This window comes from Camellia sinensis, chromosome 1 (assembly GCF_055761805.1).
Source record: "Camellia sinensis isolate YWXY chromosome 1, ASM5576180v1, whole genome shotgun sequence".
Classification (NCBI taxonomy): Eukaryota; Viridiplantae; Streptophyta; class Magnoliopsida; order Ericales; family Theaceae; genus Camellia; species Camellia sinensis.
Window position 1 is genome coordinate 202,688,404 of NC_138961.1, and position 72,089 is coordinate 202,760,492.

Here is a 72,089-nt window from a genome sequence, read left to right on the forward strand (position 1 = left end):
TGTCGGGGTTGTGACATAGAGGTTGTCGGCTTCCTTTTGCATTTATATTGTTTGATATATCTAGTTTTGATGTTATTTTAAGTATGAACTGGTTATCGTCATATCGGGTTGTTATAGATTGCTACCATCAGAGGGTTACTGTATGTACCTTGAGTGGTGATTGCTTTTATTTCTTGGGGGACTGGGTGGATAGAGTCTTATCACTGGTATATGATCCACGTGGGCAGAGTGAACTTAGTTGCCTTCTTGCTAGCTTCTTGAGTAGTGAGTGTGATGAGGTCCGGGTGGAGTTGCCAAGGATAGTTTGCGAATACCTAGATGTCTTTCCCGGGGATCTTACTAGTTTGCCACCTCATTGAGAGATCGAGTTCTCTATTGATCTAGTGCCTGGTATGGCATCGATTTCTTTGGCACCGTATAGGTCTACACCTGCTGAATTGAGTGAGTTGAAGATTTAACTCCAGGAATTGCTAGATAAGGGTTTTATCTGCCCTAGTACTTCACATTGGGGGGCACCGACTCTCTTTGCTAAAAAGAAAGATGGGGCGTTGCGACTTTGTATAGATTACCAGAAGTTGTACCGGGTGACTATTAAGAACAAGTACCCAATGCCTTGTATAGATGATTTGTTTGATCAGTTGAAGAGGTCTTGTTACTTTTCTAAGATAGATCTAAGATTGGGTTATCACCAGCTAAGGGTAAGGGAGGAGGATATCCCGAAGACGGCATTCCGTACGCGGTATGGCCATTATGAGTTTCTAGTGATGCCTTTTGGGCTAACCAATGCACCGGTTGTGTTTATGGATTTGATGGACTGGATTTTTCGTGAGTTCCTAGATCGTTTTGTGGTCGTTTTTGTAGACGACATCTTGATTTACTCACCCTCTGAGGAGGAGCACGAGGAACACTACGAGTGGTACTTGAGTTGCTTAAAGCCCACAAGTTGTATGCTAAGTTTGGAAAGTGTGAATTCTGGTTGAGAGAGGTTAAGTTCTTAGGCCATATGGTATCCAGAGAAGGGGTGACTATGTATTCATCCAAGATAGAGGCAGTGCAAGATTGGGAACAACCTAAGAATGCCTTTGAGATCCGTAGTTTCTTGGGGTTAGCCTGGTATTACCGTCGGTTTGTGAAGGATTTCTCTAGGCTAGCCTCACCACTAACTAGACTGACGAGGAAGAGAATTAAGTTTGTGTGGAATAAGACTTATGAGAAGTCATTCCAAGAGCTTAAGGTTAGACTTACCACTGTTCCAGTATTGATTATTTCAGAGAGGGGTTTAGGTTATTCGGTGTATTGTGATGCCTCACGAGAAGGTCTTGGTTGTGTTTTGATGCAAGAAGGGAAGGTAGTAACCTATGGTTCGCTGCAATTGAAAACACATGAAAGAAACTACCCTACTCATGACCTAGAGTTGGCAGCAGTGATCTTTGCATTAAAAATTTGGAGGCATTATTTGTATGGGGAGAAATTTGAGGTGTTTTCTGACTACAAAAGTTTGAAGTATCTGTTTACATAAAAAGACTTGAATTTGAGGCAGAGGAGGTGGATGTAGTTCATAGAGGACAATGATTTGGGGTTGCATTATCATCCGAGAGAGGCCAATGTTAAAACTGACGCCTTGAGTAGAAAGTCTATTAGCGGTGTGGCTAGTATTGTCGTCTGGGAGTGGGAGATGTTGGGTGCTCTTGGAGAGTTTGACTTGTATCTTGGCGAATCTGTTAAATCTGCGACCTTGTTTACGGTAGTTGTCCAACCTACACTTGTGAATCGAGAGTTGGAAGCGCATAAGAAGGACCTTGAGGTAGAATCACTCTGGGAGAAGATCTCTAGTGGGAAAGTAGAAAAGGGCTTGAATGTATATCCCGACTAGAGTGTAAGATACCGTGACCATTTGTTCGTACCAGAGTCTTGCCAAGAGGAAGTACAAAGATGTATCACGACCTTTGTCGCCAGTTTTTGTGGAGAGATATGAAGAAGGATGTAGCTGTGTTTGTATCGAAATGCCTTACTTGTCAGCAAGTAAAGGCCGAGCATCAGAGGCCAGTGGGTTGGTTGCAACCCTTGCCTATAGCTGAGTGGAAGTGGGAGCATGTCATGATGGATTTTGTTGTGGGTCTTCTGAGGACTCAACAAGGTAGCGATGCTATTTGGGTGGTAGTTGACCGGTTGACCAAGTTGGCGCACTTCATATCTATACGTGTGAGCAATTCGGTAGACTATCTTGCCGACCTTTACATTAGGGACATAGTGAGGTTGCACAGGGTCCCTGTAACAATTGTTTCAGATAGAGATCCGTGTTTTACAACTCGGTTGTGGCAAAGCTTGTAGAGTGCCTTGGGCACTAAATTGACCTTTAACATCGCGTATCATCCTCAGACAGACGGGATGCTTGAGGATATGCATTCAGATCCTTGAGGATATGCTTCGAGATTGTGTCCTTGACTTCAAGGGGTCGTGGTAAAGGCACTTGCCCTTAGTGGAGTTTGCCCATAACAATAGCTTCCAATCGAGTATTGGCATGGTGCCATTTGAGGCCTTGTATAGCCGATTGTGTAGGTCTCCAGTGTGTTGGGCCGAGGTGGGTGATGCACCTTTGTTGGGGTTGGAGTTAGTTCGGGAAACGATGGAGAAAGTGGAACTTATTCGTAAGAGGTTGGTTACGGCTCAGAGTCATCAGAAAAGTAACGCTGACTGTAGGAGGAGACCTTTGTCTTTTGAGGTAGGAGATCATGTCTTTGAAGATATCACCTAGGCAGTTGATGAGATTTGGAGAGAGTGGGAAGTTGTCCCCTCAATTTATTGGCCCTTTTGAGATCCTTGAGCGGATTGGGGAGGTAGCTTATCGTTTGGTGTTACCGCCACAGTTTTCCGGGGTTCATGATGTGTTCCATATTAGTATGCTCCGGAAGTATGAGCCAAATCCATCGCATTTGTTGGATTGGACCGACTTAGAGATAGATGAGGATGCCTCGTATGGGGAGAGACCGCTGAGAGTCTTGGATACTAGGGACCAAGTTTTGCGAGGCAAGACAATTCCCTTGATTAAGGTATTATGGAAACACCACGGAGTTGAGGAAGTAACTTGGGAACGTGAATTGGAAGTCTGAGAGAAATATCCGGACTTATTTGTTGGTGTTTGAATATATATAATGAGATTTTGATTATGCAAATGAAATGTAAAAGCATTGTATATGTTTTAAAACACGAGAACATTGTATATGTTATGGGGTAAGCATTGTATATGTTTTGAGAATATGGAATATCGTGCATGTTGTATCACTTTTGGAAGCATTGTATATGTTGTGTAAATTTTAAACATTGTAAATGTTTTGAGAAATTATAAATTGCACTTTCAATATTGGAACTTGTGTATCGAGTTGATGGGAATGAATGGTCAGAGAGTGGGTCATGATGTTGAATTTGTTAGATTAACATAGTTGTGAATGGTTTAATAATTATTTTGAACTTGATTTGAAATTCCAGGGACTGAATTCTTTAAGGGGAGACGTTATAGTGATTTCGGTTTTGACCCAACTCTTGTTGCATTCCGGACTCGGGCTTATGATTTTTGAATATTGTTCATTGTTGTTTTTTCCCTTATTCCTCCTTAAATGTGGTTATTGGATTGTAGTTGTGTGTTTGGAACAGGTTGGTTGCTTGATTTTTTCCAAACCTTGTTGCCTAGATTTTTGCTCCTCCGCTTGCTCGAGCGGGCTTTGCAAACTCTCAGTATTTTTATAGACCTGCAAATACTGGAAGAGTGTATTCTATGCTTGAGTGGTTTCCTACGCTCGAGCGGATGGGTGCTTGAGCGTCCAATCTTGAGCTCGAGCAATGTCCTTCGTCTACAAAACTTCTGAAAGTGTGTATTCTGCACTTGAGTGTCACTTCTTGCGCTCAAGCGAACTGCGTGTATATCAGTCCATGAACCCTAGACAACTTTTTAGCTCACTTCTTCATTCCTCTCTCTCTCTCTAAAACTTTCCAAAACCCTAGATCTTGAGTTTCTCTCTCTAAAACTCATTTTCTCTCTACTATTTCACCTGGATCCATTGAGATCTTCACCCTAGTGCCTTTGAGAAAAGGGTAGAGCACCTTAAGAACTCCGTTTTGATCCGAGTAGAAGTTGGTTTCGACGTCTTTGAAGTTTCTTCTTTATTGCTTTGGTCTTCTAAGCTTGAGGTAGGGATTTTTTATATTTTCATATGGTTTTTAACTTAGTAATTCGTTGTTGTGTAACAATGGTAGGATATGGGAGTGTTATGGACAAACCTAGGGTTTGGATTTAAAATCAAAAGAAGGGTTTTTGAGTGAGTATGATATAAAGGGTTATGGAGTTTGAATATGAGGTATCTTGTGGCAAAGTAGTTGACCTTGGCCTTTGGGTTGATATTTGAAAAAAGAAAGAGGGGAGATTGCTCTAAAATGATTCAAATATTTATTTTGTATAAATAAATGAAATTGGTGTTGTAAATATGAAATTGGACGAATATTGAACTAAATGGTGGAGTTGGATATGTATTACCTCACACCTTTGAAAATTTTGAATAAATTATCTGTCTTGAGATTGAATATCTATTTAGAAATAATTGCATTGGACTATCGATGAAGGATAGCTATGATTGTTGTAGAAATTACATGAAGATTAGGTGAATTAAAACTAATCTATTGTTGGTTTTCATTGAATATGACTGTATTTTAAATACATTTTATATGTATGATGTTTGGGAGGAGAAATGAGATGTACTCCATGTTTGGGAGGAGATAGGGGATGGACTCCATTGAAATTAAGTTGGCCGGAGTGTCATAGGTGAAAGTCTTGAAACTGCGCGTATACATCGGTGTCGATCCTGCGGACGAAATTTTCAAAAAATGGCAGATTGAAGTGTTTGTGCAATAATTGTGTTGATTGGAGAACTACTGAGTTATAGCCTCAGTTGGGTTGTTGAAAGATAATGAAATTGGCACATGAATTGAAATGAATTAAAGGAGAATAGATTAACATATGAACTTGGTACTTTATGATTATATAAAATGTGAATGTTTTGTTACAGGCATTACATATGCACATTGTACTTATATCTTTGTTAAATCTCATATATTGTGTTAGATTATTCCTACTGCGTTTTGGCTCACCTTATGTGGAAAAAAAAATATTTTTCAAGTGTTGGTGATATGTCTCTACCAAGGCAATAGTTTGGAGGGACATTTAGGGAGCAAGAGCTTCTTTTTTTTGTTGTATTCTTTTGTATAACCAAGGGCTTTAACTGTATTGAGCTAGGCTCACTTTTGTTATAACCAAGCAATGACTTTGAAAGATGTAACACTATAGGGCATATGATTACCTGTTTAGTTTTTAGTTCTCTCATCATTGTAATACATGCTGTAGATTCAGAAAAAACAGTTTGAGAATGTATATCGCATGTGTTATCTCTTGTATACGAACTTTGATAAATGAAGTCATATTATTTATTTTATCCTTCCGCTTATGGGTTGTATTTATTGTATTATTTTTGGGGTGAATCTGTTTTAAGGAAACTATGGTATTACACGGATTTTAGTTTACTTCCTGTTTTCTTTTTTTTTTTGTTTACTTTACTATTTTATTCCATGTTGTATGTGTTTTATATTTCTGTTCTTCAAAATGTAATGTCCAGCATAAATTAGTTCCATGATTTCTTGTTCTATAATTTAAATATCCTTTTTCTGAATCTGTCTGTAATTTAGTTATACCTATTGTACAACATGAACCACATTGGTTGACTTTCATTGTCTCCATCCACAAAACCACGTACAAGCACACATACACAGGGAGGGAGTCATTAAACATATGAGAAGTATGTAAAATGTCCTTATATTGGTTTTCATGATGGATTTAGTAACAAATTTTTCCAAGTTCTGTTGCTTATGGGCTTCATTTAAAGTCACTTTTCTTCTTCTTCTTCGTGTTGTGAAATGTTGGTTTAGCAGAAGGATAGAGCTGATTTTTTTATTTTCTCTTTCCATTTTATTTATTGAAGAATGTCTTCTTGCTTGATTGATACTCAATTTTCATTCTTTCCCTGTAGCATAGCAAATTCACTATTACTAGTTTGGCATCACTATGTATATTTTTGGACTTAATCAATAATTTGACACAAGAACAGTTTATCTCATTACCAAATTGTTTTTTAGGTTTGTTATGGCCTAGAGAATTACATCTGCTTTGTTAATAACCGTGCGAAAGAAAATTGGATTTTGTAAGACGATCATAAAGTGAAGGTACATTCAATTAAGTTACAACGTTTTGTTCTTATATCTTACCTTTCGTTTAGTTTGTGTAATTTATGTTTAAATTTGAACAGTTATTGGTAGTTGGGATGGTGTTCTTGCAATGTGTTCAAGAAAGTGTTCGTAACCCCAACTTCTATTTTTTGAAGTGAAGGGAGTTGTCCTTGTAACTCCTTTGGAGGAAATTAAGGTGCTCGACAATCCTTGGGAAGTACAAAAGGCTGAAGGAAAAGATCTAGCAACCATGACAAGCCCAAGCAAAAAATACAACTCCGCTGGAACGGGAAGACCAAAACACCAAAAAATAACCGTGCAAAAAATTTCAACTCCGCTTGGGCGCAACTTTTCCCGCTGGAACGGGAAGACCAAAACACCCAAAAAAAAATACAACTCGATTAACCAAAGCTTGTTCGCAGAATTAGCAATAAGTAGGAACCTACCACTATGCAACTTTGATTACTGATTTGATTGATTTTATAGGGACAAAAGAATGATGCTTCTAAAGCTTTGGTAGCTATTTTGGATGTTCTTCATTGGTCATTTACTTTTGGTTCTGATACTAAAATTACCCAGAAGCAGTTACACAGACTCTCGAAATTATGATAGTGATGCTTGTATAGCACATACAATTCTTGGAATGAGCATAATTGAAAAACTGAACTGTAACGCTTGTAGTACTACTGAATCCCGACAAATGAATTATCTTTGGAAATGGACAAATGCGTTTGCAATCAGACAATTGAAGGCATGTTTTTTCTGAAGCATTTTATGATAAATTGTCGATTTGTCCTGTTATAGCGAAAGAAAAGAAAAGTCCATTTTAGATATGTCTTTTAAAGTTGTGTTACTTCCCAACTCAGCATGATCATCCGAATGAGCTTTTGAAACGCGATATAGTGGAAAAACATCAAAATAGTTGTGGCCTCTATAGCAAACCAAATATTCCTCATTGTATTCTTTCAACTCCTCCACGTGTAAACGACAAGTAAATTATAAGTTGTTTAAAAATATTTCATTATGCTTTGTGTTCTTTGTATACTAGTTTTTGATTTGTTAATTGCAATTCTTAGTTGGGAGAGTCTTGAAGAGCCTGCACATAAAATATCTACAACATTGGGAGCTCTGAGTACCAAGATAGATATTGGTGTCATCTATGAGAGTTTAGATCCAAGAAACACACGTTATCTTATTTCAATGGTAAACTTGCCTTCGCTTTATACTCTTCTATCATTTAGTTCCATTTTTCATGATGGATTTAGTAAACAAATTTCCCCAAGTTCTATTGCTTATGGGCTTCATTACTTTTTCTTCTTGTGAAATGTTGGTTTAGCAGAATGATTGAGCTGATTTTTTTTTTCTCTTTCCATTTTACTGAAGAATATCTTCTTGCTTGATTGATACTCAATTCTCATTCTTTCCCTGTAGCATAGCAAATGCACTATTACTAGTTTGGCATCACTAGTTATATTTTTGGACTAAATCAATAATATGACACGAATAGTTTATCTCATTAACAAATTTCCTTTCAGGCTTGTTATGGCCTAGAGCACTACATCTGCTTTGTTTACAACCGTGCGAAAGAAAATTGGATTTTGCATGACGATGATAAAGTGAAGGTACATTCAATTAAGTTACAAGGTTTTATTCTTACATCTTACCTTTCATTTAGTTTGTGTAATTTATGTTTAAATTTGAACAGGTTAATGGTAGTTGGGATGGTGTTCTTGCCATGTGCTCAAGAAAGCATTTACAACCCCAACTTCTATTTTTTTGAAGTGAAGAGAAGTGTCTCTGTAACTCCTTTGGAGGAAACCAAGGTGCATGACAATCCTTAGGAAGTACGAAAGGCTGAAAGGAAAAGATCTGGCAACCATGGCAAGGTGTCACGGGTTGCCTTGCAAGGCTAACTCCGTGACGTTTCGCTCGCGGTGGTGTGGCCATTTGAGTGCTCAAGAGTGGCCATTGGAAGTGACCGAAGTAGCCTAAGGCATGTAAGCCACTAATAGCCAACAAAAGACAAAGCCACAGCCCATATAAGTCATTATGACTCCTCGGACATGTATGATGTTTCCTCCTACCACATGGAAAATTGCTTAACAAGCTATTATAAGAGGGCATGGTTTGCTACCTACCTGCCTCCCCGCCCAAACTGGGCTTAAAGTGAGCAACCTTGGGGCAACTCAAGGGCGGGCTTTAGGCATCCAGAGGGGTGTCTGGAGTCTCCACGTGGATTTGAGAGCCCCGTGGACGGTGCAATAATGTAAGCACTGCGCGTGTCCTCCCGAGGGGAGGTCCACTACGTTGTTTCCATTATGCCACGCAATATGGTATCTTTGGGACTCGTTTTGGACCGAATGGGCTATCGAGGCACCACTAAAGGCCTCGTGTGCCAACTCTAGTGCTTGGTTTGGGTTCAACCTTGCACGAGGGGATCCCGTGGCTTAAGCTAAGCGGTTGGACGGCGACACCGCATATGTGGGCTATCGAATGAAGGCATCAAGCTATGCAATGACTACGTCCATTGAGGGACTACATTATGCTACATGCAAGCTACGGATTGAGACATCGCCTTACTCATGCTACACGGTGCAACGCTAAGGTGCGCAATGGCCTTAGACGGAATCTAACACACGTGTTGGCATGAGGACTACGCCGTGGGCAAGAGATTGACCCTCGATGGCTTGTGGGCTTCGCATGACCGAGTGGCCATCCAATATGCATCTATTGAGGCATGCTAGACCCTACGACACTTCGAGATGCTACTAAAGACCCAACATGCAACGTTGGCTTGTCGGCTAAGTTGAGGACCTTTGCTGGCACATTGTTGTGTGGCTAGGCACTTTGATGACATGAACCTAAGTTGGGCGAGCACCTTGCTTGAGGTAAGCTTGGCGCTATGAAGCGACTTATGCCGTGCTTGGTGCACTGGAGGCGTCAGGCCTACTTGTGGCATTCGAGTGAAGACGGAGCTTCCATGTGAAGTTGTTTTGCTTGACAAAGCATGGGCCCTAATGTTCAAACGGGTGAGACCATCAACACTCGATTTGTCAATGAACTATGGCGGGCTTAAACTTGGTGGAGTTTGAGCGCCACACGGGCAAAAATTGATCCGCTGCGCCTCTAAAGGAGTCGGCCCGTGACACAAGGCCAAGAAGGGTAAACAACCTTTTATTAAAGCTAGGCTATCCTGAATATCATTCTAATCTGTAAAAAAATTGAAAAAAATAATAAAATTGACATGGCATCTGCAAATCTCCAGGACTTGTTTGGATGGTTATATTCCCAAAGAAATATGTAGGAGTAAAAAGGGCTTTATGCCTACTTATAAAGTGACTTATTATGTATTACATACAATTATTGTTGTTTACCATCTAAGGTTGTTTTAGTGCCATCATACATCTTAAGATATAGATAAAATGGGGCATATACAAGCAAGTGCTTGCGTTTTGGATTGTTGCTCTTTCATGGGCGGAGAAATTTGATCCGACGAAAGATTCTCCGAATAACTAACAAAAAAAATAAAATAAAATTGATGAAGTAAAAATAAAACCAAATATTGAATTTAGTGTTCCATATTCCTCCTGAAACATAAATGAGCAAATATAAGCTTGCCATATTGAGAGGTAGCTAAAGGAGATTCCGGACTTCTAAAATTTATATTTATTTCATTCACTCAAGTAGTTGAAAACTATGAAAGGACCTTTGCTCAGATTTCTGGTTTGTCCACAATTTTTAGAGACATCATGAGCACCATAATGAGCCAAAGGGTGCCTTCAAAGCTATCCTTAGGGTTGATTTGATATTTAGAAATATTGATTTAACAGATACATTAGGGCGAGGTTGTTAGATTTTGGTTTAATTTTATATTTTATTACTGTTTGTTTGTATTCAATATTCAAATTTGTAGTTTAAATTCTATAAAATTTGAGGGTTAGTGATTCTATAACTTCTATTATTTAAATTCTATAAAATGTGTGGGTTAGTGATTCTATAACTTCTATTATTTGTAGTAAAATTTGTTATTTGCAGCGATATGCTTTATAATTTTTATTTTTCTGTAGATATGGATTTGGGTGATGAACACCCATTCAGTCATCTCTTCAGAAACAGTCTAATAGTGTTATTTATGTACTTGAGGGTGACTTGGGAAACCATTCCTATGGTTATACCCCCATGCAAAACTGTGTTAAGGATTACACTTTTAAAATTAGCACACTGGATTATAAAACTGATGAGGAGGCATTTGAAGGGTTTATCTGCTTGAAGTCTTGCAAAGGGTTATATGTCTTCGATAGTTTCATGTTGGATAACAACATTTTATTAGTAAAAAGATTAGGGCCCGACTTGGCAACGTACTTTCAAGATGAATACACAACATTTGTAAGAAAGGGTAAGCCTTACACTCGGTTTGAGTTTATCAAGGACAATTTTTGTGCAATTTTCAGGTATTGTTTTTCTTCTAATTATTATGTTTAATAATAATACTTTGTAATTATTATATTTTGCAATTAGTTATAATTGTAGTTATGTAGGGATATATTTAACGGATTACGGCACATATATTCATTACAATTTGTGAGTGGAATGAGGGCTGGCGGTACTTCAGTAATCAATAATTGTGCGAAACTTTTTTTTTATTCATAATCTTAAATCTGGTATGTTTAGCAAGTTATATTTTTTTATTTTAGATTTTTTATTTTAATAATTTCTTTCCTTGGTATTGAAGTTTTTTTTGTTTTACAAATTTTTTTTTTTTTTTTTTACGAAGTAATTGAGGAGCTTGTTGAACTAGGAGAAATAATCATTGAAACTTTATTAAAGCCGTGTGGTAATTGGGATGGTTTTATAAAGATGGTGGAAAATTGTTTTCATCGAGCTGTACCAGTTGATTTGTACTGCTTTGTGTATTCTCTGTGTGATGAAAATTATTTGTAAATTTTATTTTTATTTTTTTAAAGCTTTTTTTTATTTATATATTTTTCAATTCACTATTTTTTTTTTCTTCGTTTTGTAGGAATAATGTTGATTTGGATTGCCTACTTGATAATTATTTTTCTAGAATACAATAGAAAAATCTAAGTTCATTCGTAAGTTGGATAATATTTTACACGTGCAGCAAAGGTTAGATACCTCGTATCTTGACGAGTATATACATGAATATCTTCGTGATACTTATGGTATTATTGTACCTTTTGGCTGGGGGAGTTTGGTTCCAAAGTCAAGGCCGGCTTGGGATGTCTATTGTCGATTTGAAGCAGATATGAAGAAGGATAGCAGCAACAATAGTAATCGGCTTCAAAGTGTTAGACGTAAAATTGTAAGATACATGTGCAACTTGTTTGAACATGCAAATTCCAGCTTCCCTGTACTTGTATATTTGTTTTTTGTCCTGTGATTTGACTTTATTAAAAATTAATTCTTCTTTTAAATTTTTGATAGATGCGTGTGATAAAGGAAAGAATTGTTTAGATGGAAGACGATATGTTTGGAGGGACTGCTGGCCTCTTACGCCGTGCATGCAACCACCACTTTTTTATCTCCTGTCAAATAGCACCAGCAATACTAAACGGTATTTAGTGTCTCTGGTTATTTTTTGTTTTTGAATTTTTTTTTGTTTTTTGGATAAATAACCAAATACCATTTAGTATTTCAAAACAAAAAACAACCACACACCAAATATCATTTAGTATTGGTGGGGGCTATTTGACAGGAGATAAAAAAAAGGGTGGTTGCAAGCACGGCGTAAGAGGAGAGCAGCCCCTCCAAACACAAACATAATATTGTCTTCCCCCTAAACAATTCTCTCCTTTTTCACACGCATCTATCAAAAATTTAAAAGAAGAATTAATTTTTAATAAAGTCAAATCACAGGACAAAAAAAAATTATACAAGTACAGGAAAGCTCGAATTTGCATGTTCAAACAAGTTGCACATGTATCTTACTATTTTACGTCTAACACTTTGAAGCCGATTACTATTGTTGCTGCTATCCTTTCTCATATCTGCTTCAAACCGACAATAGACATCCCAAGTCGGCTATGACTTTGGAACCAAACTCTCCCAGCCAGAATGTGCAATAATACCATAAGTATCACAAAGATATTCATATATATGTATCTAACCTTTGCTGCACGTGTAAAATGTTACCCAACTTACGAATGAACTTAGATTTCTCCATTGTATTCTAGAAAAAAGAATTATCAAGTAACCAATCCAAATCAACATTATTCCTACAAAAAGAAAAAAAAAAAAAAAAAAAAAAAAGTGAATTGAAAAATATATAAATAAATACAAAGCTTTGAAAAAATAAAAATAAAACTTACAAATAATTTTCATCACACAAAAAATACACAAAGCAATACAAATCACCTGGTACAGCTAGGTGATGAAAACAATTTTCCAACATCTTTATAGAACCATCCCAATTACCACACGACTTCAATAAAATTTCAATGATTATTTCTTTTAGTTCAACAAGCTCCTCAAATACTTCGTATTAAAAAAATAAAAAAAATAAAAATAAAATCTATAAAACAAAAAAAAAAACTTCAATACCAAGAAAAGAAATTATTAAAATAAAGAGTCTAAAATAAAAAATAAAAAAAATATAACTTGCTAAACATACCAAAGTTAGGATTATGAATAAAAAAAAGCTTCGCACAATTATTGATTACTGAAGTATCGCCAAACCTCATTTCACTCACAAATTGTAATGAATATATGCGCCATAATCCGTTGATCATATCCCTACATAACAACAATTATAACTAATTGCAAAAAATAATAATTACAAAATATTATTATTAAACATAATAATTAGAAGAAAAACAATACTTGAAAATTGCACAAAATTTGTCCTTGATAAACTCAAACCAATGAGTGTAAGGCTAACCCTTTCTCACAAATGTTGTGTATTCATCTTGAAAGTACGTTGCAAAGTTGGGCCCTAATCTTTCTACTAATAAAATGTTGTTATCTAACGTGAAACCATCGAAGACATATAACCTTTTGCAAGACTTCAAGCCGATAAACCCTTCAAACGCCTCCTCATCAGTTTTATAATCCAGTGTGCTAATTTTAAAAGTTTAATGCTCAACACAATTTTGCATGGAGGTATAACCATAGGAATGGTTTCCCAAGTCACCCTCAAGTACATAAATAACACAATTAGACTATCTCTGAAGAAGATGACTAAATGGGTGTTCATCACCCAAATCCATATCTACAGAAAAATAAAAATAAAAAATTATAAAGTATATTGCTACAAATAACAAATTTTACAACAAATAATATAAGTTAAAAAATCACTAACCAACAATAACCCACAAATTTTATAGAATTTAAACTACAAATTTGAATATTGAATAGAAACAAACAGTAATAAAATATAAAATTAAACCAAAATCTAACAATTTCGCCTTAATGTATCTGTTAAATCAATATTTCTAAATATCAAATCAACCCTAAGGATAGCTTTGAAGCACCCTTTGGCTCATTATGGTGCTCATGATGTCTCTAAAAATTGTGGACAAACCAGAAATCCGAGCAAAGGCCCTTCCATAGTTTTCAACTACTTGAGTAAATGAAATAAATATAAATTTTAACAGTCCGGAATCTCCTTTAGCTACCTCTCAATGTGGCAAGCTTATATTTACTCATTTATGTTTCAGGAGGAATATGGAACACTAAATTCAATATTTTGTTTTATTTTACTTCATCAATTTTATTTTATTTTTTTTGTTAGTTATTCGGAGAATCTTTCGTCGGATCAAATTTCCCCACCCATGAAAGAGCAACAATCCAAAACACAAGCACTTGCCTGTATATGCCCCATTTTATCTATATCTTAAGATGTATGATGGCATTAAAACAACCTTAGATGGTAAACAACAATAATTGTATGTAATACATAATAAGTCACTTTATAAGTAAGCATAAAGCCATTTTTACTGCTACATATTTCTTTGGGAATATAACCATCCAAACAAGTCCTGGAGATTTGCAGATGCCGTGTCAATTTTATTATTTTTTCAATTTTTTACAGATTAGAATGATATTCAGGATAGCCTAGCTTTAAAAAAAGGTTGCTTACCTTGCTTGGCCTTGCCATGGATGCTAGATCTTTTCTTTTCAACCTTTCATACTTCCTAAGGATTGTCAAGCACCTTGGTTTCCTCCAAAGGAGTTACAGAGACACTTCCCTTCACTTCAAAAAAAAAAAGTTGGGGTTGCAAACGCTTTCTTGAACACATGGTGAGAACACCATCCCAACTACCAATAACCTGTTCAAATTTAAACATAAATTACACAAACTAAATGAAAGGTAAGATATAAGAATAAAATCTTGCAACTTAATTGAATGTACCTTCACTTTATCATTGTCATACAAAATCCAAATTTCTTTCGCACGGTTGTAAACATGGCAGATGTAATGCTCTAGGCCATAACAAACCTAAAAGGAAATTTGTTAATGAGATAAACTGTTCTTGTGTCATAATATTGATTTAGTCCAAAAATATAAATAGTGATGCCAAACTAGTAATAGTGCATTTGCTATGCTACAGGGAAAGAATGAGAATTGAGTATCAATCAAGCAAGAAGACATTCTTCAATAAAATGGAAAAGAGAAAAAAAAAAAAAAAATCAGCTCTATCATTCTACTAAACCAACATTTCACAAGAAGAAGAAGAAGAAGAAAAGTGACTTTAAATGAAGCCCATAAGCAATAGAACTTGGGGAAATTTGTTTACTAAATCCATCATGAAAAATGGAACTAAATGATAGAAGAGTATAAAGCGAAGGCAAGTTTACCATTGAAATAAGATAATGTGTGTTTCCTGGATCTAAACCCTCGTAGATGACACCAATATCTATCTTGGTACTTAGAGCTCCCAATGTTGCAGATATTTTATGTGCAGGCTCTTCAAGACTCTCCCAACTAAGAATTGCAATTAACAAATCAAAAACTAGTAAACAAAAAACACAAAGCGTAATGAAATATTTTCAAACAACTTATAATTTACCTATTGTGAACACGTGGAGGAGTTGAAAGAATGCAGTGAGGAATATTTCGTTTGCTACAGCCGCCACAACTATTCTGATGTTTTTCCCTTATATCGCGTTTCAAAAGCTCATTCGGATGATCATGCTGAGTTGGGAAATAACACAACTTTAAAAGACATATCTAAAATGGACTTTTCTTTTCTTTCGCTATAACAGGAAAAATTGACAATTTATCATAAAATGCTTCAGAAAAAACATGCCTTCAATTGTCTGATTGCAGACGCATTTGTCCATTTCCAAAGATAATTCATTTGTCGGGATTCAGCAGTACTACAAGCGTTATAGTTCAATTTTTCAATTATGTTCATTACAAAAACTGTATGTGCTATACAAGCGTCACTATCACAATTCCGAGTCTGCGTAACTGCTTCCGGGTAATTTTAGTATCAGAACCAAAAGTAAATGACCAATGAAGAACATCCAAAATAGCTTCAGAAGCATCATTCTTTTGTCCCAGTAAAATCAAGCAAATCAGCAACCGAAGTTGCATAGGAAACAGAAGTGACGTCTAAATTTATAACTTTGAAGAAGGGTGAAAATATGATGACAAGACCATCAAAATTGTCTACTCCCAGGAAATTACCATCTTGCCATTTGCTCTAAGCAATTCTTGAAGTGGTAGGAGAAACAGCATCATCTCCTTCCTTAGCTTCTCTTAGGGCAGTGAAAATACCATGTAATTCGCAAACAATACAGGGATCTTTGATATGAGCATGAGCAGATGTTGATCTTCTCAAAAACTTGCCTCTAAATGTTCTTAAATGCCAGAGAGACTGCATATTGACAAAAAGGTTGATAAAATGAATTCATTATCATACTTTGGTTGAAGGGGATAGAAAATGAAATTTATACCGACACCCCCAAAAAAGGAAAACTCTTTGAACAGAACACCAACCTGTATAATCACATTGATAAAGCAATTGTTTTCACCAACATTTCTCAGTCCTGGCCCTAAATCAGCGGCGCAAGCAACATCCATTTCTTCCACCTCCTCTGCTATGGATGCAGCAACTGCATGCTTATTTTGCTTGGCTAGATTTGTATGCTTATCCTCTTCCGCAATCTGCCTTGGATACTCCAACTTCTCTTCAAGCTTTCTTTCCTCCACATCATGCTCAATTTCATGCTTAAGTTCCTCTTCCTGTAGCCCCAATTCAGCAGCTCTTGCAGCAACAACAATCACAGAACTAGGATAATCACCATTGTAGCTAACAGGAAAGTGACTGGAGGAAGACAAAGATCGAAAACCCAGATTAAACTTAAAATGTGCATTAGAGCCGATATTAGAAAAAAGCTGTGATCTTCTAATAATTTTCTACAGTGCTATCTGCGGCTGAGAGACAATTGAGGACTTACACTGGTTCTTCAGTTTCCTCTTGCGGTACATACAGGTCATCACCTTGAGTAACCTGCAATGCTATGAGTATTAGACTGAACTTGTACAAAACATGTAAGACATACATGACAGCAACCTTGATGGTAAAAAACACAACCAGAGTCTAAAGTTAAAAACCTTTGGATCCTTATTCTTTCTCTGATTTTTATTCTTTTTCTTGGACTCAAAATCTTTCTTCTACTTGGCTTCCAGTTCAATCTCTGATAAAAGTGCTTCTCTAGCAGCATCTGCCTTCTTCTTTTGTCTTTGTCGACCAAAACCTCAAATAGTTCCTGGAATAGAAAAATTCTGACTAATTTAAATTTAGATCCAAGACAGTTGGATAACATTGCAGAGAATTATGCTGCATTAAAAAGTCAATCCCACATGAATGACTTCAGAAGGGGCAGAATGATGAACTGATAGTCAAGCGTAGATGCCTGCATAACATTAAGAATCCTCATGACCGATGCTAGATGCATGCTAAACTGCAGGATTGAGCATAATGAGCACAGGAAAAAAATATATATATAACAAAACTTTACTTGAGAAAAATCAAAGCTCAGGAATCATGCCTGAGAAATATGCAATATAAACAAGTTGAAAAAGGAAAATATTATGAAAATAAATATTCAAAAACAAAAATAAGTAATCAGAAAGAACTGTAATTAATCATCAAATTTTTTTAGAGATTTCATAAATGAGAAAAATAGAAAGGACGCATTTTGCTCCAAAATTATAAATTAAACATTATGGTCCACAAATTTAGTCTCATATCAAATTGTTGAAATCCACAGCCTCGGCTCTGTAAATTGTATTTTCATTATTAGAGACAAATGAGGTCAAGTGTCATATTATGTACACAAAGAAACAAACCATACTTGCTGTTGTAAACTTTCCAAGAGAAACGAGCCCACGACCTGGTGGCCAGCATCTGTAACCGCCATCTTGAGGACCTGAAAAAAAGAATTGATATCAGATGCTAGAAAGCGAGGAAGGGAGAGGGTATAGAATTAACTTATTTATTTATTTTTAGATTGGAAGAAAAGCGATTAATTCTCTTGATTGGAAAAAATTTCAAATAATTTCATCACCACCATATTATTTGATGCAAAAAAATATAAATTACTTTGATGGAAAAATTCATCAACTTAGTTGTCAAGTTTATCAAGTTGATGGAGAAATTCAACATTAGAGTAAAAAATTAGAGAATCTTAAAAAGCACAAATTTTATGAGTTACAAAGAGACATTTCCAAGCAAAACTTTCCATCCACAGAAACCATGGCCTAGAAAAAATTAAGTTTTGAAAATGGCATGCCTAGGGGGCAATTTTTCAAGCCATTAATTGAAAAAGAAGACCAACTTCTTTTGCCAAAAGGATATTGAGCATTTTAAAGTTAATAATCCAATTAGAGGGTATGGTTTTAAGTCAAATATGACAAAGACTATTGAACAACCATCACGAAATGATGGTGAAAATTCAATTGGAGGGCATGATTTTAAGCCAAACATGGCTAAATTTGATGAATCATCACAAAATGATGTTGAAAATCCAATTAGAGGGCCTGATTTTTAGCCAAACATTGCTAAATTCGATGAATCATCACAAAATGATGGTGAAAATCCAATTAGGGGGTATGATGGTGAAAATCCAATTAGGGGGTATTATTTTAAGCCAAACATAGCTAAAAATTATGAACAACCCACATTTGATGAATTTCAACTTTTTGACATTGTTAATTTTGTTAAAAAAATTAATTTTCTAAAGTCAATTAACATTATGATTTCTGTCATCCAACAACAAGAATGGCTTTGTGGTTCACATCAAAAATTAATTTTGATGAAGTGGTTTACGAAAAGAAATTCTGAATTTTATTTCTATTTCTTATATAAGAGTAATGGAGGAGTATTTCGATGTGGCCACAAAAAAAAAAAAAAAACTGTGTATATGGCCAATCGATTATAATTTTCACAGTTTATATTATATATTTATGTTCATACAACTCTTCAAGAATTTGAGTACTCTCATTCTAAAAGAGTTGGAGGGCATTGTTTGCACCATAAATAAATTTTCCGTCGAATATGACTATGTTTAAACTTTCTATTACTTATTATTATTATTGTTATTATTATTATTATGATTATGCATGAAAATCTTAAAAATTAAGAGAAGTTAAGTCAAGTTTTGAAGGTTCAAGGGATAGAGGACAAATGACAATGTAAAAAGGAGGAAGTTATATGGATGGTTAGATGATGGTTAATAGAAGTTTTTTCCTACATTTCTTTGTATAAATTGCCATTGATGGCTCTATTGTAGAGGGCACCAACAAATCAAATACATGACTTGATTTTTATTTCTTTTCTATATTAGGAGTAGATCTAATCTACATTGGAGTAGTTCAAACTTAGATAGGAGTAGTCTTAATGTATTTTATTTGTAACTTGATTGTTTATTCAATCATTTTACTTCATCATCATTATTATCATCTTCTCTCTCTCTCTCTCTCTCTCTCTTGTTTGTTTTGTCATTATTTTTACTCCAAGTAAGTCCTTGAAACTTTCAAGGCATAAAACCTCAACACAATTGCTTGATCATTATGTCGTTTGGTGAGATTTTAGTTAAGTCTCTGTCGATCTAAGCCTAACAAAAATTCTACTAACAATTTTTGGCTTGCCCAGTGAAACAAATTCCTAATTTGGAATGAAGTACAAGACGACCTGAAATACGACATGAAAAAATATTGTAGAATACAGTCACATGATGTTTCAATAAGTGGATTTCCATGAAATGACGTGTTGAGAAAAATAGATAAAATGATTTAGTTTTGTGAAGATGAAATGTGTTGGCATGAGAATGAAATTTTATATTTATAATACTCACTTTTAACGACATGAAATGCATGCCATGGTGATGGTTCTACAACGCGCGATGTAAAGTCGTATAATAACCAATCATGGAAACTCATTCACTTCAATGGCATGTCACAGTACGCCGTTAAAAAACCTTTAACAGTAACTTTTGTGTGTTGTGTTTTAAGATTTCTACTACTACTTTTGCACGCCGTTAATTCGTGGGACAAACCACAACACTCTTTGCTTGTTGAATATTTCATATAATGGACTTTTTTGCTGGGCGTAGAATATGTATATGTACTTTTTAATTCGGCAGCTTCTATTTGACTTGCCCTATATAATCTAAGAAAACATTATAAACAAGCTTCACAAAGCATCAATTAACCACCAAAATATTGTTTCAAAATATCAAAAACAAATTATATCCAATCATGAACATCCAACAATTGTTTACACATTCCAAACATCCAAAAACTATGTTTGTGAAGCTTCAAAAACTATCCTTAAGTTCAAAACCATCCAAAAAGTTCTAAACAACCCAAAAACTATATTCTTATCTAGGTTTTTAAACAAATCCAAAACTATTCAAAGATTATAGAAATCCATTCATCAAAGTCATATCCAAAACTATCCATACCTGTGCAATGACTTTTGATGTGGTAATGCTCCAAATCCAATAGTTGTGCTATCACCATTGCTATCACCACTTTTTGCTTCCTAGACAAACAAGGAAGTGAAATGAGAATAGAATCTTTAATTCTTCATAAAAGTACTGGTAAAACTTTCCAAAACTTTGAACAAGTAACAATGAGGCTATGGATTTAGAAAAATTCCATTTTCAGAATTTTTAGATCATTTTCCACTATACTTCATTTAAAAAGTAACTAAAATTCATCTGCCTGGTAGAAGATTATTTTGAAACATTGTTTCTTGATAGAACTCTTCAGAAATGTGTGTAGTAAAAATTTGGAAATTGATCCAAAAGAGAGAAAGAGATGAATAACCGGAGCCTAAAGGTGGTCCCAATAATATTTTGGATTGGACCTTGACCTTCTCTAGATTTGAATTTAATACAGGGGTCATCTAATAATAGCTTGGATGCAATGTTGGGGGTCCCAGTTTCAATTTTATTACAAATAGCACATCTTTACTTTATTAAAACTATCATTTTCTATTATTATTTAAAACTCATTTTTTATGTTTGGATTAGAATTTTATATCTATAAGAACAAAGAGAAACTCTAGCATACCTTAATTAGATCTAAGGAAGATCTCGCATCAGAGAGATGAACAATGTGAAGATGAGCTCCTTCGGCAGGGCCACCAGCCCTTGCGTCGTTTGCTACTGTTAAGAGCTCTCTATTAGCTGCCTCTTCCTTAGTCATCATAGTAAAAATGAGCGGAAGGAGAACATTATCCATCCATGTAAGATGAAATTAACATAAATCAAGCAAATCATAGTATGTAAATACATTCATCCTAAAATTCACACGAGGCATTCTTTTCATACTTTGAAGGTAGAAGTAGATAAACACAAATATGACTCTGAAAACTAGCAGCCTTTAAAATAATGTATTTATGTACTATGATTTGCTTGATTTATGTTAATTTCATAAATAAATAAAAAAACATAATTTGGGTGCTTAGTAGAACGTAGAGAAATCAACTTACTTTTCAGGAAAGGAAACTTGAGCAATATTTTAAAATGAAGCAAGGCTAGTCTTGAGATATGTTGAATAGGATCGAGGGTCATCTGCAATGTCTTTAAGTTCTTGTTGAATCTCTGCATGTACAAGTAAAAGTCTTCTATACTTTGCCAGTACGGACAATCCTTCCTACAGGTGAATAAGAAGATCAACTTCATTAGAAAATTATTCATTTAGTGTGGGGGGGTGTAAATTAAATCAGCCAACTGTTAAAATGGTGCATGATGAGAGGAGACATGAGTGTGCATCAAAGTTTTTTAAAAAAAAAAAATGTATATTGCACTGTACATTAAAAAAAATAATCTGTGAACTTGTGGATAAATTTGGAAATGCATCAGTAAACATCAAAGATGTATCAAAGATGTGGCAGCAAATAACACTGTCATTTATTTCATATGAAAAACAATTAATCATTGTAATATGTGGTCTAAATATCACCGAGCGCACCTTAATATGGTCAGCATTTGTCATGGGAAAGTCATTGATCCCCAAAGGACACATAAAGGACTACAGCAAAGAGCAAAAAATGTCAGATTTAATACATGATTCTTCAACAACTGGAAGAATGGGAAAGAATAACACATGCACACAGATTATCAAAGAGAATTGGCAATCAAGCCAAGAAAAAAAAAAAAAAAAAGTTTTCTGATATCCCAGGTATTGAGCAACATTGTAGCAACAAGTAGTACATTAAATGAAAGGGAAAGAAAAAGAATACGGATAATTCCCTACCTTTAAACCAAGAACACTAGCGTTAATCGTACTAAAAGAGCTAGCACTACAAATAATTAGCAAAGAGTAAGAAGAGAAGTATTTAAATGTTCTTTTATATGAGAAGTTATGTGTGAGCTATCAACTCGATCCACTCAAATAATTGGCAGAATAGTACATTGATTAATTTGACTAAATACACCTTTGATTAGTTATTTGTGATGCAAATACCTTCCTATATGGGTTGTCAGGAGCTTTCGCTGATAGCAACAAGATTAGATCCTCAAAATGTGCCACTGCTCTCTGCTCTCTCTCTCTCTCTCCATAAAGGGCAGCAACATAATAATTTATTTTTTGTAAATTGTAACCAATATCATCATCATGAATGGAGTTGAGTAAATGATACGAGCTCTTTTGGTAGGATTTTTTCTTTCTTATTTTGGCAGGATATGAGTTGTTTTTGGTGGGAGACTAAGCACGTCAAAAAGAATCCATTACTGCCTGTAGTTGATACAATTCTTCTGCAGAAAAACAGAATCTGAAACTTTATTAGACATCTCGTAGAACTATAAATTGCACCATCTTCAAGGTCACTTCACTACAAGTTTTCATCAATAATAGGCTTTTAAAATCCAACCAAGTCTGATTTTTTAATTGTTCCAAATTTCCTTGTCAAAATTTCTGTTTAAGTGAGTTGAGATAGGCTTATGATGATTATTGCAAGCTTACTATAATGATTTTTAAAATGAAAATTGAAGAGCTAAACAGAAAGATATAAACATGCTTTAACTTTAAGCAGCCTCCATGGTAAAAAATGAAAAACTAATGGTGCTAACCATCCATACCTTGAGTTCAAAAGCTTCTTCGGGAACTATAGATGGAAAACTATTAAGAGGCATGTCAACCAATGTTGTTAACCCACCTGTATAAACGAAGTTAATTAAGTAGTTAGTTACATGTTGCCAATAAAAGTTTGATTTACAAAGTCAACGACCAAATATAATTAGATACAACAAAGAAATGAATTATTACTTCTATATATATAAGGTAACCAATAGGGTTAGGAATTATTATAGAATGAGACATGTACTCAAAAAGGTTTTTAAAGCAATAGCTTTTGAGAAATCTATGAACTCTTCTCTTAAAGATGATCAAAGCAAGACTAGATATAAAGGATCAAGATCTACAAACTGTAGTTTTAGAGAAGAGAAAGAGTTGGGGAATGAGTTAGACTTCATTCCCTTTTATATTGATAATTCTGAGCAATTACAGGAGTGCTATAAGGCATAATTCTGAGCAATCAATCCGGAGAATAAATAAGAATACAATCAATTATTTCCTATTCTAACACTCTCCCTCAAACTGGTGCAAAGATATCTCTCATGCCCAGCTTGTTGAGAATGCCATGAAAGGATTTGCTTCCTAGTCCCTTGGTGAGAACATCAGCTAGTTAGTCCCCAATCTTCACAAATGGAATACATATGGTGCCACTAGTAAGTTTTTCCTTGATAAAGTGCCTATCAATCTCCACATGCTTAGTTCTATCATGCTGAACTGGATTATGAGCTATGTTGATTGCAGCCTTGTTGTCACAGTATAGTCGCATGGCGTCAGTTTGATGAATTCTCAAGTCTCCCAACAATAGTTTAATCCATAGTAACTCACATACACCCTGAGCCATAGCCCTGAATTCTACCTCAGCACTTGATCGAGCAATCACATTCTGTTTCTTACTTTGCCATGTAACTAGGTTGTCACCAACAAATGTGCAGTATCCAAAAGTTGATTGTCTGTCAGTGACTGATCCTGCCCAATCTGCATCAGTAAATGCCTCCACACTGAAATGGCCACGTTTTGAGAAATAGAGACCATTTCCAGGAGAAGACTTCAGGTATCTCAGGATTCTCATAACTGCCACTAAGTGGGAAGTTCTAAGAGCATACATAAATTGGCTCACCATGCTCACGACAATGGCAATGCCTGGACGTGAGTGGAATAAGTATATGAGCTTGCCCACTAGTCTCTGGTATCTCCCCCTGTCCACTGGCTCTCCCTCTTGATCCTCACTGAGTTTCTAGCCTGGTTCTAGAGTGTATCACATGGTCTACCTCCAAACAGTCCAGTTTCCTTTAGCAAATCAAGCACATACTTTCTCTGACATAAAAAGATGCCATCCTTGCTCCTAGCTACTTCAATACCTAAGAAATACTTCAAACTACCCAAGTCTTTGATTTCAAACTCCTTCGCAAAGTATTCCTTCAACTGAGGGATCTCTTCAACGTCATTCCCTGTCAAAACAATATCATCAACATAAACAATGAGAGTAGTGGTCTTACCCTGTGAGGAGTGTTTCACAAATAAGGTGTGCTCAGCTTGACTCTGCTTGAACCCATATTTCAGCATAGCTTGAGCAAACCTTTCAAACTAAGCCCTAGGGAACTGCTTTAGTCCATAAAGCAACTTTCAGAGCCTGAGTACTTTACCTTTGGACTTAGCATTTGCAAAACCAAGAGGAATATCCATATAGACCTCTTCTGCTAGGTCTCCATGAAGGAAGACATTCTTCACATCAAACTGATGAAGTGACCAATCCAAATTGGCAGCAAGAGAGAGTAAGATTCTCACAGAATTCATCTTAGCAGCCGGTGCAAATGTCTCATGGTAATCTACTCCATAAATTTGAGTGAAGCCTTTAGCAACTAATCTTGCTTTGTACCGTTCTATGGAATCATCTGCTTTCTGTTTTACCGTATACACCCACTTACACCCAACTGGTTTTTTCCTCTGTTACTCTACTAACTCCCAAGTACCACTTTTGCGAAGAGCTTTCATTTCTTCCATCATGGCATGTTTCCATTCAGGAATAGAGAGAGCATCTTGAAAAGTGGCAGATAGACTCACAGAAGATACTTTAGACAGAAAGGCTTTATATGAGGAAGACAGATTAAAATAAGAGACATGATTAGTAATAGGATGCTGAGTACATGACATAACTCCCTTCCTATTAGCAATAGGAACATCAAGATCAGGAACATCAAGAATAGAAGTACTAGAATTAGAATTACCTGGACTCTTAGGAGATGAGGTTGACTCTGAACACTCATCCGGAGAAGAAGTTGGCAGTAGTGGAGGAAGAGTAGGCTCTTGTATCTAAGTGGCTTATTGTCTGTCCTTGTCCCTAATATAAACTTTGCCTGCTTCCTTGTCCTCGACAACTGCTGGCTCATCATCCTCTATCTGTTCAACCACTGGCGGAAGGGAAACACTTCACACCAAGGCTTCCCATGAAGAGATGACTGAGATACCGGGGAAGGTGGAAAGTAAGGCTGAGACTCAAAGAACGTGACATCAATGGAGACAAACCATTTGCGAGTGGGAGGGTGATAACACAACCCTTTTGGGTGGCAGAATAACCCAGAAAAACACACGTAAGTGACCTAGGATCCAATTTACCACGAAGGGGAGAATGATTATGGACAAAGCAAACACAGCCAAAGATCTTAAGAGCAATGGAGAACCCAAAAAAGATAGACCCGAACAAAACTTGAAGAGGTGTTTGTTTTTGAAGGACTTGAGTAGAAAGACGATTAATCAAATAAGCGGCAGTGAGAACCGCTTCCCCCAAATAGGATCGAGGAACCCGTATCTCAAAGGATAGACAATGGGCAACATCAAGGAGATGTCGATTTTTGCGTTCCGCAACAACATTTTGTTCAGGGTATTAGTGCATAAAGTCTGGTGAATAATGCCATGTGTGGCGAAGTAAGTGACAAGACCAGAGCCAATATATTCCCCCTTATTATCAGAACGTAGAATTTTGACAACTGCCCCAAACTGAGTACAAACCATTTTATGAAAGTTTTGAAACACAAAAAAAATCTCACTTTTATCTTTCATCAAATAGACCTAAGTGGCCCTGGAACAATCATCTATGAAGGTAACAAACCATTTTTGACCAGTTAAAGACACAAAACGGGATGGACCCCATACATCAGAATGAATCAAAGAAAAGAGAACTAAACTTTTATTAATAGAAGGAGCAAAAGAGGCTCTATGTTGTTTTCCAAGTTGACAAGACTCGCATTGAAAATCTGACACATTATTTTTCTCCAAAACAGAGGGAAATAAATGCTTAAGTAATAAAAAAAAAGGGATGTCCTAAATGACGGTGCCACAGCCAAATGTCTTCCTTGGTGGATGGTAACTAAATAGATTAATGAGCCAGCTTGTCTGTCTGATCTAGAATGTAGAGCCCATGTTTCTCTCTACCACCGTCAATCCTCTTCCTTGTGATAAGGTCTTGAAAAAGACAATGATCAGGAAAAAATGTCACGTTACAATTTAAGTAACGGGTGATACAACTCAAAGATAAAAGATTAACACTAAAATTGAGAACATGAAGGACAGAAGACAAAGGAAAGGAAGAAGTGACATGAATTAAACATTTTACTGACACAGAGGAAATGGTACCATCAGTAATACGCACTTTTTCCTGACCTAAGGAGGGGTTATACTCTAAAAATAAATTAGAGGAGCCAGACATATGGTCGGAAACACCGGAATCAATAATCCATGGTACAGTCGTATGAGATAGCAATGCACATGGGGAGGAAGCCAAATTACCTGAATTGGCAAAGGAAGAAGGTACTGCACCTATAGCAGAAATGGAGGCTCGGCGATCTAGCAAGTGGCGAAGAGCAATCTCAAAATCCGAGGCAGATAACCCCGAAACATCAACAGCGGAGGAGACAACTGGAGATGAAGATGGTTGCTCAATAATGTCTGAAAAATGGGCTCGTGCATTGGCCCCGTGGCCTCAAGTACCAAACTGACCCCCTCGAGTACCAGGACAGTCGCCTCGGCCACCAGAGGGAGTGTCATGCAACATCCAACAAGTCTCTCGTGTGTGGCGAGGTCGACGACAGTAGTCACAGTAAAGATTATCCTTCTCAAAGGAAGGAGGAGAACCACGAGTCACACAGTCGCCATCATGAGAGGGTGCGGAAACCAAGGCCGAGCGATCAGTAGTAGTAGAAGAAAGCATCACAGAACGGCGATTCTCCTCATTTTGCACAAAAACAAAGGTTTCCTGAAGAGCAGGAAGCACATCCATGCCAAGTACTTTGCTCTGAACCGGATTATACTCCACATTTAAGCCTTCCAAGAACTTGAAGACCCGCTTTTGCGCCACAAACTTCTGGTAACTAGCAGAATCAGTGGGACAGACAAGCTTGTAATTCTAAAGGTGATCAAGCCGCTTCCGCCCATTGCTAAGGAAGATAAACTACTAGAGGATAGTCTTCTCACCTTGTACCATCCATTCAATAGAGCGACATAACTCAAAAGCCTTTGAAAAGTTCCCCTTCTTGGAGTAAGTAATTGCTACGGCCTCCCAAATATCCTGAGCAGTGTCCATAGATAAGTAGCCCTCTCCAATCTCCGGAACCATAGAATGGATTAACCAGCCCATAATCGGAGGATTAGTGATCTCCCACTAGTCATAATGAGAGTCGGTGATACAGGGTGCCTGAACCCGCCCATTAACATATCCCATCTTCCCATTGCTATTCAAGAAAATAGTCAAACTCTGCGACCATGCTAGATAATTCTGACCATTAAATAGAGATGTGGTGATTCTAAGGCCAGTGTGGAGGGTATCAGTCATAGTAGAAGGGTTTGCCATGGGATGCTACTAACTACTCCTCAACCACAATGCCAATCACAAACCTAGAAGATGAGAGTGGAGGGACAAGCACAATAATAACTAAAAACTCATAAAGTAAGAAACATTTTTTTTTTTTTATGTAACTAACGAACCATTACAAGTCAAGAGGGAGAGAGAAGAACACACTGACTATTCAATCGAGAGAGAGTCGACATTGGGAAAGAGTCGACGTCAGCCTAGGAGATGCCGACAGAAGCCAAGAAAGCCAGAGGGGCTGTCGACAGGCCCTAGGGTGCCAGAGAAGCTGCCGACAGACCCCCTAGTGGACTGACGATGGCTTGGATGGACTGTGGGATGACAGACGATGGCCTAGGTGAGAGGCTATTGTGGCCAACTGGGCTTCTGGGGAAGAAAGAATTGCTGGCAGACAGGAAAAAGATATGGGCTAGGGTTTAGGCTCTGATACCACGTACTTCTAGAGAAAAGAGAGTTTTCATTCCCTTTTATATTGATAATTCTGAGCAATTACAGGAGTGCCATAAGGCATAATTCTGAGCAATCAATCAAGAGAATAAATAAGATTACAGTCAATTATTTCCTATTCTAACACAAACCAGCAGTAGCCGCTCTAGTCCCTGAAGGAAATCCTTGCCATTCTGTTCTTCTAGGGTCATCGAGATGTTCATGCCTGCCATGAAGGTAACTTATGAATATCATATCAAAGAGAATTTAAAAGCCTGAAAATTACTTTGATCAACAATCCTCACAAAAAATTTTCAGCAAATACATGAATCAAGTGAACGGGAATCCAATATCACTAGAGAACAATGATGTCATCTAGGAAAATTCGACATTCCAAGAAAAGTTGTGAATGAGAACTCCAATATAATGCAAGAGAAAATTTTACTACAGAGAATAAGTGTTTAAAATAAAAAATGGGTTTTGATTGTTTACTAAACAAATTAAAAATAGTAACAACCATGGCAAGTAAACATTCTTTATAAAAACAAAGCAAAGCTTTCTGAAGCTACTCCAAGGCCATAGCAGTCATTCAAGAAAGACCAAAACTAACTGAAAATGATCAAACCAAAAGCATAATGTAGCCAGCAAACAGAGCAAGAGAAAAGGCACATAGGGTAAAAATTGACTTATAACATTGTCCAATTATTTCAAGATGGTATACAGCATCTTGGACGTGGACTAATGGGAATTTGTGCTCCAATTCAACATTCTAGTGTAAGTTGTAGAAATGTTTTTATTTTAATTTTTTGCCAAAGCCTTTTGGATTCCATTTTAAAATTGTATTTTGTATCCATTGAACGTTGAAAGCATATGGCCTATTTTTGAAATGTGCCTTCTGGATTTTTTGAAATCTCCAAGCAGTCAATGTTGTATGCTACATTCTAATCGTGCTTTATTTATATATTTTGTTATATCTATCTTTCTAGAAAAAAAAAAAAAAAAAAAAAAGGCATAAATTGTAGTGCTAGTTACTTTTTAAGAAGAAAACAAATTGATAGGTACTATTGTTCCCGTTTCCTTCTTGAAGGTGAACATATAATTTTTTCCTTAGCTGCTATGTTTGTTGTAATCTTCTTCACTTTGGTATAGTTTTTCTCTCTCGCAATTGAAGGTTGTTCATTATGGCTTGACATACGAAAGTGTTCCATGGGAGCTAATTTTAAATTAATTTAATTTTTTTTTTTTTAAATGGCTGGCTTTCCTAAGCTTATATTTGCTTTAAAATTTGTATGGGTGCTTTAAGTTTTCCATTGTCCCATGTCTCCATGTTGATGCTAGAGATAAGAATGTCATAGTACCACTTGACATAAACAAACACACACCAGCCCCAGTATTTTTGTTCAAGAGTTGTATGGTTATTCTAGCTTGCATGTGTGCACACATACTAGCAAGGTGGATAAGTACAAGGTTAGGTGGGTGTGTGATTTGGGACTTTCTCTTGCCAAAGTACTCCTGGCTTTTGCAAACTCAAATGACTATGAATGGAAACAAAAAAATGTCCTCCTAAGATTCAATTAGGAAACTTGACTCGGGCAAATATGTTTATTCAATAAAAGAATTACCCAAGAAACAATAAGCCTAATAGAAATTGCATATCTTATGAACTATTGCTAGATTGGTCCTATATGTTTGCTTTGTTCAGTATTAGCTGAGAAAAAGGGAATGTGAACTATAATTTCAGCTTCCTATTTTTAACAAATATAATTTTTTTTTATTATTTAAATTAGTAAGCTTTTGAAAGAACTTATGCATTCCCTTTAAAATCTACTTTTGAATATTACATAAACAAATCTCCCAAAACTAACACCGGGCATTCCTTATTAAAGATTTCCATCAAACTAGAAAGGAGATAAACATTACTCATTACATTACTCAAGTCACCAGTGGACACAAGGAGTGGCTAGGGGCACCATGGCCCCTGTGATCCTTTCAAAGAACATAATTAAGTATATGCACTAGCTGCCATGCACTAACTCACATCTTCATTTTTTGTTGTCTTGTGTCATAGGTCCTCAATTTCTTATTCTTCCACTACAAGCAAAGATATAATTTTTTTTAGTTCCATGAATTACTAGCGGGTGTGTTTTTTACTCTTTTATACGAATTAGACCCCCCACATGCTCCGCACGTGAGGGTCACGACATTGTTAGCGTCGATAATTGAAATGTACATGTAATATGAGATGTCCCAAGGGGAGACAGAGAATAACATCAGAGGGACATACTCATTTGTTCATCCAAATCACAGAGAAAATTTCTTAACCCCTATACTTTGTCTCAATGATCAATTACACCCCTAGACTTTGAATAATGTCAATTTTATCCCTATACTCTTTGAAATCGTATCAATTTAGCCGCTACCGTCAAATTTGAAATGGAAAAAGTTCAAAAATTACATTTTGACGCCAATTTCAAAAGAAAGATGCAAACTCACCCTCTTCTACTCAAATCCACCATCTCCTGCTATGAAGCACGGACACCTCTCCGAGGGCTCCGTACCAGTGTCGGACACGTGTCGGACACGCGGTGGACACGTGTCCGACATGCCCTAGAGTGTCCAATTTTTTTTTTTTTTTTTTCTGAAGCCGGACACGTCCAGGACACGTTATGGACACTTTCGGACACGCACGGGGTCAATTTCAGAATTTAGAAAACATTTTTAGGGTCAATTTCAGAATTTACAAAATATTTTTGGGGTCAATCTGTAAAAAAGCAAAAAAAACTTCTGTTTGCCCTAAATCGATCTAAGAGCTTAGCAGAGAACAAAAAGAGAGAGAAGGCGAAGATAACAGAGGAGAAAGAGAACCTGGTCGCTCGTCCGTCGCTCGTCGCTCGTCGTCGCTCCTCGACCGTCGCTCGTAAGGTACACCTTCTTCTTCCTTCCTCAGCTTCGGTCTTCTTCCTTCTTCTGGTCTTCGCCAGTCGATGTTTCTCTCTCTGTGTCTGTTGAGGTCTCCTCTCTCTCTCTCTCTCTGTTTGGTCTTCTTCCTTCTTCTTCGGCTTCGGTCTTTTTTCTTTTCTTTTTTTCTATTTTCTTTTTATATTTTTTTTCCCTCTATATCTTATTTTAGAATATATATATATATATATATATTTATTAATTAGTTTTGTTAATAAGTCTTTTTTCAGAATATATATTTTTTTCAGAATATAAATATATATTTATTAATTAGTTTTGTTAATGTCTTTTTTCAGAATATATATATATATTTATATATATGTCTTATTTCAGAATATATATATATATTATTAGTTTTGTTAATTTTAATAATAATGTGTGTTTATTAATTTTATTATAGGAACAAATTTGTAATTCTGAAACAATGGCTACTACGGGTGGTAGTTCTAATGATATACCTGATGATGATTTTGATGAGAACAAACCATTGTGGAAGTATGTTAACTAAATTAGCAAAACCTGGGGAAGGAAGAGGAAATTGCCAATTACAATGTAATTTTTGTAACAATACTTTCAAAGGTTCATATACAAGAGCAAGGGCACACCTATTAAAACTTCCAGGAAAGGGAATTGGTGCTTGTAAGAAAATTACAAGTCAACAACTTTCACAATTGCAAAATGAGAATGATGCTGCTGAATTGAGAATTAAAAATGCTCATCCCAAAAATGTACCACTACCCCCTTCTAGTGTATCAATTGGTAGTAGTTATGCTTATGAATCAAAGAAAAGGAGGACATGTGCAAGTGGGAGTGGGAGTGAGAGTGGGAGTGGGAGTGGGAGTGGGAGTGGGAGTGAGAGTGGGAGTGGAAGTGCGCCTGGGAGTGGGAGTGCTATTGAGAAAGCATTCAACATGAAGAATAGAGAGCAATTACATTTTGAAATTGCTAGGATGTTCTACTCGGGGGGGTACCATTTAATCTCGCAAGAAATCCTTACTATGTTAACTCTTACACATTTGCTGCAAACCATAATATTCCTGGATATTTGCCTCCCGGTTATAATTTGTTACGAACCACATTACTTCAAAGGGAGAGGGCAAATATTGATAGATTGTTGCAACCAATTAGGGGCACATGGAAGGAAAAAGGGGTGAGCATTATTTGTGATGGTTGGATTGATTTTCAAAGGAGGCCTTTGATTAATTTTATGGCGGTGAGTGAAAGTGGGCCTATGTTTATTAAGGCAGTTGATTGTTCTGGAGAAACTAAAGACAAATATTTTATTGCAAATTTGATGAAAGAAGTGATTAATGAGGTTGGGGCTAGTAATGTTGTTCAAGTCATCACGGATAATGCTCCTAATTGTAAGGCAGCTGGACAACTCATTGAAGCTCAATTCTCTCATATTCTATGGACTCCTTGTGTAGTGCACACATTAAATCTAGCTTTGAAAAATATTTGTGCGGCAAAGAATATTGAGAGGAATGAGGTCACATATGAAGAGTGTAGTTGGATTAGTGATATTGCCAGAGATGGTTTGATGATTAAAAATTTTATCTCCAATCACTCGATGCGATTGGCTATGTACAATGAATTTGTGTCATTGAAGTTGCTATCGGTTGCCGAAACACGATTTGCCTCCACAATTGTGATGCTCAAGAGGTTGAAGCTTATAAAACATGGGCTTCAAGCAATGGTAATTAGTGACAAGTGGAATTGCTATAGAGAGGATGATGTTGGGAAGGCAAAATTTGTAAAAGAAAAGATTTTGGATGATGTGTGGTGGGACTACATTGATTATATTCTTTCCTTCACGAGTCCTATATATGACATGCTTAGGGCTTGTGATACGGACAAACCTTGCCTTCACTTAGTGTATGATATGTGGGACACGATGATAGAGAAAGTGAAGATGACAATATATATGCATGAAGGGAAAAGAATAGATGAGGAATCTACATTTTACAATGTGGTACATCAAATTCTCGTGGATCGTTGGAATAAAAACAATACTCCTCTCCATTGTATGGCACATTCATTGAATCCAAAGTAAGTACGTATGATGAGGGATGTATTCAATAATTTGCATGTGCATTTTTTCTTTTTATTTTTTCTATTGCATTTCAGAAAGTATGTATGATGAGGGACGTATTCAATCCAACAAGAAGGAAAAAAAAAGAATCGATCCTGCTACTTGGATACGGACAGCATGAAAAGGAGACTCTTTGAAGCAGATATACTAAGAATTATTGTAGTACTTGATAACTAACCTTTGGGAGCCAGCAACTTTGTACTTATGAACAGGAAGAACATTTATCTCTTCCTCAGTCATTGAAGAAACCGTGGGAACATTATCAGAATCCAGTGCTCTTAAAGTTTGATAATTTGAGCTTAGCAAACAAATGGCTTTTAAAAACCTGATTTAGTTTACCTAAATGAAGTTTTTATGCTTCCGGGAAAAGAAAAAAAAAAAAAGAACTAAAATTGTGTACATCACCTCCTTTGTATCATTTTTCAGTTCATTTGTTGTTGAATCTTCGAGCCAGATCATAGTGAACTTCAGAAAATCAAAATAGTTAAAAATTAGATTTAGTTTACATGTGGTTTTAAAATTGATTAGAATTTGAGTAGTTGAATTTTTTAAGATTGATTCGAGTATCTGCAATTTTTAAGATTTGAATTTGAATTTAATTTTAAGAATTCATGTTAGACACAAACATTTAAATTAGATTAGATTCCCTCAAGTTCCACAACTTTAGTATTTATTATTAGCAACCGCCGCTTGTGTTGTCAATATTATTCGATTTTGTTTCATGGACCTCCAATATAATTATATCCGTCATTCCTAATTGAAAAAACATTCAGTGAATAACTGAACAAGGTGTTGACAATCATACACAAACATCTAAATTACATTCTCCACAAGTTAAAAGCAGTTTGGAATACTACACCGATCATTTGTATTGTCTAAAATATCATACATTATTCCTAATCCAAAACCAGTTCAGCTAATACAAGAGCAACGTCTTTTCCAATCATACATAAACATCTAGAAACCAGTTTAGTAAAACAATCGCTTTTGTTTCCTTGAGTTGGGAGAATTTTGCAAAGCAAATAAAGAGAAACATAAAGAATGTAAAGGCAGTCTGAAGTATATCATTTTTCTTTTTTCTTCATTTTTTCGGGCATATTGACAAATATGTGGTATGCATGTAGTGCACATTAATACAAAAGAAAATAGGAACATGGAAATTAGGATATCATACAAGACAAATAAGTGTGGAGGTAGGCATGTACATACCAGAATTTGCAGCCATGAGAGGAGCATTACAATATCAAGTTGAATGCAGGGATAAACATCAGACAGTGATGCTGAAAAATGAAGACAACGATAAATAAACGAAAGCAATTTGAGAGAAATAAAGAAACAAAAAATCTAAAATTAGAATTAACAAAAACCTTGACTTTTGATTTTGTCATATTAAGGTAGTGTTTGGAAGAGTTTTGGAAATATGATTTGAGAATAGAGTTGTATTTTGAGTTTGTGTGTTTTGGAATTATGATTCGAGTGTAGAAAATTTGTTTGGTTATGAGTTTGAAAAGAATTTTGAATTGAGTAAGGAATTTTTTATGTGACATATGATATCTGATACAAAAACTTACAACTCATAACCAAACATATAACTCAAAAATCTATTAAAAGCTCATAAAAAAAATTTAAAAATTCCGAAAATATTGCTTTATTAAATTTTTTTTTTTTTTTTTAAAAAAAAAGTGCCAATTGCAACCAAAAAAAAAAAAACTTGTCCTGTTCCAGTTGACCGGTCGGACGACTAGTTTAGCCAAATTTCAAAAAAAAAAAAATCCCGCCTAACACAGAGTTTTCTTTTTGTTGTGAAAATATAATTTGAAAAATGTATCCAAACATGGCATTGGAATGTAGGGGTGGAATTATAGTTTGAAAATCTATCCAAACACAGCCTAAGTGTCTCCCTTATTAATTCAGGAGGAGATAAATACACATGAGCAGTAAAATCTAATCAATTCCAAAATATAGCAAGAGAGGCTGATATTTGGCATAATATAAAAGCCACACCAACCCTCTAATCCACAATGGATGCAATCCAAACAAAAGAATAGATTCAATTTGTAGAAGACAATCAAAGTGACTCATTGTGGGATACAAAATGTTTGCATACATGAATTTAGATATCTGGTTGAATTCTTCAAATATCTCATCAACTTCATATGTAATCTCTCCTCTTTAACAAATCTGGGGTCCAAAGACTGGAAGGTTTGGTCTATAATAGGTGATTTCAGGGGCACCCACAAATCCAATTTTACTGTAATCAAATATCTGGGTTAGGATTAGATGTTTTGAATCTGATTTTCAACTTTAGAATTCTAAACTTTTCCCGGGTTTATTGAATTTTGGTTTGAGTTTTGAAACTTATTGCGGATGTAAAGTAGTAGGGAGATAGATGTTCATATTGAAGTTTTGTGAGAGATTATGTTGTGAACATAACTAGTACATTTTAAGATGCAAGAGGATTATTCTGAAACTTGCATACAGAAATTGTTGTATATGTCTCCACTCTAGAGGCATCAAATATCACCCTAAAGCCTTTTATTTCATTACTTGAGTTTGTTATCTATCCATAAGAGTTTGAGACATCTTCCTCTCTTTTCATATTCACATCTATCCTTCTAAAGGTTTGGTCCTTTTCACCAACGATCCTTGATACAGTAAGTGGCGATCAAAGGATCATGGTTGTGGGGGAAAATCCCAGTTTGTGCTTGATCCAAGCATGCCCAATTGACAAGTATTCAGAAAGAGTGTGCCGGTTTCACTCTTACCATGTCTTGTCCAACTAATTTCCTTACACGAATAAAGCAGACAATTTTGTCTAAATTTAATAAGGAATCAAAAAGTGTGCTACTTTCTCCTACAAAATAAACAAAATTTGAATTAATTTTTGGCTTTGCTAAACTTGGTTAGGCTTAGTCAGCCATGTTGTCAAGGAGATGGTATGCATAATTTGTCCATGCACTAACAAACATCAATCTAATACAGATGCATAGAAATCAGGTATTGACATCTCCATAGAAGACAAAGAAATAGCAAACCAAAAAATTACATAACAAATAGTATGGATTTGCATCTGGTCTGTGAAAGAAAAAAGCACACAGAGTTCAGCCCAAATGCAAACTGCAGAATAAAGGAAGATACAACACTCAAACGAACATTCATTGTAAAAAATTGAACAATTTCTTTGACAAACCTGAGAGTAATTTGCAGCAACGAAATTGAACAATTTACACCTCTTAATATCTCACAACTTGAGGAACAAGCTTGGGTGAAAAGCACACTGCCTAATCTGTAGTGGCACAGATCTCGAATTGATGAAGAGCTTGCTGGAGAAGCACCGCATACAGCTCAACCGATGTCATTGTAGCTTCCCCAACAATCTTCAACGAGGGTGATTTCATAATTTCCTATTTGTTAGATGCACTGTTTAGACTCAAATTTTGTTGCTTTTATAAAAAGGTTATAAATGTATGTAGTCTTCTCCGCAGGGGACTATACTATGCTGAATACTGGCTGGTGTGCTAAAATTTGTTTTTGTTTTTACAAAGCTGCTGGAGCTACCCCGAATGGCTCGAAAGTATGATTTGCCTTTGCTGTCACGCGCTTAGTAAATTAAAAGAAAAGAAACAAACGTATAACAATTTAAAAACAAAACACGAGAAAGGAGAGGACAGAGAAAGCGCGGGAAACGAGAGAGCAGAGCAAAACATCTTCTCCGACAACCACGACGACGACCGACTTGGGTGTTCGCCGACGACCGACTTAGGTAAGCTACGACAGTGAAACATCTTCTCCGATGACGACCACTTCTGTTCGAAATCCCTACCGCCATGCATTGGAGATTAGGTAAGTTCCTCTTTTGATTTTTTTAGCATTTGCGATAGGTGCAAATCTATTGATTTTTGTGATGCATTTGAGATGTCTGGAATGGTCCTGGGTTTGTTTTGTTTTTCATTGGTTGTGTGGCCAATGTTTTTGTAGTAATGCATTCCAGGTGTTTAATGAAAGTCCACATAGAAAGATTGTAATTTTGTTAATGAAAATAGTAAATTCTGATTCTCTTCAGAACTAGTTTATGATCTAATGCATTCCAGGTTTTTGTAGTGATGCATTCAATTGTAGGAATTTATGTTGTGGGCAGTTGATGGTTTATATGGTTTGTAATTTTGTTAATGAAAATAGTGAATTCTGATTCTCTTCAAAACTGGTTTATGATCTAATGCATTCCAAGCTTTTGTAGTGATGTAGTCAGATTACACAAATAATTTCCAAATACGAAAATGTTTACTTCATAACACATACTTATATATTTTGATGGGCAAACAAAGAACAAATGCCCATGATTTCCATTCTCATTGGTTTGTACAATATACATTGCAACTGTTCTCCCACGGTCACACATTCTTGGTTTTAATGTAATGTTGCTATTGTTCGTAGAAGAAAAAGCCATTTTTAATCTGCAACTAAACAATGAGAATGTAATATGTGGGTGTTTAGGAAGCGGCTATTTTAGAGACTTTTTGGCTATTTTAGTAGGCTATTTTAGTTTTTATGTTCGGGAAGTTAGGTTAGATTTTTGAGGTTGAAATGACATTTGAGGTTGAAATGACAAATTTGCCCCTAATCTTATTTTTTCCAAAATTGATCTGCAGGAGCAAAATGGTAATTTAACTGCCTGTGGGATGGCTGTGGTGGCCTGAGCCTACACTGTGTTGGTCATAGTGTAGGTTGTCCGTGCATGACAGCCACTGCCTTTTCTTTATTTATTTTTTTTATTTTTAAATCAATGGGTTAGTGTGGCTAATTTGTAACGATCTGCTTGTGTTTTCCACAAAATAGTATTTGAGATTTCTTTTTCTTAAATCCATATGTTAAGTTTCCATATCTTCCTGATAATCTGAGATGTGCTTGCTTGCTGTTGTCATGTTTGATTGTACTTTCAGACATTGTATCAAATGGACTGCCCAGAACTTGGGTTTGTTTTTGACTTTGTATACAACCAAAGGCAAAAACAAATTCAGCAAGAATACCACATTTATCAGCAAACATTGTTATGGAAAATTTCAGCAGCAAAACAAGATTTAGCAAATAAATTCTTGAGCCAATTTGTAGCAGAAAAACATTATTAGCAAACAATGCAGCAGCAAAACATGATTTTAGCAGCAAACATTCTTGGGGAAAAATTCACCAGCAAACCAATATGTAACAGCAAAAATCATTGGAAAAAATTAGCAGCAAAAAAAATTAAATGTGTGGCAATGAACATCCCTACAAGATCATCACCACAATTAATTTGAACATCCCCAGAAGAACTAACTGTACAACCCACACAACAAAATCAAACCACATTTTGACATAAATTAAACTCCATCAAATTCTTCATTCAAACAACTAAACACATATACATAAATACATTAGAGAGTCAGGCAAAAAGGAAAAACACGAAACCCTAATTTCTTGAATCTTCAAACCCTAGTTTTGCGATGTCGGGTTTACCTGAGATTCGTTTTCAATTGGTCGGTAATCCGGCGTATGACAAGTTTCCGGCACTGAGAGGAGTCAGATGAGCGTAGTCGAACGAGAGGAGCATGAGAGGAGTATCTCGCTGACCACCAAGTCAAAGGAGAATGAGCAGAGTATGAGAACTTTCCGGTGTGGAGTCAGATGAGGTAGTCGAATGGAGTCGGAATGGCACGTCGGAGAGGTAGTCGGATGAGCGAGGGATGAGAGGGTTTCAGGTGGAGAGGAGTGAGGGGATGAGAGCGTTAGAGGTTTTAGGCGGAGAGGAGAGAGAATGAGCTCAAATTTGGAGGCTTTTCCCAATATAAGCCTTTTTTACATTGTATTTCCAAAACTAGTTCAACTTCTGACGGAATTCCAAAATTAAGCTAAAGTGCCATTACTATTCGCGCTTTTACTGTTAGGAGCGCAAAAGTAGATAAACAGAAAAATCGCTATTACAAATAGCGACTTTGATTAAGAAGTCGCTGTTACAAATAGCACTTCTAGGGTTAATTTTTTTCCCAAGGAAAACGCTGTTAAGAACCGCGCTTTTTACACAATTTTTTTGCGAAAAAAACGCTATTGCTAATAGCGATTTTAACAAAAAAAATTTGCTAGAAAAAACGTTATTTCTAATAGCGAGTTCACTTAAATGAAAACACTTTTTCAATCAGCGTTTTTAACGTCCTCATATATACGAAGGCCCCCCTCATTTGCATTCGTTTTTCGGACTTAGGTTTTTCGGCCATCTCGCTCTCAGCTCACTCTCCATCTCTCACCCTCCTCCATCTCAGCTCGCTCTCGCTCTCTGCTCTCGGTCTCTGCTCTCACTCTCTGTCTCTGCTCTCTCTCTCTCTCTCCGTGGTATGAATTATTAAACCCTAATTTTATGTATTTAGTTTTTGTGTTTGTAAATGTGTTGTATTTTTCTGTCAATGTTAGGGTTTTACATGTGAATTATTAAATGTGTTAGGGTTTTTATCATTGTGGTTATGAAATTAGGGTTTGGAATTTTTTGAAATCAGAAATCAGGGTTTGGAAATCAGAAATGCGAATGGTTTTGAATTTGTGGAATTTTTTTGCTTTTGAATTTTTGGATGTTACTTGTGAATTGAATATGGTTATGAATGTTTATGCTTTGTCAGCGTGGTTGTGGTGATGAAATTAGGGTTCGATATCAGATTGTTCACATTATTAGGATTGTTCAAATTAGGATGCCATTTTAGGGTTCACATTATTAAGGGTTGTAATGCTTTTGAATTTTTATGCTTTTGAATCATAAATTGGGTTTGGAATTTTTTTAATTTTTTGAATTTTTTAAATAAATCATAAATATGAGAATTGAGAATTGAGAATTGAAATATGGAATGATGAAATTCGTAAATCATCAATTCATATAATTGATAATTGTTAATGTCATATTATGAAATTCATATAATTGAGAATTAAGAATTGAGAATTGAAATGACGAAATGTTTATATTTTTAAATTTGAAATCAGGAATTAGAATTTTGAAATTATGCTTGTGAATCAAAATGTCTATATTTTGAATATTGAATAAACCAACGTACATTTGTTGAATTGGAAATTGTTTTTTTTTTGCTTGTGAAGAGGAATTAAAAGGAAATTAGGGTTTTAAAAGTAGTTTTTTTTAATTAAGAATTGCGATTAAAAAATCCGAAATTCATATAATTGATAATTGTTAATGTCACATTATGAAATTCATGTATTTGAGAATTGTTGATTTGAAATTATGAAATGTGTATATTTTGAAATTTGAAATCAGAAAATGGAATTTTGAAATGATGCTTGTGAGTTTTTTTTTTTTTTTTTGCTTGTTAACAGGAATTAAAAGGAAATTAGGGTTTCAAATTATGGTTTTAAAAGTAATTTTGTTTAATTAAGAATAAAAATAGTAAAAATTGTAATTCATATAATTCGTAATTGTTAATGTCATATTACGAAATTCATGTAATTGAGAATTGTTGAATTGGAATTATGAAATGTCTATATTTTGAAATTTGAAATCAGAAATTGGAATTTTGAAATTATGCTTGTGAATCAAAATGTCTACATTTTTTGAATCAAATTATGGTTCAGAAATTGTTAATGTCTAATTTCTACAAAATATAATTATTAAACAAAAAAATATTTAATTTTGAATGTATTTGATTAAAAAAATATTTAATTTTCTCTCCATGAAAAGATCATGTTCTCTCAAATAAAAGATCATGTTCTCTGAAATATTTAATTTTGACTCTATTTGATTAAAAAGAAATATTTTTATTGGTTCCTCAAAATATTTAATTTTGACTCTATTTTAGTAAAAAGAAATATTTTTATTGGTTTATCAAAATATTTAATTTTGACTCTATTTTATTGAAAAGAAATATTTTTTTTGGTTTCTCAAAATATTTAAATTTGACTCTATTTGATTTTTAAAAAAAAAAAATTGGTTTAATTTCGTTTGGTTTATTTCACTATATTTGGGGTCAGGCAGCCAAAATATGATTAAAAAATTTAATGAGCTGAATTTGTAATACATATAATAGTATTCTAGTACAAATTAAAATTTTCTGAGAAAATTGAAGAAAATTTGAAAAAGTTTTTGAAATGGGTATTGAACGAACTGACTTATCGCCTTTTTCACTTTGTAATTGTCCACTACCATTGAAAAGGAAAATCTAAACATTATGTTTTAATAATGTTTATTCATGTTTGTATAATTAGAAGTCATTATTAGAGTAGTTACAATATATGCATGAAAAGAGTAATAAATTATTTTAATTAATAGTCCATAGCAATTTCGTACGTAAGAAGGGGAAAAAAAAAAATTGGCACTTTGATGGGTAAGCATGTGTTTTGTAATACCAAATAATTGGTACGAATGGCCCGATAGATTCACATGGATAACTATCCAAAATGTAGTCCATACATTTAACCACCAACTTCAATTTAATTATCTCTAATTTTTGGCCATTATAAATTATCTCTGTAATTATTTTTTTGTTTTTGTATGTGTAAGAAAAAAAAGGAGTAAATAAATTTAATTTTTTTCTTACTTTTCAGAACGATCCAAAATGATCCAAAAGCAGGTTTTCTTACTTTTCAGAACGATCCAAAATGATCCAAAATGATCCAACATGGAAACACTTCAAATAATTTTTCAGTTTCTAGTATCCAGGTTTCAACTTTCAGTGGCTCAATAACACCTAGAAAAGTCAGAGGTTTCATCTTGTTAAATTTCTGAGTCAACCCGATAATGTCATTAATTATCGGTTCCACTTGCACTGAAGAAGGCGAAAGAGGTAGTTGTTGTCTCTGTTGTTATCTCATGGACTCGGTTAAAGCTTCTAACATTCTTTCCATTCTGGCATCAAAGGATTCAATCACATCATCACTTCTTGTTCTCTCCATTTGCTATAGGTAAATAGAGCACTAATAAACATAGGCAAATAGCTCGTTTATAGTTTTCACAATGCTCAATTTCATTTCATGTCTAATTGTTTCAGACATGTCGTATAATTTCACATACACTAACACATGCTGATGTAATGCCCCTAATTCTTTCTAGGACATCTTGTAGCTTATATGGACTCATGTGTACGGTATAACTCGTGCTCTGATACCACTCTATCACGACCTAAACCCGCTACTATAGGTCTGATCGGCCAGTAATCCTAAGATTACCGAAGGCCACTTAAATAGATTTACAAAATTAGGGGTTGGCGGAAGCAAATATCATAATTATTCTGTCCATAGAGGTGTGCAGACATATATGCATGAAAAGAGTAATAAATTATTTTAATTAATAGTCCATAGCAATTTCGTACGTAAGAAGGGGAAAAAAAAATTGGCACTTTGATGGGTAAGCATGTGTTTTGTAATACCAAATAATTGGTACGGATGGCCCGATAGATTCACATGGATAACTATCCAAAATGTAGTCCATACATTTAACCACCAACTTCAATTTAATTATCTCTAATTTTTGGCCATTATAAATTATCTCTGTAATTATTTTTTTGTTTTTGTATGTGTAAGAAAAAAAAGGAGTAAATAAATTTAATTTTTTTCTTACTTTTCAGAACGATCCAAAATGATCCAAAATCAGTTTGTTGTTTTAATTTTATAAGAAAGCCTCTATGCCCTCTACAAAATGGACGAGGGTTACTAGTTCACATAGGAAATAACTTTGTCATTAAGGTTCGTAATGGCACAAGTTGGAGCAAATCAAATTAACTTATATTTTCCATAAATCTGAACAATTACATCACCAGGTTAAAAAAATCTCTCTCACTGTTTGCACCCTGTATTTTATATTGTCCAAATCAATCGCGTCACCCTCTACTAAATATCTCTCAACCTATTTTATTTTTCGCCACTAATTCGAAAGAATTAAGACAACAAGTATACTTCTTGTTATGTGTTTTTTAGATTAAGACAATAGAGCAATGACAACAAAGAACATTCACGTTGAAAAGATAAGAGTCTTCACATAGGAAGTAAATGAGACACAATCTATAACTCCACGTATAGATGAAATCTCAGCTGTTCTGTTATACGAATAAAAATAAGTGAAAAAAAATGAGAAAATAAACAGTAATAATCAAGTTGAGACACAAATATATAGTTGACAAAATACAAATTGAATTAATGTTTCACCTCTACAGTTCCTTCAACCCTGGAAAATATAAATTGATAAAAAATTAGAGGGTTGCTTTTATTTGTGGCTTCTGCAAATTTTAATGTTTATTGTACAAGTACAATTCGATATATGTATATTGTTGATATTTTAATATTTATTGTTTCGTTGAAGCAAGTATATGGCAACTGTTCCAATTATCTTTTACTGGGGGGGAAACATAATTCGGGATCCCGATGAAGGTGTGTCATATGATGCTGAGCCGAAAGGGATATATATGGTGCAACTTGGCACCACACTTGGCAATTTGGAGGAGATGTTTATGTCCAAGGTCGCAAGTTACGGGGAAACAGTCCGATTGATCTTCAAATGTAGATATCCTTATCGCCAGTGGCAAGCAACCAGCAAATACAAAATATTATCGATAAATGACGATGAGGCGTTGAACACCGTTTTAAGTATCGGTGGAAATTTCGAACCACCAAATTGTTTGGAAGTGTACATTCAGAAAGAGGTTGTACAGAATCTTCCGAATATAACACAGATGGATTCGCATCCGTTCACTACATTGCTGACATATGGGGTTGACACGACAGCATTTCAGTCTCCTATGTATGAATCAAATGAATGTTATGCAGCTGGCTACACACAACAGACATTTCATGGCCATGGTGGAGAATCAAGTTCACATGGTGGATACGAGACTGAATTTCACAATAACACCCAAGATGTGCCCACCTATAGCCATCATACGACTCCAGTTGAAGTTGCTGGTAATATGGCTGAAACGGTTAATTTTGTGCAGTTTGCTGATAGTGACATGTACGGTCCTGATGTCGCCCTAGACAATGATGAGAATGAAATGTGTGATGAAGAAAATTTATTGGGCGGATCAGATGATGATGATGATGAAGAAGATGATGTCGACGCTCCCGTTGATATTCAGAATGCCCCCATTCCACCTAGACCTGAAATCTCTTTCTTTGAAAACATTCACATGGGTGGTGATTTTGACATTAGTAACCGCGATGTCGTTCCCCGTAACCGAATCTGGAATGCTGAAAATCCAGAGTTGGACAAAGGGATGGTTTTCGTTGATAAGAAGCAACTCGTACATGCTGTGAAATTGTACCATGCCACAAATAATCGAGAGTATAAAGTCGTAACCTCCAAGCGAGACATTTGGGTGTGTGCTTGCAAGCACGACTGTAGATGGTGGTTGCGTGCATCTCTTAGTAAGAGACATGGGCTTTTTGAAATAAAGCCGTATAGGAGTCCTCACCATTGTTTATACCCACGAACGAACAGGGACCACACAAATATTAGCTCCAATTACATTGCTTCTCATCTTTTGGGACAAGTTGCGGTGAGTATACAAAATAAATGTTTACATTTATATACACATTGTTTATTTAAAGTGTTCACACCAAAATAATCTGACTCATAGGTATTGTTGTATGCAGAACGAACCTGATATGCCCATGAAGAATGTCATTGAAGACATAAAAAAGTCCATGAACTATACTAGACATTACAAAAAGGCGTGGCATGCAAGGGCAAAGGCAATTAGAATGGTATTCGGAGATTGGGATGAATCATATATGATGTTGCCTAAATTCATGTATGCATTACAAACATCTAATCCTGGCACCATCATGCAATGGAAGCATAGATATACCGGAAATACAACCATTATGCTCGTCTTCCACTTTGTTTTTTGGTCTTTTAAACCCGTCATCGATGGATTCAGACATTGTAGGCCTGTTATAACCATAGATGGTACATTCTTATACGGGAAATACACTGGTGTGTTGCTTGTAGCAACGATTGTCACCGCCAATGGCAAAATACTACCGCTTGCATTTGCTGTTGTCGACAAGGAGAGTTTGGAGTCTTGGTCGTTCTTCATTTCAAATATCAAGGAATATATTGTCATGGACCGACAGGGAGTGACTTTGATATCCGATCGAGCTGAGAGTATTTTAGCTGCTGTGAGGCGGCATTGGTTGAATCCCTCGCTCCAATTTGTTGGATATCATCGGCACTGCCTTCGACATGTTTGTAGTAACTTTAACACTACGTTCAGAAATAAGAAGCTGAAACAACTTCTATGGAAAGCAGGAAGTGCTCATCAACGACGAAAGTGTAATGGTTACTTACAACAAATACAGGCTATTGACCAAGAAGCCATCACTTGGGTTTACAAGATGAATCCTGAGGAGTGGGCCCTTTCGTATGACGGTGGACATCGCTGGGGGGTATTGACTAGCAATGATGCAGAGTGCTTCAATAGCGTCTTGAAAGGTGCAAGGAACTTACCTATCTCAGCTATGGTTGAATTTACATTTCGGCGGCTTGTAAAATATTTTGACGAGATGGGAGCCCAAGTTGAACTAGATGTACGAAATGAGTTCCAATACCCTAGACAGATGCAAAAAACTATTGAGGATGGCATCGCAAGGGCAAATACTTTCAAGTTGATATCATATGACAGGTTAGTTTGTAATATAAATTAAATTATTGTTATTATGTTGTCAATTTAACTACACCTAAAAACATGAACTTCATTAGTTTCTATTACAATTTTTTTATAGGCCACGCCGCGTATTTGAGGTGCAAACATCTTTTCGCCATGGACGAGGTCGCAATACACAAATTGTGCGGATGAATCAACCCACGTGCAGTTGTGGGAAATATGAGATACGACACTATCCATGTTCTCATATGCTCGCTGTAATGTCTGAATGCGGTGACAATCCATTAGAGTACGTTGATCTAGTATATAGGCTTCCTGTATACATGAGGGTTTGGGAAACTAAATTCAATCCAATACCGCATCAAGATTATTGGGTTGATCCGCAGTGGACTTTAATGCCTAATGTACTACGTCTGCGACAAGTGAAACGGGGTCGTGCATCTATGTCTCGTATTCCGAATGAGATGGACATATCAGATAGGCGTTTGACCGCTCGTTGCAGTGAGTGCCAGCAGACAGGTCATGACAGGCGAACATGTCCGGCGCGACTTGGTCGATGAAGACTATGTAATACTTACATATTGTAATAGATCTTTTTGTAATTCTTTATTTGTAATAGATCATTTTCTTTTCTTTTGTAATTCATTATTTGTAAACGGGGTCATACATTTAATAGAACATTTTTTATTTGTAATAGATCATTTCTGTTGTTTAATTCTTTATATATTGTAATTGTTTTATTTGCTTGACAAAATTTACAACTATCATAGTTTTTATTCTCTACTTCATTGAAAATGTTTATTACAGAATTTTATTTAAAATCACATAGTTCTTCTTTCATTTTAAGATTTTAATATTTCGACTGATTCAAGCATTTTGTACATTTAGAATTTATGAATTACATGTACGTAATTTACAAATTTTTTACTTTATTGCAAAACAAAAATTACAAAATCAATAATGAAGTTGTCGAATATGCCATAAATGTAACGAATTTTGTCAAATATGTCAAAATCAATAATGAGGTTATGTCAAATATGCCAAAATCAATAATGAAGTTTTGAAAAAAAAATGATCATTCCATTTTGTTTGTAAATATTGACATACAAAAACTATCCACATGTTATTGGTCATTATTCAGCTTATGTAACTGAGATCGTAAAATGACTTTGTAAAAGATTTTTATATTAGTCCGAAGCATAGATAACGATAGGTTATGTTGAATTGCTTATCATATTTAATGGCACATAATATGCAAAATTCTGATTTTAGTTAATTGCTTCCATGTTAATGGCACACAAATTTATACTTTTAAAATAATCGACCACATTTATTTTCCAAGTCGTCATGTACATAATAATTTGAGCTTAATTGATATAGTTAAATTACATGCTCACCAATACAGTTTTTCAAAATGTATTTGTTTTTCAACTGTACAGGCTTCATGGCACATCTACCTGATGAGGTCCCCCTTTTGAGTCATCCACATCGGGCTGACAGTATATGGGAGGACCCGGTATGCAATAACGTTTGTTGGACTTTACGCGTACAATGAAAATACACTGCATTTTGTTTTTGATTTCCTTGATAATGCTATAATTTAAAATACTCATTCTGTTATGCAGGACCAGTCACGCACCGTGGTGGCATGCCGACGGGGAGATTCCGGTCTGTGGGATCGTCCATTGGACCATAGAGTCTTGCAGTGTCTACTACGCGCGGGATTCTATGGTGTATATCGTATAGGCCATATCAGACTGGACCACCCACTCATTACTGCTCTCGTCGAGAGATGGCGCACAGAGACTCATACATTTCATTTCCCGACCGGTGAGGCCACCGTCACATTGCAGGACGTATCTGTCCTATACGGTCTACGGATTGATGGGCGAGCAGTTACTGGACTTGACCCATCATTGACGACGGAGCAGTGGATAGCGCTATGTGCTGAGCTATTGGGAGTAGCACCTACACCTGCAGACTTACAGGCAGGTAGAGTGAGGGTGAGGTGGCTGTCGGAGCATTTTCAGGGCAATTTTCCAGATCATGCTGCAGATGAGTTAGTACAGCAGCATGCGCGAGCATATATTCTGTGGCTTATTGGGGGGGGGGTACTTCTCCCTGATAAGTCACAGAACCTGCTCAAGTTGATGTATTTGCCACTGTTGAGAGACATTGACGTCATCGGCCAGTACAGCTGGGGCGCCGCGGCTTTGGCGTGCTTGTATAGGATGTTATGTCGAGCCACTCAGGTGGGTGTGACTTAGATCAGAGGACCCCTTGTCTTGCTACAGGTTAGTAAGAATTTTATTACATGTCAATTCATATTGTATGGCATATATCAGTATTGTAATTGCGTTCAAACTATTGCAGATTTGGGCGTGGGAGAGATTGATTCGCATTGCCCCGTCTAGGCGGCAACTAGTTGCTCCTGGTGAGGTTCCCATCGGGCAGGGAGACATGCAGATGCCGGCCGGACCTCGAGGTAGCCGGTGGAGGGTTGACATGAGCCACGAGGTCGTATCGACCCACGTAGTGGTCGTGTATAGAGACCAGCTTGACCGGATGATAGACGGCGAGGTATCAAATTTAAATACCTAAATTTTAATTGTCATATGGACTGTATATGTTTATGAGCGATTTTTAATAGACTTGTCGTTATTGTAGTTTATCTGGCAGCCTTATGCTGATGTCCTCCAGACGCTCCCAGACTACTGCCGCCTAGGTGAGGATATATGGATGGCGAGAGTACCACTCATTTGTTTTGACGTGGTTGAGTGGCATCTCCCTGATCGTGTCCTCCGACAGTTTGGTCGGGTCCAGGCCGTGCCGGATCGGTGTGACACCGAGTGGCGATTGCATGCGACGGATAGACGTGGCCGAGCCAGCACTGACTGGAGTCAGCATCATATGCGATACATAAAGTTGTGGGATGCCCGTCGCGACACTATTGTACAGGCTGACTGGAGCGATGGGGTCCTCCCCTCTCCCGACCCTTACATGTTGTGGTATCGGTGACATACACACCTACTTGTCGGTAATCCGAACCACCTGTCCAAGGCCGGATATCAGGGAGTTGGGCCTTCTCTCGAGGCATTGGTGAGTATCGTACTATATCTCCGATAATTGTTAATATCATAATTGATTATTTTCAGTCAACTATAGCCTAATATATCTGATTTTTTTTCCAGGTGGTTCGAGCTGGGAGGTCATATCACTTGGCTGAGGACGCCATTTTCAGACGTGATGGACAGCTTGGTCTGCAGGCCCTTGTAGAGATCAGAGAGTTATTGTACAAGGGGATCCAGCATGCCCATCGGGTAGATCGTCTGCATTTTGGGGACTACGGTGTACACAGTGCAGCAGCTGCTCCAGACACATCAGTCCCGTCCACGTCAGTGCCTCCAGTTCAGCGCCAGCCACAGCAGGTCCTTCGACTTCAGTCACCCCACCACATGATACCCCATACATTTCTCCATATTCCCCACACGTACATCTTACCCAGCATGCTGACCCTGACCCTGATTGGTCACCGCCCCGCTTCATGCATGATGTTATTACCCCACCCACCCAATTACAGCCTACTTTTCTGGGGAGTACTTCGACCGCGCCCCGGTTCATGCATGATGTTGCTACCCCACCCACCCAGTTACCACCTACTTTTATGGGGACTACTTTGACCGCGCCCAGGAGTACACATGATGCAGTTCTCACTGACATCTCCCACATTGATGATGAGGCCCATATTGAGCCCCCCCAGAGCGCGAGGGAGAGGTTATGGTCGTGGGGGACGTCGCGGCCGAGGTCGGGGTGCGGGCAGAGGCAGAGGTCGGGGTCCAGCTGCAGATCGTGATACAGTTGCACCAGACGAGGGAGTGGGAGTTTCACAGGTCACAGCAGTATCTGATCTACAGGCACAGGCAGGATCAGGGGCATCAGATGCAGGAGAGGGGGGGTCACACTCACACTCACAGGCTCCATAGGCAGTTAGTGGAGGGCCACATGCAGGGGAGAGAGTGCCAGATATTCAGAGAGTCTACCGTAGGAGACCGAGGAGGGAGATCCACGGTCGGGGTTGTGGGACTGGGGGCAGGTTAGGGCATTAGCGGTTGCGATATGGACTATATAGGTTTTTTTTTTCTTTTTTTTGTTTGTATGTGTCAAACTTGTACAGCCGATGTAAGTGTCATACTTATTTATTTGCAATTATAATTTCACAATTTTTTATTCTTATTTATATTGATGAATCACACAAATCTGTTTCACATCTCTGCCCCTCTCTCATTATCCGTAATTTAGGAGAACATAAATTACAAACGCGTTTGGTTTGAACAAAACGTGTAAAGAAGCTATAAAAAATATGTTTGTTCAAGGCTAAAAATAATTGAAATATCTCGCTTCATTGATAAGTCATGGATAAGCATTACAAATTGCATGCATTACAGAAATGCCCTGGGCGTTCATCCAAACAATGTCATTCATTATCATCATCATCTGACATCTCAATATCAGATTCATACATAACATCCATGCTCCAGGCGTAGTACTGGTGTGCATCATCCATTAGCCCATCTTCGGCACGCTCATTTGCGGTCTTCATTAGTCCGGACCTTTGCAAACGTTGGGTCATGCGATTAACCTCGTCGCGGATACGATGCAATGCCCTTTGCAACAACTGTGGAGTGTTAGTTGGCATACGCATGGCTAACCGGCGAGGAAATTTAAGATTAACTTCACGGCATAGCTCAACGAGAACGTTTGCTCGAGTTTTGCGAAATTCCCACTCAGCTCTCATGGTATTGACGGTGGCACGTGAGTAACGCAAATTTGGATTTAATGGGTATTGAAATTCATCTCCATCTGCAACCCAATAGCGACCCATTGCTGAATATAGATCAACCACCGTATATGTCATGATGATATCGCTAGAAATAGCTGTAAAACTTTTGTTGTGGTATGCTACGATATTTATACCATATATACACATGGTAGCTGTATGTATGCAATTTCCTGTTCGATCACATGCATGCCACTGACCTTATCCAGTGCATTCCGCTGTCACGACTCGACTTTGTGCAGTCATGAACGAATCAACAGCCTGTAGCATCGGCTATTGTGCCACAGATGCAGTGATGCCTGTGACTTTGTGCATAATTCCAATGGGCATAGTATGTAGGAGGTATGTGACTTTGTGCAGTGATGCAGGGATGCATCTGACTTTGTGCAGTGATACAGTGATGCGTGTGACTTTGTGCATCACTGCGTGTGACTTTGTGCAGTGATGCAATGCTGCATGTCACTTTATGCAGTGATGCAGTAATGCATGTGACTTTCTATAGCGATTCCGGGTTTACCCTTGTTGTACAGTGATCCGGACATGTGCCCGTGGATGTTGGTAGTTGGTTATTATCGTGTTTACATTCCTTTTTCTTCATATTTGAGTTATAGGATGTGTTAGGCAGGTTTGTTACAGGTTGGTTGTGTTCGGGAGCCTAGTGTTGCTGCCCAGAAATTTGGACCTTCGCTCGAGCGAGGAGTTGGTCGCTCGAGCGAGAGTGGGGTTCGTGTTTGGTGGGTCGAGCCAGAGTGGCTCGCTCGAGCGAGCGGTTGCACCTGGTTCTGGACCTGAGAGCTGTCTTTCTTGGCTCGAGCGAGCTTCCTTCGCTCGAGCGGTCTGGGTTTTTATTCGCTCGATTGAGAAATTCTTGGCTCGAGCGAGAGTTTTCTGTGTCTGGTCGCTCGAGCGACCAAGTCTTCGGTCGAGCGAGCGTGTTTTATATCAGCGGACAGTAGCGATTTTAAACATCACTTTTTCACTTCATTCTTCTTTCAAACCCTTGATCCGACACACTCTCTCTCTACACTTATATTCTCTCTAAGATTTGACCTCCCTAGAGTGTAATCTAGCCTAGGGCCTTTGTTAAAAAGATAGAGGGTGTTGAGAGCTTCGATTTAATCTGAAAAAGTTTGGATTTGGAGCAAGTTGATCTTCGAGTCTTCATCTCCTTTTTGGCTAAGACTTCAAGGTAGGGATATCCTACTCCTCTCTATGGATTTTGTCTTTAAATTTTGGTATTTTGAGATGTTGGGCTTGGTTTGGTAATTTTGTGAAAGTTTGGGGCTTTTGTGTAATTTTACAAAAGTTGGGGTTTTATTCATAATAAACCTAGATGCATCTTTGGCATAGAGAAATAGAATTAATGTTAAATCATTGATGAAAATGGGACCTAAGGGTTGAAATGGTAATTATGGAAGATGGCCTAATTACATTGTTTAATTAATTGGGATAATTAATTGGGAGAAATGAGGAAATGAAATGTTGATTGAATATCCATTTGTGCATTTATTTTCTGTTTAGAAATAACTGCTTTGGGCTATCGGTGGAGGATAGTCGTGATTGTTGTAGACAATGTATGATGATTAGGCAAACTGAAACTAATCAATGAAATGTGTCATGGAACTTGACAGTTGATAGAATACATTAACTGTATGTATTGGGTGATTGTATATAGAACCAATGTGTTTATATACGTTATGTGTAGAGGAGGAGATAGGGGATGTACTCCGCGGTTTAGGGAAAGATAGGGGATGTACCTCTAAACCGGATAGTGTTGGGAGAAGATAGGGGATGAACTCCGTAGATACAGCTTATATGCTTGTCTAAAGAAGTGAAGATAGAGCTTATATGCTTATCTTTGTGATGTGTGGATATAGCTTTTATGCTTATCTGTGGATATTGTTGTTATACATATCTGTTGTAGAATGTGGATATAGCTTATTTGCTTATCTGAGAATGTGGATATTGTTGTTATACATATCTGTTGAGCATGTGGGTAGTGCTTATATGCCTATCTGTTGAAAAAGGGGAAATGAAAAGTAATTGGGACTTGTAAGTCGTTTGACATAAATATATGATTTATGTGATTGTATCAGTGTTGGCCATCTATCAATTGCTAATCTTTTAGTCATTGTTCATGGTTGGTTTAGTATATTTCTACTGGGCTGTGGCTCACCCTATATGGGAATATCATTTTCAGGTACTGGTAGCATGCCACCTCCAAGGACATAGCTGGGAGGCTAGAGGCGGGCATACTTTTGTTGCTTAACTTTTGATGTATTACATGTAACTTCAAGCCAAGGGCTTAATGTGTAAACGAGTTAGTACTCTTTTGTTGTAACCAAGTGTTAACTTGGAAAGCTGTAAGCCCGTAGGGTATTTTGTTATGATGTTAACATGAAATACTTATAAAATGGAACTTTAAGGAATAAAGGAATGTGGTTAGTTTATATGTAAATGCATGTCTTATCAGATGGGTTTAATGTTGTTTTTTTGAGGGCGTTACACTTTCTTACTTTGCCATGCTTGTATACGTTGTGACTTTTTTCTTGACATTACGTGATGCATGTGACTTGTGCAGTGCAACTTACATGCTTTGTTTTTTCCGCACATTTCAGAATTCATCTAAGTCACATTATTACGACTGTGAAAAGAAGCAGAAAATGCTATTATGTTGGTAAAAAAATATGATGGACGGTTGTGTAATGACAATAAAAATCGGATGACTGTGACGTTCATTAATTGAAAATAAGATAAAATATAGGCACCAAAGTTCCAATCGTGTTTACCTACCAGGTGACCATTTTATTATGTTGGTGAGAAAAACAATGATAGTTTATGAACAATATTACTTTAATATAAAGAAAATTTCATTTTTCGATTTCATTTATAATTTCTCGAAAACACCTATACGTACTGAAATCGTCAATTCCTAGTGACTACTTATTGTATTACAAAAGTAAGCATGACAAAATAGTTTCATGTCGCGATGTGACAACTCACTGCATTTTGTTTTATTTGACAACGCACTGCTCGAATATGAAGGGATTGCATTGTGATTCTATGGCCTACAATTATGATTTTATCTTATAACCACGTCCGTGACTACATCATAGGTGCACAAAGTCACGGGTAATCAAAATTACATGAAATGAATAACATCAAATAATATCACGTGTATCACTTATTCCATAGTGCCCTAGCACCACTATGATATCTATAAATACCCCAGTATGATGTTTGTTTAAGTCATAACAATAGTAATATATATACAATTACTATTATTATTATTTTTTAAAATTTTATTAACAATGTCTTCAAGAGGTGCAGGAAGTTCATGCCGACAAATAAATCCGAAAGTGTGGCTGCTACCTCCATTTATGTATGACTACAAGAGCGAAAAGTACTCGAGTCCGAAGGATTATTATGCTGGTATCCGAGCAGAATGGGCGTTCAGGGTAACGGAGCAAGAAGGATTGTATAATGATCTACGTAACGTTGGGGCATCGGTACCTCATCGTCGTTCATTGACCATGGCTAGACGAAATGTGAGTGACTATGAAAAAGCAGTTAGCAGAATTAAGAAGGAGAACAACAGGATGTTGATGCGGAGATGTCGACATTTCATGCTTCAGCTAGCCACTGAAATGGCAGAAGCAAGCAACAGAGATTTGACAATGGTTGAGCGAAATAATGTCTTAAACAATGAAAAATATCTCTCTGACTACTACATGTCAGATGAGGAATAAGAAATCAAACACCGTTATCTTTCATATGTTCGTTACTGGAGTGCAAGACAATGTTGTTGTTCGTCTAATGTACGGATGTATTTCAAGTATTTTTGTTATGAACCTGAAGTTTATGAAATAACTACATTTATAAGTACACATTTATGAGTTCATGACTTTCTTTATTGAATTGCAGTTTGTTAATGAATGTTCTGGATTAATGAATGGATTAATGTATGTTCAATTATGTGAATACTTAAAACACATAACATAGATCAGGCAACTCGGAGAAAAGGTTCCCTTAACTGGGGCTGCTGAAATAGGGATGAAATTACAACGAATTTCAATCTCCATCGGGAAAGAAGAAAGAGTCACCTTCCAATTCTTGAAAGTCCAGTAAAAATGATGACTCCGGTAATGAATAAGGGGTTGACAAAAAACTAAACTCGGTGAATCGAACTACCGCCTTCAACAACACATAAAACATAACAGGTAGGTCGGTGAATAGCTTCCCAAATGACAAGAACAATTCAAATAGTCATACTTTTCAATGAAATACAAATAGCGGGTCGTAAGCTTCATAAGCTTCATTTTTTCACACATTAGTCAAATCGTGGAGAGACTTGTCAGTATATGCAGATAGATTGTGAAGTCATGTGACCTGGTGCATAGTCTTTGGTTTTATTGATTTGTTTATTACAGTGAGAACACATCTCTTATTTACATATGTGGGATTCTCAACTCAGAAAGTCACATGGCAACAGTGAATTCACTGATTTACCTAACTGTCAGCATGCTTTTATTTATTCTGTATATGCAGATGGATTGTGAAGTCATGTGACTTGGTGTAGAGGCTTTGGTTTTCTCGATTTTTTGCTCGATTTTTTTTATTGCAGTGACAACTCATCTGTTATTGATATATGTGGGATTCTCAACTTAGAAAGTCACATGGCAACAGTGAATTCACTGATTTACCTTACAGTCAGCATGCCTTTATTTTGTCCTTATATGCAGATGGATTGTCAAGTCATGTGACTTGGTGCACATGCTTTGGTTTTCTCGATTTTTTGCTCGATTTTTTGTATTACAATGACGACTCATCTGTTATTGATATATGTGGGATTCTCAACTCATAAAGTCACATGGCAACAGTGAATTCACTGATTTACCTTACAAACAGCATGCCTTTATTTTGTCCTTATATGCAGATGGATGGTCAAGTCATGTGAATTGGTGCACAGGCTTTGGTTTCCTCGATTTTTTGCTCGATTTTTTTTATTACAGTGACAACTCATCTGTTATTGATATATGTGGGATTCTCAACTTAGAAAGTCACATGGCAACAGTGAATTCACTGAATTACCTTACAGTCAGCATGCCCTTATTTTGTTCGTATATGCAGATGGATTGTGAAGTCATGTGACTTGGTGCACATGCTTTGGTTTTCTCCATTTTTTTCTCGACTTTTTTGTTACAGTGACAACTCATCTCGTATTGATATATGTGGGATTCTCAATTCAGAAAGTCACATGGCAACAGTGAATCCATTGATTTACCTTACAGTCAGCATGCATTTACCTTACAGTTAGCATGCATATATGTGAGATTCTCATTTATCCGTTCATAATCAACTATATAAACGAGTAAAGGTGAAGACACAACCTTACAACTCATTTCGCCCTACGAAATTATCATTCATTTGTTTTAAAAAATTAGCATGGCTACATGGTTCATAGGAGGGAGTGAGAGTCGCAGAGGTGGTAGGAACTTGCAAAGGGGTGAAAGTTCACGACGAGGAAGGGGAAGGAGAAGTGGCGATGCTGAAGATGAAACACCATTTCCTTTCTTGGATGCCTCTTGTGCTTATCATGATAGGTTTGGGAAGCGACATTTTGTCATGCCCAAGTACTATCGAGATCCATGTGGTTTGGTGGAGGATCCATCAGAAAATCAAACAGGATATGGTTATGCAAAGGCTAGACTTCTTAAGTGGCCCGCACTATTTATAGAGCGAGTGCAAAACGAAAGATTATGTCGGGAAAGACGACTGAAGGTGCCAAGAGCACGTTCTGTTGAGATCCAAAAGGAAGATCCTGATAATGTTGATCGACTATGTCAAACACTACAACGTGAGATTTCTCAAATGGGTCGTAGATTGGCCCGCGATATGCAGCTACTCATACTTAAGAAGGATGCCCAGAAGAACAAAACAGAACCAAATGTTGCGGCTATCAAGGCTATCATGGAGGATCCTGAACTTGTCTCTGACGCTGAGCTTTCGGATTGTTCAGACTCTGAGCCACCTGCCGATTTAAGCGCGAACTAGGTGTTAATGTCTACACTTCGGCAATATAACAACTTGCATTAATATGTAATGTCTGTGTTAGAGTAAGTATAACTGTTATGTTATGTTATGTTTATGTTTAAGTTTATGTTTATGTATTGTGTCTGTCAAATGTTACGGCTATTAATATGCAATATTAGGTCATGAATTAGGTGTTTGTCTATCTAACTGTTATGTTTATGTATTGTGTGTTCAGTTAAGAGTGTCCAGGATGTATGTAATGTGTGTTCAGTTCATGGTGTCCATAATGTATTTTTGTGGGAGAATTATGTCTGTACTACCTATGTAACTGAAAACTATTAAATTTGCAACTTCAGTTATGTTGTTTTCATGCCCGTATGAGTATTTTGTAAAGTACTGACTTCGTATATTATGTATTAAGTATTATTACAAAAATGTTGAGAAAATTTATTTTAGGAGCTCTCGCTGTGGCCTTTGTCTTCTTGGCCTACTCCGCGGTGGTCTTCGCGTCTCACCCTTCGTCGTTGCTCGTCGAGTTGCACAGTGTGTAGGTGTGCTTCGAACTGTACAGCATGCATATCACATTCTAACCCATAACAAAGACGATACAAAAAATTAAATTTTATAAATTGTAAATAAAAACAAACAAATATGCAGCGGATAAAATAATCATATCATACCTTTCGATGATAGAACCTCGTGGATAAATCACGTGCTTCCAGAGTCTGATAAATCAATCCCAGCAGTGGGGTGATATTACAATAGTGAATATCACCCACACAAACCACAGTGCAATTGACTTGATCGTTGTTTCTTTTTGGGAGAGAGTCAGTGTATGGGTTGAAACAGACTCAACGTTGTTTTTCTCTTGGATTACCCATAACCATATAACAAATATTATAATATCTATCCATATCAGTTAAGATACAGATAATATCTAATATATATTATATCTATCTATATCAGTTCAAACTGATAACGTCTGTTTCAAGAGTGGTTATCCTAAATAGGTTTGATTTCAAAATCAAAACCTATTTGGATAAGGATTCAAAATCAAATTTAATGGTCATGCCACATGGGCGCCCATTACTAACATCTCCCACTCGCACATGAGTTGGCATGACACTGCCACATCTCTATCTCAATCTCCCCAAAAACGAACAATCTCATACTAGCCAATGCACCGTGCGACCGCTGAGAACACCTGCATGTGGGAGCTCTATACTAGAAACTCAAAATGAGCCAGCATAGAGACATCAACCCAAAAAAGAAAAGAAATAGTGTCTCATATACCCCAGACCCATCTAATTACACCGGTCCAAAAAACATCTCTAATCCCTCAAAAAGAGCATGTTTGACCCTCTCAATTCTTGCAATATATTCACACTCAATTCGCCTCTCATACAGAGCGATGTGAGTTGCCGGCAGTGAATATACAACAGTGGTGTAATACTAGATGATCTTCCCTTTGCAGTCATGCCATTTAGTTTAGGATTGACCGCTTTCCCAGTGATGTCCCTTAAGGCCGAATCATGCATGACCGCAGGCAACATACCAAAGTAGCAGAACATCAACCCCTTACCTTATGACATAGTCAAAAGTCACAAAAGGGTACATAAATGAAAGTCATATCAATAATGACACGTAAGACTCACACGGTGAGGAAGCAGGGATCCATTCTCTCACCTCATTACTCGGTCGCCAAGCACATATAGTATGAATACATGCTACGGTGGAGTAACTCTTCCATAAAGAGTGACGTCATACTCGATACACCGTACAGATATTAGTCTAGTCGCTTTCTAGCGCTTAACCCGAATTCTCTATTTGCTCGCCTTCTAGGCGCCAAATGAGATCTTGCATCTGGCTAATCATAACAGGCACAACATGGAAAGTGGGTACTAACATCCATGTTTGGTCCTTAACACGACCTCATCTTGGTTATAACCAAGGCGACATACATAGTGGATGATTTAAGCCTCTCTTGGCTCCGAATAAAAATAAACCACCAGTCTCATCCTTGCTCGCTCCCAAGCGTCAAGGGCGATTGCTCGTGTGAGTGAGCCAATCTTGCCTGCTGACATCATCATTTGCTAATCATTATGACACAAACCGTAATAGTGTCAACATCCCATCATCTCAAAATAAGTGATCGAAAAAAAAAAAAATTGACCACAGCTTGCGCAATTATAGATTCCAAACATAAGCCTTATCAGCACCCCTTGCGATAAGTATATACAACGGAATCTACCATGTGCGCCTCACATGAAATGATTTAAGATCACTACCTCTTGCGCAATAACCTCTCGAAAGATATTTTTGGTGACCAATTTGCGTTCATTCTTAATGCGCCCAACTAGCGCAGATGCGCCCAACCAGCGCATTGAATTTTACAATGAGCAAATTAATATACTTCTAATAAAGCATTTTATCCACAGTCTAATGAGCAAGGTCAAAGTCTGAACAACTCAGTTAACCATTTATCAAAGATAACACTTATCATGCCGAATACGCCCACATAGCGTACTTTAGGCTCCCACAACAAAGAAAAGATCAAGGAATATAGGTCATCTGTTTCTCCCAAAGATAATCTGAGGATTCACTCAATAGCTAAGGCTCTGGCTTTTACCGATAGGTAAGTCAATGGATTTGCAATTTTGCATCTAGAATCATTCTAAGATATTCTCTATGTAAGTCATCGAAGACAGACCGAGAATTTTTCTAAAACAATCCCTAAGGATCGTACATCCGAGCATATAAATTACATCACCCATGTCCATCATATCTAAAATAGAGGACTGCCCACCCTAGGTGGCGACAACCTTATAAATTCCTGGCTCATAATGACTAAGTAAGGAAAAACTTCTTTTGGACCATTGATCATGCCTCAGTGGTCTTCATTGATCATCGTTGGCCTATCATGGCTTGACGAAATCTAAGAACCACTGTTTGGATAACTGCTTTAGGTTGTAAAAGATTTATTGGAACCAGCAACCTTTTTGCGCTCCTAACTTTTCACCATAAAAGCAGAAGGTAAATCCCTACGGATCTACTTATCCAATTCTCTAATGAGAAATCAGGTCACAATGTCCACAAATCAATGTTCCGAACTTATGTCAATTATAGCCTAAGTCAAAATAACCTCACTCCCCAGGAGGAAGTCTTCTCATGGTCTACACTTTCCTCAATGGTGCGACCATTCGGTATCTAGCGAGCCTTATGCCTCAACAATGACTATCCAAATTACGCATAACTTTATAACAGTTTTGCGTCATAATAGAAAGTCAACCAAATTATAAAAAATGGTTAATCCTCAAAGACTTTGTCTTAAACTGCGCAACATTGATCCACTTTCTAAAAACAGGAGATTAGAGCCTTTGGCATTATCCTAGGCTCTTTATCATCTTGCAGAGCAATCATGAATGTTTCCCTCTCAATCACCCAGTGATGACGTGGAAAATTTTCACATTTGCTACCACGCAACTAAGAATGTAGAGTATTCTGCTCTAATGGAGTAATCCATTAGTAGACACATCGCTCCCACTGTCCCTAGGATATTGGAAATTTCTTTCCATTCTCAACTAGGCTACATAGAGCGCTATGCTTGGAATTCTCCATCTTATAGAGTTCCGAAAACTCTATTCACGTCACCTTTACTAATAAAACTATAACGAATAAATTATGGCCAATTAACGCAATTCAGAATTAAAAAACAAACAAACAGAGCCTTAGAGCCAAGCCAGGGGAAAAACGGCTCGGCTCGCGGCTCAGCGCAACTCGGCGCGAGTCGGCGCGGCGCGGCGCATGGCGCGCGTGTGTCGCACACGTGGCGCGGCTGGAAGCGGCGCGGCTAACGCGCGCGTGTGGAAGGAAGCTGACAGATCGCGCGTGTAGCGCGTGGGGGGCGCGTGCCTAACGCGCTCAGCGCATGGAGGCGCGTGGTGGCGCGTGGGGATGCTGCTCGGCGTCATACAGCGCGTGAAACACACGCGCCGCCTTCCCGGGTGTTTTCCGGTCCGATTTTTGTACTGACGGACTCCATTTTTCACAATAAAAACATTTATGGCATAAAAAATAACATTTAAGCAACATAAAATTGAGGTATATCACTCTCTCAATCTAAATGGAGTTAAAATGCAAAAAAGAAAACCGTGCACTACATCTTCCTCCTCCATTAATATTCATGCATATACATGTATATATACGCATGTAAAAATAGAAACACGAAAATATCCATCAATGGCTCTGATACCAATGTAAATAAAAACAAACAAATATGCAGCGGATAAAATAATCATATCATACCTTTCGATGATAGAACCTCGTGGATAAATCACGTGCTTCCAGAGTCTGATAAATCAATCCCAGCAGTGGGGTGATATTACAATAGTGAATATCACCCACACAAACCACAGTGCAATTGACTTGATCGTTGTTTCTTTTTGGGAGAGAGTCAGTGTATGGGTTGAAACAGACTCAACGTTGTTTTTCTCTTGGATTACCCATAACCATATAACAAATATTATAATATCTATCCATATCAGTTAAGATACAGATAATATCTAATATATATTATATCTATCTATATCAGTTCAAACTGATAACGTCTGTTTCAAGAGTGGTTATCCTAAATAGGTTTGATTTCAAAATCAAAACCTATTTGGATAAGGATTCAAAATCAAATTTAATGGTCATGCCACATGGGCGCCCATTACTAACATAAATGAAAACGGGTACAAAACAGTTTTACTAAACTGGTTTACTAAACTGATTTTCTGAATTACATTCTCACCTTCTAACCCAAAACAAAAGAATAAATATATATGTATGTTTAAATGAAAACGGCTTTCGTAAAGCCAAAATAATTTTCTAAATAACACATTCCAACCCAAAACAAAGACAAAAGAAAAAAAAAATTACATGAAAACGACTTTAGTAAAGCGAAAAAAAAAATTATTAATTACATTATCATCTTCTAACCCAAAACAAACACAAAACAATAAGCAAAAAAAAATTTACATGAAAACAACTTTAGTGAAGACGAAAAAAAAATTTTAATTACATTTTCTAAATCAAAACAAAGACAAAAGAAAAAATGAAAAATGTAACATGACAACGGCTTCAGTAAAGCCAAATAAATGAACATGATTGGCTTAATAATATCGACATGAATATGATTTTGAAATTATATATATGAAAAATAGTATGTAAAATTAATATATGAAAAGAGGTTTTTTTTTCATATTATGTAAAATTTATGAATTACACATTCTAAACAAAAACAAAAGAAAAAAAAAAACATATTTTAACATGATAATGGCTTTAGTAAAGCCAAGTACTAAAATATACAGTGTAAATATATTTTTTAAAATATGTTTTATGTTTTTTTCTTTTGTTTTATCTTGAAAATAGCGTTTTATTCCAACAAAGTTTATGTTAAAAACGCTGGGTGAAAAAAAAAATTTATGTTAAAATCGCTATTTGTAATAGCGTTTATTATGTTAAAATCGCTATTCTTAATAGCGTTTTTATGGCAAAAAAATTTTGTGTAAAATCGCTATTAGAAATAGCGTTTTCTGGCAAAATAGTTTTGTGTAAAAAGCGCTGTTCTTAACAGCGTTTTCCTTGGGAAAAAAATTAACCCTAGAAGCGCTATTCGTAACAGCGACTTCTTAATCAAAGTCGCTATTTGTAATAGCGATTTTTCTGTTCATCTACTTTTGCGCTCCTAACAGTAAAAGCGCGAATAGTAATGGCGTTTTAGCTTAGTTTTGGAATTCCGTCAGAAGTTGGCCTAGTTTTGGAAATACAATGTAAAAAAGACTTATATTGGGAAAAGACCCTCAAACTTGGCCAATTTCCCTCTTTGTGCCGTTTTGAACATTTTAGTCCCATTTTAAGGTGTGTTTTTATCTTTATTCCCAAAGTAAGGTAAAACGGTTTTTGTAATGCCGTTTTTCAAAAAACGATTTTTGAAAGATTGTATTTATCAATTAAAATAATAATAAAATTTGAAAATAGAAACGAATTTTTTAAAGTCGTTTTTAATTAAGTTTTTAATTAGTCTAAATTAATTAAAAACGGTTTTCGTAAAACGGTTTTCCCATTAATTTTTTTTAATTTATATTTTCAACATAAATATTTTTTGTTCAAAATTTTTTTTAATGAAAACCGGTTTTAGAAAAGCCGTTTTTTACATTAATTTTTTTTTAATTTATATTTTCAACATAAATATTTTTTGTTCAAATTTTTTTTTAATGAAAACCGGTTTTAGAAAAGCCGTTTTTCAACATTAATTTTTTTAAATAAATATTTTCAACATAAATATTTTTTGCTCAAATTTTTTTTTAATAAAAGCCATTTTTAAATTAATTTTTTTTAAATAAATATGTTATGACCAAAAATATTTTTTAATAAAAAATGGTTTTAGAAAAATGGTTTTAGAAAAACCGGTTTTACATTAATTTTTAATTTTTTAAAATTTATATTTTTAACTTAAATATGCAAACTACCAAAAAATATTTTTAATAAAAAGTGGTTTTAAAATATAAAGTTTTTACATTAATATTTTTAAATTTATATTTTCAACATAAATATTTTTTGACGACAAATATTTTTAGAAATTTTTTTTTTTAATTATGTTTTCTCATGTGGGAAGGTTGGACTTGGGAATGAAAAGATGAGTAAGAGAGCAGCAATTTCAATGCATTTAAAGATGGGTTTCTTTAGAAAATTACAGCACAAATAAAAATAAAAATTAAAACGTAATGCTTGCTTTGAGTTTTGTAAAACATTTTTTAGAAAATTCTATTTTCTTATTTTTCATATTTTTTTGTTTTTGTTGAATTTTTTAATATTTTAAGTTTTTAAACATACCAAGCATAAATACACTAAATGCCAAAAATACAAACAAACAGAAAAAATGAATTTTTGTAGTTCAAATTTTTGGAAAAAAAAATTCCAAAATCACTTTTAAAAATTTTTCAAAATTTCAAAGTGTTTACAAAACCCACCCTAGAGTGGGAATAAATATTTTATGTTTTAAATATATATATATATATATATATTTTTTAATGTGCACTATATTTCGGGGCTTTTCCCATATTAAGCCAAATTATCATCTTAATTCCCAAACTAGGCCTAGTTTGGACGGAGTTTCCAAACTAGGCTAAAGCGCTATTACAAAACATGCTTTCACTGTTTGGGGCCGAAAATTTGATGAACATTGAAAGCTTAATATAAATAAAAGTGTATTTCTCCACAAATAAATTTTGTCAACATTTTTGTAATAAAACTTAATACATAATATAAGAAGTCACTAATTTACTGAATACTCATACATGCGTGAAAACAACATAACTGAAGTTGCAAATCTAACAGTTTTCAGTTACATAGGTAGTACAGACATAAGTCTCCCACAAAAATACATTCTGGACACCATGGACTGAACACACAATACATACATCCTAGACATCATGAACTGAACACACAATACATAAACATAATAGTTAGACAGACAAATATTAGGTAGACAATCTGACAAACTCATTACGGAAACACTTAGTCTAACACAAACATTACATATTAATGCAAGTTGTTATATTGCCGAAGTGTAGACATTAACACCTAATTTGCGCTTAAATCGGCAGGTGGCTCAAAGTCTGAACAATCCGAAAGCTCAGCGTCAGAGACAAGTTCAAGAGCCTCCATGATACCCTTGATAGCCGCAACATTTGGTTCTGTTCTGTTCTTCTGGGCATCCTTCTTAACTATGTGTAGCTGCATATCACGGGCTAACCTACGGCCCATTTGAGAAATCTCACGTTGTAGTCTTTCACATAGTCGATCAACATTATCAGGATCTTCCTTTTGGATCTCAACAGAACGTGCTTTTGGCACCTTCAGTCGATTGTCCCGACATAATCTTTCCATTTGCACTCGCTCTATAAATAGTGCGGGCCACTTCAAAAGTCTAGCGTTTGCTAACCATATCCTGTTTGATTATCTGATGGGTCCTCCACCAAACCACCTGGATCTCGATAGTACTTGGACATGACAAAATGTCGCTTCCCAAACCTATCATGATAAGCACAAGAGGCATCTAACAAAGCAAATGGTGTTTCATCTTCAGCATCGTCACTTCCCCTTCCCCCTCCTCGTCGTGAACTGTCACCCCTTTGCAAGTTTCTACCACCTCTGCGACTCCCACTCCCTCCCATGAACCATGTAGCCATGCTAATTTTTTAAAACAAATGAATGATAATTTCGTAGGGCGAAATAAGTTGTAAGGTTGTGTCTTCACCTTTAGTTGTTTATATAGTTGGTTATGAACGGCTTTAGGAAGATGCCTCTGCATGACAGTCCCACATATACGAACAAGGTATGAGTTGTCACTAGAATGGAAAAACAGAGTAAAACAAATATTGTGTGCCAAGTCATGTGACTTGACAATGCATCTGCATATACTGACAAAGTAAGGGCATGCTCACTGTAAGGTAAATCAGTGAATTCACTGTTGCCATGTGACTTTCTGAATTGAGAATCCCACATATATCAATAAGAGATGAGTTGTCACTGTAATAAAAAAATCGAGCAAAAAATTGAGAAAACCAAAACCTGTGCACCAAGTCACGTGACTTGACAATCCATCTGCATATACGGACAAAATAAGGGCACGCTCATTGTAAGGTAAATCAGTGAATTCACTGTTGCCATGTGACTTTCTGAATTCAGAATCTCACATATATCAATAAGAGATGAGTTGTCACTGTAATAAAAAAATCGAGCAAAAAATTGAGCAAACCAAAGCCTGTGTATCAACTCACATGACTTGACAATCCATTTGCATATACAAACAAAATAAAGGCGTGCTCACTGTAAGGTAAATCAGTGAATTCACTGTTGCCATGTGACTTTCTGAATTGAGAATCCCACATATATCAATAAAAGATGAGTTGCCACTGTAATAAAAAAAAATCGAGGAAAAAATCGAGAAAACCAAATCCTGTGCACCAAGTCACATGACTTGACAATCCATCTGCATATATGGACAAAATAAAGGCATGGTCACTGTAAGGTAAATCAGTGAATTCACTGTTGCCATGTGACTTTCTGAATTGAGAATCCCACATATATCAATAAAAGATGAGTTGCCACTGTAATAAAAAAAATTGAGAAAAAAATCGAGAAAACCAAAGCCTGTGCACCAAGTCACATGACTTGACAATCCATCTGCATATACGGACAAAATAAGGGCATGCTCACTGCAAGGTAAATCAGTGAATTCACTGTTGCCATGTGACTTTCTGAATTGAGAATCTCACATGTATCAACAAAAGATGAGTTGTCACTGTAATCAAAAAATCGAGTAAAAAATCGAGAAAACCAAAGCCTGTGCACCAAGTCACATGACTTGACAATCCATCTACATATACGGACAAAATAAGGGCATGCTCACTGTAAGGTAAATCAGTGAATTCACTGTTGCCATGTGACTTTTTGAATTGTCAATGTAATAGAAAAGGAAGCTTATGTAGGCAATGTTGTTTTTCACTTAGCTATGCATCATTCGTTGTTACGACCAACTATTTGTATTTCATTGAAAAGTATGCCTATTTGAATATTGGTGGTCATTTGGAATTATTTTAAAATCAACTTTTGAATATTGAATTTGTAATATTTTGCGAAACATTTACAATCTCAACTTTTGAAATAAACTTTAAAATAATGGTGGATCTTGTGAGTGAAACGTGGGTTACGTAAAAAGACAAAAAATACACTTATTTAGATCATCCCAAACAACCTCTTAATTTTCAACTTGCCTTTGAAATAAGGTAAAGTTACATTTGTACACTAGCCAGGCTGACACCATCTGCGGCACAACAGGCGATGCTACAGGCCTTAGATTCGTTCATGACTTGACAACAGTGGAGTCCTGGCAGTCGAATGCACTGTATAAGGCCAGTGGCATGCATGTTATAGCGACCCCGGGTTTACCCTTGTTGTACAGTGATCCGGACATGTGTCCGTGGATGTTGGTAGTTGTTTATTATCTTGTTTGCATCCTCTTTACTGGTATATTGAGTTATAGGATGTGTTGGGCAGGTTTGTTTCAGGTTGGTTGTGTTTGGGAGCCTAGTGTTGCTGCCCAGATTTTTTTGGACCTTCGCTCGAGCTAGGAGTTTTTCGCTCGAGCGAGAGTTGAGTTCGTGTCTGGTGGGTCGAGCCAGAGTGGCTTCGCTCGAGCGAGCGATGGCGTCTGGTTCTGGACCTGAGAGTTGTATTTCTTGGCTCGAGCGAGCTTTTCTTGGCTCGAGCGGTCTGGTTTGTTCTTCGCTCGAGCGAGAGGTCTGTCGCTCGAGCGTGTTTCCGGTTGCAGACCTGAGGGTTTGAGTTGTTGGCTCGAGCGAGCATTCCTTCGCTCGAGCGCACTTTTGAGTTTTTGGCTCGAGCGAGAACTTCTTGGCTCGAGTGAGAGTTTTCTGTGTCTGGTCGCTCGAGCGACAAAGGCTTCGCTCGAGCGAGCGTGTTTTATATCAGCGGACAGTAGTGATTTTGAACATCACTTTTTCACCTTCTTTTTGATCAAACCCTGGATCCGAGACACTCTCTCTAAGAATTGATCTCCCTAGAGTGTGAATCTAGCCTAGGGCTTTTGTTAAAAAGATAGAGGGCGTTGAGAGCTTTGATTTAATCTAAAAAAGTTTGGATTTGGAGCACGTTGATCTTCGAGTCTTCATCTCCTTTTTGGCTTAAACTTCGAGGTAGGGATATCCTACTCCTCTCTATGGATTTTGTCTTTAAATTTTAGTATTTTGAGATGTTGGGATTGGTTTGGTAATTTGGTAAAAGTTTGGGCTTTTGTGTTATTTTACAAAAGTTGGGGTTTTATTCATAATAAACCTAGATGCATGTTTGGCATAGAGAAATGGAATAAATGTTAAATCATTGATGAAAATGGGACCTAAGGGTTGAAATGTTAATTATGGGAATTGACCTAATTACATTGTTTAAATAATTGGGATAATTAATTGTGAGGAATGAGGAAATGAAATGTTGATTGAATATCCATTGTGCATTTATTTTCTGTATAGAAATAACTGCTTTGGCTATCGGTGGAGGATAGTCGTGATTGTTGTAGACAATGCATGATGATTAGGCAAACAAAAACTAATCAATGGAATGTGTCATGGAATTTGACGATTGATAGAATACATTAACTACATGTATTGAGTGATTGTATATAGAACCAATGTGTTTGTATACGTTATGTGTAGAGGAGGAGATGGGGGATGTACTCCGCGGTTTAGGGGAAGATGGGGGATGTACCTCTAAACCGGATAGTGTTGGGAGAAGATAGGGGATGAACTCCGTAGATACAGCTCATATGCTTGTCTAGAGAAGTGAAGATAGAGCTCATATGCTTATCTTTGTGAAGTGTGGATATAGCTTATATGCTTATCTGTGGATATTGTGGTTATACATATCTGTTGTAGAATGTGGATATAGCTTATATGCTTATCTGTGAATGTGGATATTGTTGTTATACATATCTGTTGAGAATGTGGATAGAGTTTATATGCCTATCTGTTGAAAAAGGGAAAATGAAAGGTAACTTGGACTCATAAGTCGTATGACATAAATATGTGATTTATGTGAATGTATCAGTGTTGGCCATCTATCAATTGCTAATCTTCATGAAGAAAAAAATTAAAATAACCAAATGTCAATAATTATATTTTTGATACATTTACATTACAAAAAATAGATAGTTATTCTTGAACTTATATTTATCGTTTATTATTTTAAAACAACTATGATTCAAATAGATTTTTTACATGAATATTTTACTAAACTAATATTACAATGTGAACAATTTAGATCATCGAGGCCACCTTCAAAATGAACTCACCAATCACAAACACTTCCTCAAGTTTGATGGCTAACTTGAAAAAAATCAAACCCATTTTAATAATATTTATTTACATATCAAATAGAAAAACAATCTATAATATAATATTTAAAATAAAAAGGCAAACGGATTATTTTATTTTATTTAATGCAGGCAAAGACATCAATGCTTTGTATTCGGTCAAAACGACATCGCATAGGCCCACAGCAATTGCTGTTACACACGACAGCATCTCCCGGGGCTTTTCCCAAAATAAGCCAAATTATCAACTTAATTCCCAAAGTAGGCCTAGTTTGGACGGAATTCCCAAACTAGGCTAAAATATGGTTCACAACCACGCTTTTAACGTTTGTGTGGCTGTTGCAAGGAAAAATACTGAAATACTGAAATCGTAAAAGTGTGTTTCCAAACCACGCTTTTAATTAAGAAAGCGTGGTTACAAACCACGCTTTTAATTAAAAAAAAAATTATGAAAGCATTGTTGTGAACCACGCTTTTAACTCAAATTTTTTTTTATATAATGAAAACGTGGTTCTGAACCACGCTTTTAACCAAAAAAAAGTTTCTTCTGAAAACGTGGTTATGAACCACGCTTTTTAGCAAAAAAATTTTCCCTCTGAAAACGTGGTTGTGAACCACGCTTTACTGTTCACAGAATAAAGCGTGGATTATAACCACACTTTTACTGTTCATGTATTTTTTTTTTCCTTTTTCTGTTGTCATTGTTTTGGTGATAATGTAATTCAGAATATTTTTTTGGGTTAGAATTGTTTTACTAAAGCCGTTCTCATGTTAATTTTTTTTTCTTTTCTTTTGTCTTTGTTTTGGGTTAGAAGGTGTAATTCAGAAATTTTTTTTGGCTTTACTAAAGTAAATTTTTTTTGTTTTTTCTTTTGCCTTTGTTTTGGGTTAGAAGGTGATAATGTAATTCATAAATTTTTTTTGCTTTACTAAAGCCGTTTTCATGTAAATTTTTTTTTTCTTTTGTCTTTGTTTTGGGTTAGAAGGTGTAATTCAGAAATTTGTTTTGGCTTTACTAAAGCCGTTTTCATTTAAATATATATATTTTTTCTTTTGTCTTTGTTTTGGGTTAGAAGGTGATAATGTAATTCAGAAATTTCTTTTGGCTTTACTAAAGCCGTTTTCATGTAAATTTTTTATTTTTTTTTATTTTGTCTTTGTTTTAGGTTCGAAGGTATTATTCAGAAATTTGTTTTGGCTTTACTAAAGCCGTTTTCATTTAAATATATATATTTTTTCTTTTGTCTTTCTTTTGGGTTAGAAGGTGATAATGTAATTCAGAAAACCTTGAACTAAACACATAAGTCTCCCACAAAAATACATTGGTAGTACAGACATAAGTCTCCCACAAAAATATATTCTGGACACCATGAACTGAACACACAATACATACATCCTGGACACCTTGAACTGAACACACAATACATAAACATAACAGTTAGACAGACAAATATTAGGCAAACAATTTGACAAACTCATTACGGAAACACTTAGTCTAACACAGACATTACATATTAATGCATGACCAAATATTGCCGAAGTATAGACATAAACACCTAATTCGCGCTTAAATCAGCAATCTCAGAGTCTGAATAATCTGAAAGCTCAGCGTCAGAGACAAGTTCAGGATCCTCTATGATACCCTTGATAGCCGCAACAGTTGGTTTTGTTCTGTTCTTCTGGGCATCCTTCTTAACAATGTATAGTTGCATATCGCGGGCTAACCTATGGCGCATTTGAGAAATCTCACGTTGTAGTCTTTCACATAGTTGATCAACATTATCAGGATCTTCCTTTTAGATCTCAACAGAACGTGCTTTTGGCACCTTAAGTTGATTTTCCCGAGTTAAGGTTTCCAGCTGTACCCGCTCTATAAATAGTGCGGGCCACTTAAGACGAGCCGCGTCAGATAAACCATATCCTGTTTGATTGTCAGATGGCTCCATACATGAACCTCCTTGAACTGGATAATACTTGGGCATCAAAAAATGTCGCTTCCCAAACCTATCACGATAACCACAAGCATAATCTAAAACAGGTATTGTTGTTTCGTCTTCAGCATCGCCACGTCCCCTTCCCCCTTCTTGTCATGAACTGTCACCCCTTTGCAAGTTCCTACCACCTCTGCGATTCCCACTCCCTCCCATGAATCGTGTACCCATGCTAATTTTTTTAAACAAATGAATGATAATTTCGTAGGGCGAACTGAGTTGTAAGGTTATGTCTTCACCTATAGTCGTTTATATAGTTGGTTATGAACGGCTTTAGAAAGACATTGAAGGAAAAACCATAAAAAATAAATGTCTCTGCATGACAATCCCACATATACGAACAAGGTATGAGTTGTCACTAGAATGACAAAACAGAGAAAAGCCAATACTGTGTACCAAGTCACGTGACTTAACAATCCATCTGCATATACCGACAAAATAAGGGCATGCTCAATGTAAGGTAAATAAGTGAATTCACTGTTGCCATGTGACTTTCTGAATTGACAATCCAACATATATCAATAAGAGATGAGTTGTCACTGTAATTATAAAATAGAGAAAAGCAATGCCTGTGCACCAAGTCACATGCCTTGACAATCCATCTGCATATACTAACAAAATAAGGGCATGCTCATTGTAAGGTAAATCAGTGAATTCACTGTTGCCATGTGACTTTCTGAATTGAGAATCCCACATATATGAGTAAGAGATGAGTTGTCACTGTAATCAAAAAATCAAGAAAACCAAAGCCTGTACACAAGTCACATGACTTGGCAATCCATCTGCATATACCGACAAGTCTCTCCACGATTTGACCACTCAATGTGTGAAAAAAGGAAGCTTATGTAGGCAATGTTGTGTTTCACTTAGCTATGCATCATTCTTTGTTACGACCAACTATTTGTATTTCATTGAAAAGTATGACTATTTGAATTTTTGTTGTCATTTGGAATTATTTTAAAATCAACTTTTGAATATTTAAAATTAGATATATTTTGGGAAACATTTACAACATCAACTGAACATTGGTCGTAACGTACCCATCCACAGATCAATCATAACAAATTTGTAAATCCCACACACGCCCACTTAACCCCATAGGTATGGAAGATTAATTGTTATTTTGATTTTTTCTTGAAATCACTCGTAATAAATTTGCAAATCTCACAGACAACCACTTAACCCAATAGTATTGGAAGACTAGTGTATGAAAATATTATTAGAATGAAAATGTATATATTAAAATAATTGTTATAAATTTTAAATCCAAAACTTACTTGGTTTTCCAATTTCCAAGAACAGTTTTTTTGAAATTTATTAATCCCCCAACTAGACCAACCACTTGGCTTTGAGCTTGTTTGTTCTACCCCCAAATTTAGTTTTCTGTCAACCCCCCATTCCTTACCAGAGTCATTATTTTCCCTGGACTTCCAAGAATTGGAAGGTGACTCTTTCTTCTTTCCTGATGGAGATTGAAATTCTTTACGTACAGGTCACTATTTGAGGAGCCCTTGTTC

At 36.3% G+C, this 72,089-nt stretch overlaps 1 protein-coding gene and 1 long non-coding RNA gene across 13 annotated transcripts; one reads left to right on the top strand and one right to left on the bottom strand.

Annotated features, from left to right (window-relative positions):
- Positions 1–6,256: 6,256 nt before the first annotated feature.
- LOC114291768 (allantoinase) lies at positions 6,257–38,966 on the bottom strand. Of its 12 annotated transcripts, none has more exons than XM_082893295.1 (13): positions 38,653–38,960; positions 34,369–34,439; positions 28,262–28,335; positions 22,828–22,904; positions 21,719–21,778; positions 21,237–21,400; positions 20,816–20,937; positions 17,593–17,667; positions 16,850–17,004; positions 16,693–16,745; positions 16,271–16,559; positions 15,920–16,109; positions 6,257–6,732 (listed from the first exon to the last, which is right to left on the bottom strand). In XM_082893295.1, exons 5-11 carry the CDS (start codon positions 21,733–21,735, stop codon positions 16,516–16,518), a joined length of 630 nt encoding a protein of 209 aa, XP_082749421.1. In that variant the 5' UTR covers positions 21,736–21,778; positions 22,828–22,904; positions 28,262–28,335; positions 34,369–34,439; positions 38,653–38,960; the 3' UTR covers positions 6,257–6,732; positions 15,920–16,109; positions 16,271–16,515. The 12 variants fall into 12 exon arrangements, with proteins under 12 accessions (XP_082749421.1, XP_082749413.1, XP_082749424.1 ...); XM_082893287.1 differs by having other exon boundaries at positions 16,232–16,559; XM_082893298.1 differs by lacking the exons at positions 6,257–6,732; positions 15,920–16,109; positions 16,271–16,559; positions 16,693–16,745; positions 16,850–17,004 and adding exons at positions 17,011–17,199; positions 20,203–20,282; positions 33,338–33,484; positions 33,565–33,624 and having other exon boundaries at positions 20,816–20,910.
- Positions 38,967–48,008: 9,042 nt separating this feature from the next.
- Positions 48,009–48,628, top strand: LOC145790527 (uncharacterized). The gene is made up of 3 exons (XR_014329313.1): positions 48,009–48,073; positions 48,153–48,359; positions 48,447–48,628. It is a non-coding gene; the product is annotated as an uncharacterized LOC145790527 (long non-coding RNA).
- Positions 48,629–72,089: the final 23,461 nt, after the last annotated feature.

Coding starts and splice junctions, on each gene's coding strand:
- LOC114291768 (XM_082893295.1), bottom strand. Junction 17,668..20,815: donor CTTCCTTAGATCTAATTAAG/GTATGCTAGAGT, acceptor TCTTTTTTTCAG/GTCCTCAAGATGGCGGTTAC. Junction 17,005..17,592: donor TGGAAAGTTTACAACAGCAA/GTATGGTTTGTT, acceptor TTTCTATTCCAG/GAACTATTTGAGGTTTTGGT.